The 71,820-nt window shown below is 43.5% G+C and overlaps 1 protein-coding gene across 2 annotated transcripts; it reads left to right on the top strand.

Moving 5' to 3' along the window:
• Positions 1-16,066: 16,066 nt before the first annotated feature.
• On the top strand, positions 16,067-57,612 carry LONRF1 (LON peptidase N-terminal domain and ring finger 1). 2 transcript variants are annotated; one of them, XM_062212929.1, is made up of 12 exons: positions 16,067-16,846; positions 33,244-33,362; positions 35,418-35,540; positions 38,977-39,126; positions 39,914-40,007; positions 40,100-40,196; positions 41,297-41,411; positions 44,541-44,662; positions 47,186-47,344; positions 47,459-47,621; positions 52,485-52,637; positions 56,262-57,612. In XM_062212929.1, the coding sequence occupies exons 1-12, from the start codon at positions 16,126-16,128 to the stop codon at positions 56,418-56,420; spliced, it is 2,175 nt and encodes a 724-aa protein (XP_062068913.1). In that variant the 5' UTR covers positions 16,067-16,125; the 3' UTR covers positions 56,421-57,612. The 2 variants fall into 2 exon arrangements, with proteins under 2 accessions (XP_062068913.1, XP_062068912.1); XM_062212928.1 differs by having other exon boundaries at positions 16,068-16,846; positions 39,767-40,007; positions 56,262-57,610.
• The last annotated feature ends 14,208 nt before the right edge of the window (positions 57,613-71,820 follow it).

The following is a 71,820-nucleotide window of genomic DNA, read 5'->3' as shown; positions in this document are numbered from 1 at the left end:
CAAGGGATGTTCAAGTCATTGCTTGTCAAAGTGTCAATTTCATTCTACAGATTTCCTTCTGGTGGTCTGTTAGTTATCGCAGATCAGGGAGGACATATAGGATTTGTCCCTGTGGAACTGGCTTATTTCACTAAGTATGATGTTTTCCAGATTCAACCATTTTGTTGCAGGTGACTGGATTTCAATTTTTTTTTTTTTTTTTTACTGTTGTGTATTATTCCATAGAGTATGTGTCCCATAATTTCTTTATCCGGTCTTCAGTTGTCAGGCTTTTAGGTTGATGCCATGTCTTGCTATTGTGAATTGAGCTGCAGTAAACATGGAGGTGCAGATAACTCTTTAATTTGCTGATTTAATTTCCTTTGGGTAAATTCCCAGAAGTGGGATGGCTGGGTCATATGGTAGGTCTATATTCAGATTTCTTAGATATCTCCAAACTGTCTTCCATAGTGGTTTTACCAGTTTACACCAACAGTGGATTAAGGTACCTTTTTCCCCACATCCTCACCAGCATTTGTTGTTTACTGATTTCTGTATGAAAGCCATTCTAACTGGGGGAGGTGAAACCTCATTGTGGTTTGGATTTGCATTTCCCTGACGGCTAGTGATCCTGAGCATTTTTTCATGTATCTGTTGGCCATTTGGATTTCCTTTTTCAAAAAATGTCTATTTAAGTCCTTTGCACATTTCTTAACTAGATTGTTTGTTTTGTTGTTGTGGAGTTTCTTGATTTCTTTATATATTCTGGTTATTAATCCTTTATCAGTTGCATAGTTTGCAAATAATTTTTTCCCGTCCTATTGGTTGCCTCTTCATTTTCCTGAGTATTTCTTTTGCAGTACAGAAGCTTCTCAATTTGATGTGATCCCACTTGTTAATTTTGGCTTTATTATCTGTGCCTCTGGGGTCTTTTTCAGGAAGTCTTTGCCTGTGCCAATATATTGCAGGGTTTCCCCAAAGTTCTCTAATAATTTTTTTCTTGTTTTTTTTTTCCCAATGATTTATTTATTTATTTGAAAGTCAGAGTTACACACACACACAGAGAGAGAGAGAGAGAGAGAGAGAGAGGTCCTCCATCCGATGATTCACTCCCCAATTGGCTGCAACAGCCAGAGCTGCGCTGATCTGAAACCAGGAGCCAGGAGCTTCCCCAGGGTCTCCCATGCAGGTGCAGGGGCCCAAGGACTTGGGCCATCTTCTACTGCTTTTGCAGACTATAGCAGGGAGCTGGATTGGAAATAGAGCAACCAGCCCCATATTCTGTAATAATTTGATGGTATCAGGTCATAGATTTAGGTCTTTAATCCATTTTGAGTGGATTTTTGTGTAAAGTGTAAGATAGAGGTCCTGCTTCATACTTCTGTATGTGGAAATCCAGTTTTTCCAGCACCATTTGTTGAAGAGATTGTACTTCATCTAGGGATCGGTTTCAGCTCCTTGGTCGAATATAAGTTGGTTGTAGATGCTTGGATCTATTTCTTGTGCTTCTATTCTGTTCCATTGGTCTATCATCTGTTTTTGTACCAGTACCAATACCAGTACCAGGCTGTTTTGATTATAAATGCCTTGTAGTATGTTATGGAAAATGTATATTATAAAAAAAGCTATTCATGATTTTCAAGAATTTTTTGCACTAAAATACTTTTTAATTATATTATCTATCCCATTAACTTTTTAAAAAATATTTATTTTATGTATTTGAAAGACAGAGTTACAGAGAGAGGTAGAGACAGAGAGAGGTTTTCCATCCACTGATTCACTCCCCAGATAGCCCCAACGGCTGGAGCTACACTGATCTGAAGCCAGGAACCCCAAGCTTTTTCCGGGTCTTCTACATGGGTGCAGGGGCCCAAGGACTTGGGCCATCTTCTACTGCTTTCCCAGGCCATAGCAGAGAGCTGGATCAGAAGTAGAGCAGCAAAGTCTCGAACCAGCGCCCACATGGGATGCCGGCACTGCAGGCGGTGGCTTTACCGGCTATGCCACTGCACCAGCCCCTGTGTGTCTTGGAAGCTGCATTCTTACTTTCTGCTGAGTCAACCATAGGTTTCATGACACTTAACTTATATGTAAGTGAAGCTGCAGGAGGTTTGTTTCTTGTGTTTTCTTAGTTTGCTTCCTGAGAAAGGAAGAATCCCTCCTTCTCTCACCATCGGGCCTGCTGGCAGCCATGATAACCTGTGATCTTTCTGTCTACTGAGCAACTGGCCTACCTTGCATAGCTCTTACTGCAATCTATTACAAGGACAGGCTCCCTTGGAAAGAAAATATCCAAATCGATCACTTGGTTGTCTTTTGATGTTGGTGGAAAAATACTTGATTTCAAATGTGTTCTAAAATTACACAGAAACTTACTTAAACGTATGGACGTTTACTCTATTTTGATAAAGCTCCCATTTCAGTAGGTAAAACATGTTATTTTAGTCACATCTGATTCATTCCACTGGTGAGGTTGGGATTGCTGCCTTAGGGTGACGGGGATGGCCAATGATGCCACACCTGACGCTCAGGAACAAGCTCCACCACAGCTTCATAGTCACATACACTACTTTTTTAACAAATTTAAAACATTTTGTTTTCAATTGCCATGTAATTACACATATTCACGGAGTACAATATGTAATGATTAGATCAGGGTGACTGGTACATCCAGCGCTTTAAACATTGATCATATCTTTGTGTTAGGAGCACTCAACATCCTACTGCCCAGGCATTTAAAAATATTCAGCTGGTTGTCATTCCTGCCCAGGGGAGGAAGAGAGCAGGTGCCAGGCAGGGTTGCCCCAGGAACAGAAGGAGCCCTGGGGACCACAGGGGTGGACTTTGCAGTACCATGAGGGTGAGGTGTCTGCTGCTTGCTGCAGAGAAAGTGGCTGGCTTGGCTGAGTTAACTCTGAAAGCTGGCAGGAAACTGAAACCCAGTACATGCCAGGCTCAGCAGGTACGGCCTCTGGTGCCCCTGATAAAGAAGCTTACTCAGCGAGGGGACCTTATCCTTGGGAGCAGAGCGGCAAGGAGCAGTTCTAACTCGAACATTCAAGGCCCTCCCGATATCACCAGATGTCAGGGAAACACGGAATCCTGGGCCTTTAGTTTTTTTCCTTATCCCACACGTGACAATACAATGGGCCTTTCACTTGCTCTTGATTTTCTATGTCAGGAGAACGAGAGGTGACCACGATTTCTTAAAAGGTTTTGTTTGTTCATTTCTTTGTTTTACTTTTACATACTATACAAGATGGAGACTGGATAATCTGGAGAAGGAAGCAGTTATTTGGCTCCCTAAGGCAACAAGGAGTTTTCTTTCCCTGAAGTGTGGCTGCCACGCCACTCCTACAACCCAGTTTCTAGTCTTGCAGCACGTCACTGTGGATGTGGAGGGCGCTCACCCACACGGTGGCCAACTAGGACTAGGCAGCACCTAAATTGAATGAGGGAAATCTGTACAGGGCATTATCAAGAACAGATTTTCAAGAAACTGAGAGATTCAACCAGTACCTCACCTGAATCAGTGCCTGACACACAGTCAGCTCTCCCGCCAATATTTATTCATGAATGTCTACCCTAGATGTGATTAAACTGAACCAGTAGAGACTGAAATTAGAGAGCACATTTCTGTGAAAACTTCAAGGGCCCCCCTTTTGAACTCATGGTCAATTCTTAAGTTGGATCATGACAAGAGTTAAAAATTAAGTCAGGTCTCAGGTCATCTCCTCCAGACTCACCTAAGATGATCCTGTTCTGTGAGATCCTGGTTCAGTTTGCCTCGGCCTAGGAACCGGTATTTTAGAAGAGTACCTTAGATGATTCTCAGACCCACTATGGTTGAAAATCACTAGGCTGGGGCCAATGGTGTGGCACAGCCGGTTGGGCTGCCACCTGCAAAGCTGGTATCCCATATGAGATGAGCATCAGTTAGAATCCTGGCTATTCCACTGCCAACCTAGCTCCCTGCTAATACACAAGGGAAGGCAGTGGAAGACGGGCTAAGTACTTGGCCCCTGCCACCCACCTGGGAGACCCGGGTGGAGTTCCTGGCTGATGATGTTGCCATTTTGGGAGGATGGAAGATCTCTGTCTAGGCATCTCTGCCTTCCAAGTAAATACAAAAATCTTAACACCACTAGACTAACTAATGAAATGGGTCAGTTTCGGAGAAAAGGATACTAAGACAGTCTTACCCTGATGGGCAGAGGCCGACTGTGCCACACCTTCACTCCAGGGCTATAGGCAGGTGATCTTGACTTCTCCTTCCTAAGACAGCTTTCATCCCCAACGCAGATACAGAAGCTTCATGGCGACAAGACAAGTGCCTTTGGGTTGCATTTTGTAGTTTTGTTTCATTCTTAGAATATCTTTTATTTATTTTTTTTATTTACTTACTCCAAGGCCAGGTAACCTGGAAACAGCTTCGTCTCCAAACTCAGACTCCTTTTGGATGTACCTCAGCATTACTGTCCCCTGGGCGTGCTACGTGGTCCCGGTGATCCCCAGCTCCTGCTGCACTCTGCTGCCTGCGGTGGTCTCCCACTGCTCTGCTCCCCATCTTGGTCTTGATCCCACTTCTCCACCATGTGTAGTAAAGGTGGGGTGGGGGTGGGGAGCTGAGGCTCATGTTTTCCTGGGGAAGGAGCTGTGTCCTCAGTCGCTGCTCCCCAGGCTTCTGGAGCTTTTCCATTTGTTTCACCCCCAGATGGTCCCATAACAGGCTAAGGACCAGATGACGGACGACCTCAGGGTTGACCAGTTCTCCCCAACAACTTTCTGTGGAAGTCTGGTTCTCTCCCTTCCCCTTCCTCTGGGTTCAGTTTTGGGTTGGGAGACTCTGGCTTCCCTCCCTTCGCTCATGGAGCTTTCACTCTGCAAGGCTGAGGCCGGAGGTCCTGCCAGGAGATCATTGTTTTTGCAAGACTTGCCAGTTATTTCTCCGTGCCTTCAGTCACCACACTGGTGCTGCCCCCTGGAGAGAGGCCAGCAGCTCCTGTGGACACGCTGGATGTACTCCTCGGGGACACAGACAAGCTTGCAATCCCTGCTCCAGCTATGTGAAGACTGCTGAGGCTATGCACCATGGACACGCTGGGTGCCTCTTCTCTTGGCTCCAGAAAGGCTGCTCCTGCTGATGCTGGGTTTCTGTGCCTGAGTACAGACTCAGCAGCCTCCGTGGACAGGTGGCACCTGTTACCGCTGCTGCTGCTGCTGTCCCTGCCTCTGCCCCTTTGCCAGGCGCTGCAGGTGTCATGATTAGGAGAAGGCAGAGCGTGCTTTCAGGTACACAGTATGTACCAGGGGCATGCTGAATTCCTCCCCAGCTCAGCATCATCACAGATGGCCCCAGACAGCCTAGGGACCCGGAGATTCCCCCTCTCTACCAAGCATTATGACCACTGGGCTCTGCCTCCAACAGGTGTGTCCATTGTGTCCACAGCTGAGATGGCCTCAGTATAGATGTTAGCTTCCGTGGGTGGGCGGCCTTGGGGAACAAGCAAGGTTTTCCCAGTGAGCCAAAAGGGCTCCTTTGGTATCTGAAGGGGCCATCGCTGCGGATGCAAGGCATGGCCAGCAGCTGTGGTGCACGGCCGTATTTCCACACTTCCGGGGGGCCGGGGAGGGGATTGGGATTGGGAGTAGAGAGAATGCGGGTGGGGTAGGGGCTCCTCCTGGGCTCTGAACACATGAGGTATGTGCTTCACATCGGGCATCAGACCTGGTGAGGCTGGGGGTTGTGGATACTACGTGCAATTGCTGCTCTAGGTAAGTTTGCTTTCAAAGATGAGGGTGTAATAACCAGAGTGTTCTCCCCTTGTAGGTTGTCTGTTCCTCCTGGGAGGCAGTCCCTAAGCATGCCTGCTGCAGGCCCCGCGTCATATGTGACACAGGCTCACTCCTCCCCACTATGTTTCTGTAGAACAGTTTCTGCAGGGGGCTGCGTGCCTTCCTCACCACACCTCACGGGCTGCCCTGGCACGCCGGTGAGCCGTGCCCTTGCTGGGTCCCTTGTCGTCCAGAGCTGGCCCCTGAGATCGCGCAGGGGAGCGACTTACGCAGCACTCAGCCCCTTAGTGTCCACTGGGGCGATCCCGGGCACATGGATCAGCCCTGTGCGCATCAGAGGCACGGTGATGTGGGGCGCGCCTGGGAGGGCTTCCGCAGCGGGAGACCCGGGGTCTCCACTGGTTTTCCATCGGTCAGCCTGAGCACCGCCCAGCGGAGCATTCCTCCAGAGCCTCCACTCAGACCACCGCTGTCCTGCCCATTGTGACCTGTCTCCATCGTCACCATCACGCGTTCTCGCCGCCTCCCCCACGCAATCTCGGAGATCCGTTCCAGACACCACCTGCACTGGGAATGGCTCATCCCTCTAATTGAGGGCGGACCTTGGGTTGTTTTGTTGTGAATGGCTACAAATAATAGGGCCTCCCTTTCCACTGGTAGGTTATCAGAAGGCTGGGAGTAGTCAGCGATTAGAGTCTCTGAACTGGAAGGGACTTTGGAAAGGTTCTCTTTTAAGGTACACAGACTTGGAAAAATTTTGCCTGCGCCCTGGTACACAGAATCAAGACAGCTTACCCTCACCATCACCGGATGAACGCTATGGCCTTTTTCCAACTTTTCCTATGCCCATAAGGAGCTCTGAGTGTGTGCGTTTTTAAAGCACAAAGCAAGCTTGGTTTACAATCTAAACAATTCCAGAGCATTCTTTGAAGCAAGGATTTAATGTAAACAGATGCAGAGGAAAACCTAGTAAACTCCATTACTGCTGGCTGTATTTGAGCTATCTATAGCTGGAGTCAGATAGCTTGGCTCCATCAAGTTTAGGGGAAACAGAAATGGAACAGTTACAGAATGCCCCTTGCGGCTCTGAAAGGTTTGATCTAAATCTCAAAAGCACTTTGTACGGAGGAGGCCTGAATTCTTTTAGGCCTGAGTTGATGTATTAGGGGACAAGGATATAATGATACCTGGATTCATAAAGACTAAAGGTCAAAGGTCATGGTAACCAAGTTACCTGGGGAATGAATGTGCTCCTAGTTCCCTCCAGACAGGATTAGAAGTGCTGTCAGCTAGCACAAGAGTCTGGATTGGGGGTCTCAGGCCCGGTGTTTTCATAGACAGTGACCAAGGTCAGAATTAGATTCAGGTGGTGACCAGGACTTATATGAGCTGATCAGCTAAGTAGGACAAGTCCTCTCAGGTTCTCGGGCTTTTCATTTTCCATAGACCTCTGGCATCAAGGTATTTCTGATAGGGGCTGGCATTGTGGCTCAGTGAGTTAAACTGCCACTTGGGATAACAGCCTCCCCTATCGGAGCACCAGTTTGAGTCCCAGCTGCTCTGCTTCCAATCCACTTCCTGCTAATACACCTAGGAAGGCAGCAGAAGATGGCTCAAGTAATTGAGTCCCTGCCACACATGGAGGAGACCTGGATGGAGTTCTCGGCTCCCAGATCCTGGCTTCAGCTTGGCCCAGCCCCTTGTGCTGTGGGCATATGGGGAGTAAACCAGCGGATAGATCTCTCTCCTTCTCTCTGTGTGGAGGTTTCTGTCTCTCCCTCTCTCTCACTCTGTTTTTAAAATAAATAAAACTAAATCTTTTAAATAATATTCCTGATCAAAAGTGATTTTATTCAGTTATGTGTTTGTGATTTTGTTTCACAAGGGAGTTGATAGGATCATTAAGCAGAGACCTCAGAATATGGGGGCCGTCCTACCATGTTAGTCTTAATAAGAATCTGGGCCATTCAGCCCAGTGTTCTCGTATTAACAGAGCCAAGGAAGGATGGTTCAAAGAAAAGCGTCATTGTTTTTCTCAATGAACCTAAAGTCAACATCGCTTAGTGATATTTTAATGGAGCCACTATTCTCAAACCATCATTGTTCAAGACATTTTAATATATATTTTGTTGTTAATTTTTGTGTTAATTAGTTGCTGTAGTCCAGATATTCGTGTTTCTCCAAAACTCATACATTGGAACCTACATATGTGATAGCTTTCAAGAGGTGAGGACTTTACCAGGAGATTATGTCCAGAGGGTGGAACCCTCTTGAAAGAGATTAGTGCCCTAGTAAAAGAGAATGGAGCAGACACCTCTTCCCCTTCACCGTGTGAGGACATAGCAGCAAGTCTCTGTCTATGATACGGAGAGGCCACGCCAGACACCAAGTCCGCAGGCACCTTGCGAAGAATTTCCACCAGAGGTACTGGCGCCCTATGCTAGATGAAATAGTCCTGGATGGTGTTCATGTAATTCATTTCACTTGAGTTTGAAAGACTCGACTCTTATTTGGTGATGAAGAATTGGAGAAGAGGGGCCGGCGCTGTGACATAGTGGGTTAAAGCCCTGGCCTGAAGCGCTAGTTCTGGTCCTGGCTGCTCCTCTTCTAATCCAGCTCTCTGCTGTGGCCCGGGGGTGCAGTGGAGGATGGCCCAAGTCGTTGGGCCCCTGCACCCACGTGGGAGACCTGGAAGAAGCTCCTGGCTTCAGATCGGTGCAGCTCTGGCCATTGCAGCCATCTGAGATGGCCAGTGGATGGAAGACCTCTCTCTCTGTCTCTATCTCTTTCTGTAACTCTGTCTTTCAAGCAAATAAAATAAATCTTTAAAAAAAAAAAAAAGAATTGGAGAAAAGATGTGCATCCTTCTCTTTGGTCCGTGATCCTAAACATATCTAAAGCATGCAGTGGACAAAGACTAAAAAGTGAATTGTAAAGCACATTAGAAAGATGTTCTCCCAAAAAAAAACAAAATAGATGTTTTCCACTCATCTTGTCTGTCTCTCTTTCTCTCTCCTTTTTTAAGGTTTTATTTATTTGAGAGGCAGAATTATAGACAGAGAGAGGGAGAGACAGAAGGAAAGGTCATCCATCCACTGGTTCACTCCCCAAATGGCTGCAACAGCCAGGGCTAAGCCAGGAACTTCTTCTGAGTCTCATGTGTGCAGAGGCCCAAGTACTTGGGCCATCTTCCACTGCTGTCCTAGGTGCATTGACAGGGAACTGGATTGGAAGAGGAGCACTGGGACCCAAACTGGCACCCATAGGGGATGCTGGAGCCGCAGGTGGAGGCTTAGCCTACTACACCACAGCGCTGGCCCCTCTCCTAACTTTTTCAGCCACTGACCTGGTTGCTTGTTTTCATTTGTCTTGATTCTCAGATTTGTAAATTCTCATCTCCTGGTTATTCTTATTCAAGTAAGCTGATACTATAATTTCATTTCTACTTATCCCTCTGAAATATAATTATTATCTTATTAAATCCTGCCCTTGGAAGCTGTGTTAGGGCTTCCATTCCACATCGTTAATTCCATAGGATTCACTCTCCTCTCTAATCATGGTACAAGTGAGCATAGCCCTCCCAAGGAGAAGTTGAGCATTTGAGAAAATATGTTTTGGTTGCACTAGAGTTTCTCTTTCATATATTTGACAATTTTTTGTTGTTGAGGATCTATTCCATGTTCTAGGCAGTGAATATTCAGTAATGAATAATGAAGTTAAAATCCCTTGTAGGATGTATATTATTTGGGGGAGACAAACAATAAATAAAACATACAGTAAGTTCGGAAGAGATGCTAAAGAAAAAAATCAGGAACGGCGGGCGGTAGGGAAACAAGGTGAGCACCACAGAGTGGGTGACATTTGCACAAAACTCTAGAATGGAGGAGGCTTCTCTGCCTATCAGAAAAGCATCCCAGGCAAGGGAGACAGAAGGTCAAAGGCCCTGAAGAGGCCAGTGTGCCTAGGGAGGAGTGAAGGAGGGGTGGTAGCAGAAGATGAAGTCAGAGAGAGTGGGGGGTGGAGATAGAGCAAGTGCTGACTTCTGGGTCGCGGTCGGGAGGTCGGGGATTTTCTTCCGAGTGAAATAAAAGCAAACACTAGGTTTTGTTTATACTCTAAGATGAACAGCCTGGCTGTTGTGCTGATAAAGGAATGAGGAACAAACGCCAAAAGCAGAGGCTGCGTAGCAGGCAACCGTTGTCATCCAGGCAAGAGTTGCTGGTGGCTTGGATGAGCATGGTGGGGAAGCATGAGATCTGTCAGGTTGGACTGCAGCCTGAAGGTAGAACCCCGAGGATGGTCTGATGGACCAGATGAGAAGAGAAGAGAAGGAATGGAGGATGCCTCCAAGAGTTTTTGACCCATCTAGGCAGCCCACCAAAACTTCTCAGAACTTCAAAGACTGTGCTGACTTTTCTAGGAGTTTAGGAAGCATTTAAAACAATCATGCTACTGATAATACCATATCATAAATTCAAAGTATGAATGCTGGGGCCAGTGCTGTAGCATAGTGGGTAAAGCTGCTGCCTTCAGTGCCGGCATCCCATATGGGTGTGAGTTCTAGTCCAAGCTGCTCCACTTCTGATCCAGCTCTCTGCTATGGCCTGGGAAAGCAGTAGAAGATGGCCCAGGTGCTTGGGCCCCTGCACCTGCATGGGAGACCAGGAAGAAGCTTCTGGCTCCTGGTTTTGGATCAACACAGCTCTGGCTGTTGCAGCAAACTGGGGTGTGAACCAGTGGATGGAAGACCTCTCTCTTTCTGCCTCTCTTCTCTCTGTGTAACTCTGACTTTCAAATAAATAAATCTTGAAAAAAAAGAATGCCTTGTGTTTCTTGATTTATATATACTAAAATTATATGGTGTGTGTGTGTGTGTGCAAGCACATGTTTAGCAGGTTGAAAGTGTAAGGCCACCACAAAACATACCAAACACCGGAGTAAGGGAGAAGTTTTATTATTGTGGGGAGGGGGGAGGGAGAGGACCAGACAGGCTGCCTCTCCGTGCAGGAGAGAACAGCAGCCTGTACTGGGAGAATAGGTCTTATACAGCTTTGCAGAGGTGAGGAAGTGGGAGCAGGGAATCCCATTAGGGTGGGGGTGGAGCTGACACTTGTGGTTGGGCCATTTGGTCACCTGATTTCTAGTAAGCCAGGCTAGGCTTAGGATACAAGCTTATTGTACAAGATGGCTATGGCACAGAGCTTAAGATGGTACGATAAGACAGCACCATTTTACTAACATTAAGTCTGAGCTCAGGTTGGCAGCATGGCCAGATTCTAGCGAGGGCAGGTGGCTCACTTCTCGCTGTGTTTTCACGGGATGCATGTGATGGAGGCAGCTCTCTGGCCTCTTCTCAAGACAGCACTAATCTATTGAGGAGGGCCATGACCTGGTCACCTCCCCAAGGCTCCATCTAACACCAGCACATAGATGGATAGAGGGATAGATAGATGGATGTAGATGTAGATGTAGATGTAGATGTAGATATAGATATAGATATAGATAAGATGTATATTGATCTATTTCTACTTGCAGAATTATTCCCCATGCCTACGGAATACCAAAGCCAGTTGTCTTAATTTTAAGACAAGAAATGCTGATGGCTTGGGCCAGGCTGGTGGTGGTGGTGGGGCTCAGGGGGGTGGAGATGGGAAGAAGGGGTCAGATTCAGGACATATTCTAAAGGTAAGTCCAAAAGACTTGTCTGACAGACCAGATGGGAAGTATGAGAGATGGAGAAGATGTCTTAGCTCAGGATGTGATCACAAAGTGCAAACGAAGCTTACAGATGACAAACACTTGTTTCTTAGACTTCTGGGAGCTGGAGGTTTGAGATCAAGGTGCCGGCATGGTTGGCTTCTGGTGAGAGCAGATAGCTGTCTTTTATAGTTCTTTCCCATGACAGAACACAATGGGAGCCATCTCTGGCCTCTACTCCTATTCCTGAGCATTCCAGCCTCATGACTTAGGCTCCACTTAATACTGTCATATGGGGAATTAGATTACAGCATATGAATTTTGGGGGGAATCTCCAGTATGTAACAGAGGAGACGCGGAGAAATGAGTGTGTGAATGCTAAGTAAGCTGTTGTCACTAACAAGAATAAAGAATAAGATGAAACCTCAACAATGATCTCACGTCTTCTTGGTGCCTTGGTGCTGGTGACACTTCAGGGAAAGGGCTGGGCAGGCACCCCAGATCTTAAGAAGCGTGCATTGTAGGGATGCACACAGTCCATACTCATGTATAATAGATCAGATGATGGTAAGTGCTGAAGGCGTGGGCAGCAAGGAAGGACGATGGGCAGTGCCAGGGGAATTCATCTGTGGCCAATTCTTAGAATTTGCTAAATAATATATGAGGTTTTATTTCTTTTTAATAGTTCGATCCTGGGAAATGCATTCATTTTATCAATTTGACTGCCAATGAAACAGAATATGAGTTATACACTTAGCATTTCTAGAGTCTTCATTAGAAAGGGAGAGTTAAGACTGATACCCTTCCAGCATTGTGGTGCAGTGGGTTAAGCCACAGATTGCGATACCAGCATCCCATAGTGGGGAAGGGGTACGATTCTCAGCTGTTCCACTTACAATCTAGCTCTTTGCTAGTCCGTGTGGGAAAGCAGCAGAGGACAGCTCAAGTGCCTGGGCCCCTGCCACCTACCTGGGAAACCCAGATGGAGTTCCAAGCTTCTGGCTTCAGCCTGGCTCTGTCCTGGCTGCTGCAGATATTTGGGGAGTGAACCAGCAGCTGGAAGATTCTCTCTCTGTCTCCCTCTCTTTGTCACTCTGCCTTTTGAATAAATAAATAAATAAATAAATAAATTTTAACAACAACAAGAAAGAAAGGTGCCCTTAGCAAGGGTAGTGTCTCTTGAAACCCTTGGTCATAAATGCCATAGGGATAACAGGATATTTTAGTATTGAGTGGTAAACTGTATTTGGTTAGAAAGTAGTCAGCGCAGGTAACTGGGTTTAGATATCTACTTAAGATCACTCTATTTAACCTACCCTGGTTGTCCTCATTAGGGCTTTTCACTTGGAACGCTATTATAGCAATCATATACTATATTTTTAGCATCTTATATAAACTTCCCCCCAAATGCCTTAGTTATATAACCCCCCCTCCTCATGAGGTTTCCTCCAGCCTCTCAGATTTACAGCAAGGGTTTAGGAGGTGTGTGTGGTAGGGGGTCCCTGCTCAAGGCCTGCCCACGGTCATGACCCACAGACTGACAGACTGGTTCTCCCTCCTGGGAACAGAGCTCGGGCCATGCCCATGTTGTGTGTTTCTTGGTACCCTCCTATTCTCCGTCTGTACCTCATGCTGTTAGGTTTTCATCAGGTGCCCCATTGCTCTGTTCCTGGGTCTGGGAGACTCAAACAAACCCTAGGGCTGGGCCCCACAGGCAGAAGTCACCTTGGAGGCAGTTTCACTTCTCTCTATTTACAGATGGCAAATGTCGCCCAGAGAAGCCAGGTGACTTGTCCCCAGGCAGAGGCAGAAACAGGCAGCACCAGGGTTCTGGATTCCCTCTCCAGGATGTTTTCTCTTAGACCAGGAGCTACTCAGATCTCAGTTTTCTCCTAGGCGTAGAAAAGGCACTGATGACGGGAGATTTGAGAGTTTACCGTCCTCAGTGCACCGAACACAATGCTATCCACTGACATGAATGAGGAGGAGGACACGCTTTTTTGCTTGGCTCTTTAAAGCTTACATTCAGTCTCTCTTTTTCAATGATAAGGATGTGAAGAAACAAATGGCAGAGTCAAGCATCGCCAGAAAAAAAGGAGGTTCCAATACACATCTTCAGCTGACTTATGAACAAGAAAAGCACTGTGTTATGTTATTCTTAAAAAGGAGTTTACCGAACTATATCAGGAAGAGTCTTACCGTGGGGCAGTGGGCGGGAGGAATAAGCAGGGAACGTGGTGATAAGCATTTTCCAAATTAGGAAACAGATACGCTTTTCTTCTCACTCTCTTACATAACTGATCTATTTTAGAACGCAACACGAAAAAACTGAAATGAAATACAAATCGCATGATTTTACTACTTTGTTAGCTAAGAATGACACAAGTTAACACTCCTCGGAAGAGAGAGAACTCTTCCTCCATCTCTCTCTCCTGCTTCCCGGGGCTGTCTTGCAGGATTCCCTCTTCTCCATCACAGCCTGCTGGCTGAGTCAGAGACCAAAGCCTACATTTAAAAAAAATGAATGAAGATACTAATTTCTCTGTCTCTTTTGAACTGGAAAAAAAAAAAAAAAGGGCAGTTGCATCAAAGTGCAGGTTCCTTTCTGGTGGCCCAGAATGCAGAGTGACCTGTTAGGGTGCCAGCAATTGCTTTGCTAACACTTCCTGATTCAGAGAGAGGTTGTGCAGCATCCAAAGGCCACAGCGGCTGCACAGCCTCTTACATAAATAAGTTACATAAATGAGAACAAGTTATGTAAATGTATAAACCAGCAAACACGAATCATAGCCATTCACAAATGCCAAGGAGAACTCAGCAAGATTCCTCCCACAGTCCCAACCTCCCCTCCCTGCCCTGCCACAGTCCCAGTACCATACTAATTGTGCCATTTTATTTCACATCCAAATCAGATGTGGTTATCTGACCTATCTGTCTATTAGGGAATGAAACTCCAAAGGACAAATGATATTTTTCATGATTTTCTGAACCACACAGTTTACTTTGAGGGGGAAATTCCAGAATGGATTTAAACTAGTGTTGAAAAGACATCTGAGTGTTTATCAATTTGCTCTACTCACTGTATGATCACGATCACATCTATTAGCTATTTACCACTGCACGTTTCGCAAGCTGCTGTTACGGACAAGAATGCATCCGTAAGTCGAAGTGCATGGGCACAGGGATACTCAGTCTGGGATTTGTAGCTTCAAGCTGGTCTATGGGCATGTGACTCAACTCATCGTTCTGCTGGCTGAGAGAAGGTCACAATTCAGGGGGATTAGGATTGGATTTAAGTTCATGCCTGTGAGTACACACAGAACAATTAGGCCACGCTTCTTGGATCCCACTACCACTTGCTGTAGGTGCAATGTAAATGAAAAGTGACCTTGTGTGTCTCGGTATTTTCTCGGTCAGCTTTTTGTTCATTCCCTTCTGGGGACTGAATCTATCACTATTATCAATACCGTAACATAGCAGTTAAATCCTCTCTCTTCATTACTTGTGTGAATTCGGACAAGTAAACTTTTCTTTTCCAACCGTCTGCAAAGTAACTAAAAAGTTTTCTTAAGTCACTTCCAACATTAACAACCCAGAACCCTACATTCAAAACTATAAATATTTTCAATTGAGAGTTTTACACTCGCTGCTGTCAACTTCCAGGAAGTATAACCCATTACCTACAAGTGGGATCATTTCTTTTTGTTCTGTCTGCAAAGCCGCAGACCCAACTCGGAATGTAGGGAGAAGGTACCTGCCGTGGGCAAGGCATCTTTCCTTGGGGAATATAGACTTCCCCTAGCTGGAAGGTCTTGAGTGTGGGGGGTACAGCTGGCACCCCAAGAACCCGCGAGCTAGGAAATGAGTTTTGAACTGGAAAGGCCGCGGCCACTTGGCACCAGGAAAAACTGGAGGAAGCCGCGGACTCCGTTTGTGTCTAATGTAGACCGACGGTAGTCGAGTCACGAAGTCGTCAGACGGCACTCGTCGCGGGCCCGCCACCTCTGTAACCCGAGGCACACACCCGAGACGCAACCCTGCACCTGACGACCCGGGCTCCGCGCGGGGCGAGGACGCAGGTCCCCAGCCAGGTGGGGCGGTGCGTCGGGGGGAGCGCGGGCGGCGTGGGCCTCCGTCCCGCGAGGAGGGGCTCCGCTCAGCACAGCTGCGCCCACCGAGCAGGGGCGAGGGAGGGGGCCGCTGCAGGCGGGGTCGTCGGCGGGGAGCCCAGCCCCGGATGGGTGATAAAGGAACCTTCGGGCTTTGTTTAGTAACACGCCAGGCCCTGCTCTCCCGAGAAACCAATTAGATCCCCGCTGCGGGATCATCTGACCTGCGTCCCCCCCCAACACCCGCAGGAGGCTCGGAAGGGGCGGGGCTAGGCGGGGCCGGGCCGGCGACTCCTCGGGAACGCGGCCGCGGGTGGCGCGGGGGAGTCCCGAGCGCTGGACCCGGGCCTGGGCCCGCCCCCTCGGCAGAGGCCCCGCCCCACGCAGGCCCCGCCCCCGGGGCTTCCCGGGCGCGCGCCGCCCCGCCGTGTCCGCGCGCCACGCCCCCCTGCTCGCGGGCCGCGTGCGGAGCCGCGCGCCCCGTAGGCTCTGGGACCGTGGCGGCGGGCGGCGGCGGCGGCGGCGGAGCAGCCGTCCGCGGGCCATGTCTTCTCCGGCCGTGGCGAGGGGCTCTGCGGGAGGGAGTCGGGAGACGGCCCCCAGGCCCCGGAGCCGAGGCCGGTTGTGGGAAGTGGGCGGCGGCGGCGGCGGCGACCAGCTGGAGCGCGCGGCCGCGGACTCGGAGCGCTGGGAGCTGCTGCTCCGCCGCGGCGAGCTGCTGGCGCTCGGCGGCCACCTGAAGGGAGCGCTGGAGGCGTACGCGGCGGCGCTGCGCCGGGGGGCCCCGGTCAGGCCCGAGTGCCTCGGCACCCTGGTGGACTGCCTGGTGTTCAACTACCGGCTCCGCCACGGGCTGGGCTGGAGCGCGGCCCCGGCCGCCGGCGCGGGTGCGGGCGGGTTGCTCAGCTGCCTGGGCTGCCGCGGCTTCCTCAGCGAGCCGGTGACGGTGCCCTGTGGCCACAGCTACTGCCGCCGCTGCCTGCGGAGAGAGCTCCGCGTCCGCTGCCGCCTCTGCCGGGACCGGCTGCCGCCCGCCGCCGCCGCCCGTGCCGCGGATGCTGAGGGGACCGGCCCGCGGCCGCCGCCTCTGGCCGCCGCCATCGCGGCCTCGGACTTCAGAACCAGCGTCGTGCTCAACCACCTGGCCGAGAAGTGGTTCCCGGGTCAGCGCGAGCGAGCCCGGGCGGCCGGCCGGCTCGGGGAGCTGCTGCTGCAGGGGCGCTACCGGGAGGCCCTGGCCGCCGCCTGCGAGGCGCTGCGAGCAGGTGACGGCGCGGGGATGCGGCGCGGGCCCGACCGACCCCACCCTGCTTTCCCCCCGGACGGGGCCGGGCACCCAGAGCGGGTCTGCGCCCTGGGGCAGGCTCGCCCTGCTTCCCCGGGGGGCCCGCTGGGCACTCGCTGTGCGGGATCTCGGGGTGCTCGAGGGTGTGGGAGGGGGCGGCGCCCGGGGTGCTTCGGTCACAATGGGGATCGCCCGGGGAGCCCACTGTGACGCGGCGCGGGGAGGGGCGCGCGGGCGCGGGGTTCCCTCGGCCGCGGCCTGGCGCTCGGGCGCGCGCGTGCGGCGCGGAGCTGCGGGCCCCGGGCCCGAGGCCGCCCTGGCGCGGCACGGGTGGGAGCTGGGGGAGCCCGAGCGGCCGCCCGCTTCCTGCCGCGCTCTTTCCGGGAATTGGCGGCTCGGGCCGGGCAGGGCCGGGCCACCCCGGGGGTGGGGGACGACATCGCGGCGGGGCGGGGATCCCCAGCCGAGGCTGGGCGGGCTAGGGCTACCTTCCCGACCCGCAAAAGTCACCGGGGCAATTGGAAGCCGCGGGAGGGCAGAATTGCATAAGCTGGGGTGGGGGGGCGTTGTGTAACGGGTGACGTCCGGTGGGCGTGGCGGGAGCTCGGCGCCCGCACCCAGTGCCGCGAGGCCCCTCCGGCCGCGGTGGTCAGCTCCTACCTGGGAGTGCCCGCGGAGTGGGTACATCTTGGGGGCGGCCACCTGCTCTTCTCAGGTCACGCTGGTTTCGTTGTGCTGACGCCGGCATACGCCCAGCCCAGGGCAGAGATGCAGAGGTAGTCTCTAACCCAGAGTTCTCGCCTCGCTTCCGTTCGCCTTTCCACTTCTGATCGCGCCCAGGGGGAAAGGCCGTGTAGGGCTTTTGTCTCTTCCTTTGTCTCCCGGACGCTGCCTCGGCTTCCCAAGCTCAGTTAGCAAGCACTTTTCCCAAGGCGGTTTTACATTGTGCCAGACGCGCGTGTAAAACTTCCGTTAGAAAAAATGAAGTTCTTGGGTCAGTTCTTTTACTAGGGGGGGTTTCACTACCCTCCTCCCCAAGGACATTATCCAGGGCGACATATCTGGCAGTGTCTGGGGACATTTTTGGTCCCCACCCCTTGTAGGCGTGATGCTGGTCCCGGCACTGTGCCGCTGACCTGCCACCGCCAAGAATGCAGGCCCCAAACAACCATCAGTGAGTGGCACTGTGGCTGAACACTTGTGTGAAGCGGATTGCAAGATTTTCATGTCGCTGTGTTGACAGGAAATAATGCTTGGGGGAAATAATCCCCAAGGAAATAGACATATGAAATATTAAACTGACTTTGGGTGTTAGGTAAGTTTAGAAACTGTGGAACTGAAAATACCCTCCTGTGGGTGCTTAGTCATATTGAACCAGTGACAGTGTCTTGAGTTATTTAGAACCTTCAGAGTTCACAGCACAAACTTGCCATGTTTTTGAGGCCTTTTAGTGTCTGTCTGTGGAGGAGGCAGTTGTAAAATAGGGTGATAGTCTCAGAACAAAAGGAAAATAATTGGGATATAAAGTTCTGATACACCTGACTGCCTCTTGGGGCAAATAAAGAAGCCAGAATTGGCTGGATAGAACACCTGGTAGCCAGCGGTGGTCTCATGGACCATGTGAGAAAGCAAGGGCTGGAGCAGTGCAGTGACTTGCCCCTGGTCACACAGCTGGCTGCTTGGGGAGGCAGCTGTGTGTCCCCTTCTAAAGTGGGCCTTGTGTTCATCTGGTCTTTATAGGTCACCCACTGCAAGTGCTCATCCACATTTCCCAGAAAGATTTTCTATCACTAGTATAAAATAGAGGATGAAACTCACCAGCAGCACTATTCAGTATTTACTCCTGACTTGGTGATATGACATTCTTTTAAATTAGGTTCTTTATAAGCTTTTAGGTCCTATTCCTTGGAAGAATAGTGAACACATTACAGATTTAAGTCTAGCTTCATGTTCTTTGTTTATTTGAAATGCAGAGTGATAGAGACAGAGTGAGCACTTCCATCCTCTGGTTCACTCCCTAGATGCCTTCAGCAGCTGGGGGCTGAAGTCAGGAGCCAAGAACTCTACCTGGCTCTCCTATCTGAGTGGCAGAAACCCAAGTACCTGGGCCATCAAATGCTGCTTCCTGAGTGTGTAAGCAGGAAGCTGGATGGGAAGCAGAGGTGGGATTTCATCCCCAGCATGCAGATACGGGATGCCAACACCCCAAGCAGTGTCTTGCCAACCCGACCCATGATGCCAACCCCAGTGACTAATATTTATTTAAGGAAGCTTCTGGGCCTTGTATGGAAAACAACACACACACACACACATATACCAACACATGCGTACATACATACATACATACATAATTTTTTAAACAGAAAAATACTGAAAGACCTACTCTCTTTTTTAAGTTACATAAACTGCACATAAGGATTTTGCTTGTTTAGCTACTTAATCCTGCTTTTATATTACTAGAACCCAAGTCCCAACTTTCACCTCATTAGGCCTTTGAAAAATTAATTCCAAACTTGAAAATGTGTCTGATTGGCATTAACGATGACATGTTTCTTTACCTTTTGATTTCTTAGTGTGAAGAGGAGGAAAAAGATTAGAGTTAACAAATTATAGTCAGTAAAGGGCAGACTTACAAGTGATTTACAGTTTATGGGTATAAATAGAAACATTAACTAGTAGAGTTGTGTCTATTTGTATAGTTGTTAGGTTTTAACTTCTTTGGAGTTGGCAAGTGGGTGAGATAGGCACCTGAAATGTATGTATATCATTGTACAGTTGCAATTAATGAAACTGCCATTGTTGATAATGAAAAAGACCTTCACTGTAATTTCTTAACATAATTCTTAAAATGAATCAAGTAAATGCTGTTAACTAGAAAAAATAGTCTGCAGTAAGCCCACACAGTTTCTAACGTATCCCTGTCAACAGCAAAGGAAAGCTTGAAAACCTTTGCCAAAATCACAAGTTTCCCATTGGGATTACATAAGTTCCTGTTGAATTGAAATATATTTAGATAACATTTAATCCATTGATCTTTTGGTATTAACTCTCAGATGTTTCATAACTTTCTTTTTAGTATTCAAGGATATTATGTAAAAGTCTTGTCTGCATTGGATCTTTATAGTCGACTTTAGTGAATGATCCTACTGTGTAATGCTGTCTTCCTTTTCTTTTTAATGTATGTTTGTACTGCCTCACCTCCTCCCTGTGTTTACCCCAGTCCCCAGAAGAAGACAACAGAACAGTATATTTTTCTGTATGACCTGGAGTAAATAAAGGTCATAAAGGGAAAGACATTTTATCTAAAATATTTAGGGAAGAAAAATTTTGTCTTTTCTATTATGTGCCGCTTGACTATTAGCCAGTGTTTTTACAATCTTTATATCATTTGATCTCCACAGAGTCCTGTGGAGTAACACAGTCCTCAGAAGGAAAGTGAGGCCCCTCGAAGGAGAGTGAAGTGTGGCATAGTGATTAAAGCTGGGCTGGCTGCAGACAGGCTGCCTCTATCTTCTCTCTGATCCCAGGCATGTTGCCTCACCTGCTCTGTGTGTTCTTTCTTCATCCAGAGAGTGAGAATAGTGTCTACCTCATAGGGTTGTGAGAATTGCACAGGTTCAAACATGGATTTCTTCAAAGGGCACCTGACACAGTCAGTGCGCAGCAAGTATTAATTAACATACCTTTTAAATGTACAACTTGTATTACAGATGAAAGATGGCTTAGTGAAAATTTGAATCCAAATCTTGTGATTTCAAATTTTCTGTTCTATCACATTAATAATATAACCAAAGTAGAGGTAAAATCTTGACTCTAGTTTGCACGTATTAACCAGCAGTGATGTTTTAGCATATATCGTTCTTTTTTAATTTGTTGTGTTCAGACTAAACCCAAGGGAGGCACAGAGCAAAGTCATTTGCAACTGTTATGTGGGGACTCTGGGGTTTTCACTGTCTCTAAGAGGACACCTTTATTCCCAGCTCTAAGTTGCTACCATATTTTTGTTGGTGTTGTTTTATGGTTTATTTTATTTTACTTAAAAGAGTTACAGAGAGACACAGAGAGAGAGAGAGAGAAAGAGGGGTAGAGAGAGAGAGAGAGAGAGAATATGACAATGTCTTCCATCCTCTGGTTCACTTCCCAAATGGCCGCAACGTCCAGAGCTGGGCCGATCCAAAGCCAGGAGCCAGGAACTTCTTCTGGGTCTCCCATGGGGGTGCAGGGGCCCAAGGGCTTGGGCCACCTGCTGCTGCTTTCCTAGGCCTTAGCAGATGGCTGGATCAGAAGTGGAGCAGCCAGGTCTCGAACTGGCGCCCATATGGGATGCTGGCACTGCAGGAGGCGACTTTTACCCGCTACGCCACAGCACCGGACATATCATATATCATTAAAATACAGATACTATAAAGCTTAAATTATAAGATTAGTCAAATTATAGGTAAATGTGAATATATTTGAAGAATATTGTAGCAACTTGATCAAGTTAAAAAATGAAGATACTTGAATTTAATCAATAATATTTGTGCTTTTACTTATTGTGCAAAGAACTTGCAACAGTAAACATTGATATTTTTATGGTGCTTTATAGGTCACAGAGTATTTTCACTTCCATTTTCTTAATACTTACAAGAATATTTGAGATAAGAAAGCAAAGGTTAGGATCCATAATTAACTAGAGGACTGTAGAGGACAAAAACCCCAAGGATTTTAGAACTTTCTCAAGGCAAGTAAGTCACTAAGTTAGAAGTCAAAGCCAAAATATATGTTGCTTCTAAGCATAAAGTTGATGTAGAATTAGCATATGAAACATAATCTTATGCATTCTTACCATCACTCAGCAAATATTTAGTAAATACTTACGGTATACTAAGAATTTTAGGTGCTGAAAATACAGAAGTGTGCAAAATAAAGTTTTGTCCTTATTTGCAATTTTAATTTCTGTTATAAATGCAACAGATTGATGATGAGACTTTCCAGAAAATGGGGCTTACTGCTTAATTGACTTCTAATTAGCAGAGTATATGTGGTTTATCTATCTCTGCTTCTTTATAAGATTTTTGCCATGCTTCAGGGCTACTAAAAAGATCAGTTATAATGGCACATATTATTGATGTAGAGGATGAAAAAACTTGATTCTATAAAGGATTATTTAAGTGCCCTTTTAAAATTAAGTAACTTCCATGTTTTTAATCTGTTTTTATTTATCAAATAATGCAGAATTTATAAAAATTCGTTTATCTGAGGTTTTTTAATTTGTACATTAACTTTTATTCAAATTCACTTTTGTTTAATTGAATACTTTAAAAAAGGATTTATTTTATTTATTTGAAATGTGGAGCTGCAGAGAGAGAGAGAGACAGACAGAGGAGTCTTCCATCCCCCTGGTTCAGTCCCCAAATGGTGGCAATGGCTGGGGCTGGGCCAGGCCAAACCCAGAATCCAGGAGTTTCTTCCGATCTCCCACATGGGTGCAGGGCCCAAACCATTTGGGATGACCTCCACTGCTTTGCCAGGGACATTTAGCAGGGAGCTGGATTGGAAGTGGAGTAGCCAGAGCTCAAGCCAGTGCTCTTATGGGATGCTGGTTTTGCAGGCTTTGGCTTAACCTACTATGCCACAGTGCCAGCCTCACTAGTTGACTATTTCTAAGAAGCTTGAAGATATTCAATACAATTTTACATGAGTTTGTGTAGTATCTGCCTTATTCATTGCAAAGGCACCTTTGAAAATTGGGAGGACACTTTTTATAGAAGATGAATGACTAAAGAGAACACCAAAATTCAAGACTGCTGTTCAGTTTCTTTTTCCTTGATGAGACAGCATTGGTCTTTTGCTTCCCCTTCTTCCTCGACCCCTGTTCTGTCTTATTGTACAGTTTACACTGCTGATCCCAACAGAAATATTTACCTTTGCTAAGGTTTATATGGCTAACAGACACTAGAAAATATTCTTTAAGGCTGGCGCCGTGGCTTAACAGGATAATCCTCCACCTTGCGGCGCTGGCACACCGGGTTCTAGTCTTGGTCGGGGCGCCGGATTCTATCCTGGTTGCCCCTCTTCCAGGCCAGCTCTCCGCTATGGCCCGGGAAGGCAGTGGAGGATGGCTCAAGTCCTTGGGCCCTGCACCCGCATGGGAGACCAGGAGAAGCACCTGGCTCCTGGCTTCGGATCAGCGCAGTGTGCCGGCCGCAGCGGCCATTGGAGGGTGAACCAACGGCAAAGGAAGACCTTTCTCTCTGTCTCTCTCTCTCACTATCCACTCTGCCTGTCAAAAAAAAAAAAAAAAAAGAAAAGAAAATATTCTTTAATACCTTGCATTAAGAGCTAAGCTAGGGCCGGCGCCGTGGCTCACTTGGTTAATCCTCTACCTGTGGCGCCGGCATCCCATATGGGTGCTGGGTTCTAGTCCTGGTTGCTCCTCTTCCAGTCCAGCTCTCTGCTGTGGCCCGGGAAGGCAGTGGAGGATGGCCCAAGTGCTTGGGCCCTGCACCTGCATGGGAGACCGGGAGGAAGCACCTGGCTCCTGGCTTCAGATCGGTGCAGCGCTGGCCGTAGCGGCCGTTTGGGGGTAAACCAATGGAAGGAAGACCTTTCTCTCTGTCTCTCTCTCTCTCACTGTCTATAACTCTACCTGTTAAATAAATTAAAAAAAAAAAAAAAAAAAGAGCTAAGCTAATTTCTTCATCAGCTTGTTTGGAAGTATTTGATAATGTTACCGAGGCCAACAGCTATTCTTGATTGAGTCACTCACGTGCCAGGCTTTGTGCCGTATTTTCTTATTCAGCCCTCAGGACAGTTTTGGGGTATGGGTGTTTTATAGGTGAGCGTTTTACTGATGAGGAGCCTGAGGTACAGCATTACGTGTTCTAAGGGATAGTTGAACTCAATCTTCTGAATCCAGGATTTATTATCTTAATTACTATGCTCTTGGACATTATTACTCAGTCATTAACAGCTTATCAATTGGCAGGCTTCAGCTTAACTGTGATAACCAAGTCCTACTGTACTAAACTTAATAAAGTAATGGAAGCAAAAAAAATTATTTTGTTTAGTCATTAGAAATTTTGTTAGCCTGACATAAAGATCTAAGAAACTGACACTTTGAAGAATGAGAAAAAGGATATGAACTTGGAATTTTATGTACATAGACAGTTCATATACCCTCTCCAATAAATAATTTTAAAGGTCAAACTCAGGAAATGCATATTGAAATAATGATACTATTTTAGTTTGTTGTTTTTAGTAAACAAGCAAACACAGTTTGTGGAAGTGTAAAGTTTTTATTTAAAGGAGGCCTAATAGAATTTTTTGAAAGCTTTGTATATCTCTGTAAATTTCTACGTAGTCATTCAGCTGTGGACAATGAGAAAGAAAAAAAGGCGATACCAGGGATATATTGACAGGTGGTGTAGTTTATACTAGAAAATGGAAGTAACTTAATTGCAGGGTAAGGACTTTTTTTTTTTTTTTTTTATAAAAAAAAGAACATTTATTTCATTTGGAATTAGTTCCTCCTTTATTTTTTTTTTAACTTTTATTTAATGAATATAAATTTCCAAAGTATAGCCCATGGGTTACAATGGCTTCCCCCCTCCCATAACTTCCCTCCCGCCCGCAATCCTCCCCCTTCCCGCTCCCTTTCCCCTTCCATTCATGTAAAGATTCATTTTCAATTCTCTTTGTATACAGAAGATCAGTTTAGTATATATTAGGTAAAGATTTCAACATTTTGCCCATATAGCAACACAAAGTGAAAAAACTACCATTGGATTACTAATTATAGCATTAAATAGCAATGTACAGCACATTAAAGACAGAGATCCTACATAATTTTTTTTTCAAATTAATTAATTTTCTATGCCATTTCCATTTTAACACCAGGTTGTTTTTTTTTTTCATTTCCAATTCTCTTTATATACAGAAGATCAATTCAGTATATAATTAGTAAAGACCTCATCAGTTTGTGCCCACACAGAAACACAAAGTATAAAAATACTGTTTCAGTACTAGTTATAGCATCACTTCGCTTTAGACGACACATTAGGGACAGATCCCACATGGGGTGTAAGTACACAGTGACTCCTGTTGCTGATTTAACAATTTGACACTCCTGTTCATGGCGTCAGTAATCTCCCTAGGCTCTAGTCATGAGTTGCCAGGGCTATGGAAGCCTTTAGAGTTCGCTGACTTCGATCTTATTCCGATAGGGTCATAGTCAAAGTGGAAGTTCTCTCCTCCCTTCGGAGAAGGGTACCTCCTTCTTTGATGGCCCCGTTCTTTCCACTGGGATCTCACTCACAGAGATCATTCATTTAGGTCTTTTTTTTTTTTCCATGATATCTTGGCTTTCCATGCCTGCTATACTCTCATGGGCTCTTCAGCCAGATCTGAATGCCTTGAGGGCTGATTCTGAGGCCGGAGTGTTGTTTAGGACATCTGCCATCCTATGAGTCTGCTGTGTATCCCACTTCCCATGCTGGATCTTTCTCTCCCTTTTTGATTCTATCAGTTAGTATTAGCAGATACTTGTCTTGTTTGTGTGATCTCTTTGACTCTTAGACCTATCAGAGCTATCAATTGTGAGCTGAAATTGATCACTTGGACTAGTGCGATGGCATTGGTACATGCCATCTTGATGGGATTGTGTTGGAATCCCCTGGCACATTTCTAACTCCACCATTTGCGGCCAGTCCGATTGAGCATGTTCCAAATTGTTCATCTCCTCCCTCTCTTTTTCCACTCTTAGATTTAACAGGGATCACTTTTCAGTTAAAATTTAAACACCTAAGAATAATTGTGTGTTAATTACTGAGTTCAACCAATAGTACTAGAACAACAACAACAACAACAAATACTAAAAAGGATAAAGTATTACATTGTACATCTAAAGTCAGGACTTTTAAATAGATTGTGGATATGGTAGTTTGTGGCCATTAAAAATCATGCGGACTAGTAGTATATGGAGAAAAAAGAGGGTTATAAACAGTACATATGGGGGGCTGGCGCCGTGGCTCACTCGGTTAATCCTCCGCCTTGCGGCGCTGGCATCCCATATGGGCACTGGGTTCTAGTCTCGGTTGCTCCTTTTCCAGTCCAGCTCTCTGCTGTGGCCCCGGAAGGCAGTGAAGGATGGCCCAAGTGCTTGGGCCCCTGCCACCTGCATGGGAGACCGGGAAGAAGCACCTGGCTCCTGGCTTCAAATGGGTGTAGTTCCAGTTGTAGCGGCCATTTGGGGAGTGAACCAACGGAAGAAGACCTTTCTCTCTGTCTCTTTCTCTCACTATCTATAACTCTACCTGTCAAATAAATAAAAAAAATCCTTTAAATAAAAACAGTACATATGGTATATCTTATAAAACCAGACATTAAAAATATAATCTATATACATGGAAGAAAAATACAGAATATATACTGCCATTGTTTTGGACTAGCCTGCTGCACTAGCTCCAACAGACCAGAACAAACCAGAATGGAGTCACTTGTGCTAAGTGCTAGATAATCAAACTGAACTTTGAAACTGGCCAGTTTCTTTAAAAAAAGAAGAAAGGTGGAAAATCAGAAGATTCCAGTCAGTCTGAGTCAGCTGAATAAGGAAGTCTCCTCTGTTTTAAGTCCATAAGGAAGTAAAGACCAATCTGCCCTTCATCCTTTTTCTGTTTTCTCAGCCCTTTTGTTCCTGTAAAGCCAACTTCCTCTGCTCAACTCATCTGAACACCCATTCTATGTTGTAGAATTAGTTGTTGCCTGTTTCTAGAATCACAAATGCCAATTTGCTCTTTAATCTCCATTAGTAGTGACTTTGTCTTCTGACAATACAAATCGAGAACCCCAACCTTAGTATCCTGATATCCAAGATGTTCCAAATCTGAAATTTTTTTTTTGAATGTCCTGTTGGCCAGCATTCAAAAAGTTTTGGGTTGTGGAACATATTGGATTTCAGATTCAAATCAGCAGGGTCTATGCAAATATTCCCAAATCTGAAAAAATGTGAAATCTGGTCCCAAGCATTTTGGATAAGGAATACACAACCTGTAATGATACTGGGTCTAAGAAAAGAGAAAATGAGAGCATGAATTCAGCGTAAGGGATCAGATTTTAATTAATTTCTTCTAGTTTAGGAAACATTCATCACAGCCAGGATTTGAGGTGACAAAGACAGGATGTAATAGAGGGAGCTCAAAAATAGATTTTAAAATTACTCTAATAAATACTGTGCATATTCTGTAAAGGAACATAATTATAATAGCAAACACTTAAATAATGCTTTCCCTTTTTAAATAATGCTTTCAACTTACTGATCCCTGTTCTAAGTACTTTGCGTGCCTTAACTGTCTTGAGTAATCCTGTGAGGTAGATGCTGTTATTAACAAAGTATAGATGTAAGCAACAAGAACTCTGGAGCCAGACGGCCAGAGTTACTCACTCTCTGTGCTCAATTTCCTTAGCTATAGAAACCAGGATAAGAGTGCACATTTAGCTTAATGGTTAAGATGCCCATGTTGTACAGTGGAGTGCCAGGGTTTACTGGTGCAGACTGTGAGAGGCAGACTGTAAGAGATAATAGCGCCAGTAATTGGGTCTCTCTCAGCCTTGGGAGACCTGGATTAAGTTCACAGCTCCCAGCTTTGGCCCTGGCCCAGCCCCAGCTGTTTCAGACTTTTGGGGAGTGAGCCAGCAGATGGGAGATCTCTCTCTCCCTCTTCCTATCTCTCTCTCTCTCTCTGATGGTCAAATTTAAAAAATGGACAATACTAGATCCATGTGAGTTTATTTTGAAGATTACAAATTGTTTAGAACAGCACATAAATAATATTTCTTAAAAGTAAAATTTTTGGAATGTCAGTTTTGTAGCTAAGAAAAGAGATGATTTGTAATTTTCCCAAGGTCATTGGGTAGGTGGAGGAGCCAGAAACTGAATCCAGCCAGTCTAACTTCAAGGCTTATGCTCTCTTTTTTTTTTTTTTTGGACAGGCAGAGTGGACAGTGAGAGAGAGAGAGAGACAGAGAGAAAGGTCTTCCTTTTCCGTTGGTTCACCCCCCCAATGGCCGCTGCAGCTGGCGTGCTACCGCTGGCGCACCGCGCTGATCCAAAGCCAAGAGCCAGGTGCTTCTCCTGGTCTCCCATGCGGGTGCAGGGCCCAAGCACTTGGGCCATTCTTCACTGCACTCCCAGGCCATAGCAGAGAGCTGGACTGGAAGAGGAGCAACCAGGACAGAATCCGGTGCCCCTACCGGGACTAGAACCCAGTGTGCCAGCGCCGCAGGCGAAGGATTAGCCTATTGAGCTATGGCGGCACCGGCCAGCTTATGCTCTTATGGAGGTAGACCCAAAGGAAGGCATACTGGGATGAGATTGCAGAGCTGAGTCTTGTGGTATGAGAAAGTTATCCACACAAAAAGGAGGTGGGTGAGTAAGGAATGGTATGGTAAGGGAGGAGCCCTATGAACCAAGGAAGGAGGCATGAAATAGGATGATATCCAGGGGGCAGAGTGAGCAGTTAGGTATTGTGGACACTTAAAGTGGGAGGTTGATAATGATAGGAAGTAAGCTGAAGAATGGACAGGAGACAGCCATTGGGGAACTCATTTGCTGTATTAAATAATACCTCTTTTTTTTTTTTTTTTAACAGATGTTGAGGGTATAGGTAGGGTAAAACTTGGGGCAGGGAAAATGGACAGCAATGATATGGAAGATTTAGGGAGCCTAACCTAGGGCTACTAGCAATAGGATTGGAAAAGAGGGGAGACAGATTTGAGAAGTAGTCTGAGAGGTGAAATTGACAAGGTGAAGGAAGATTCTGATTTGAGAAGTCAGAGAATACCATGAAAACACTCTTTTTCGGTGGAGAACATGCTGAGCTTGAAGAAAAACATAGAAGGCAATGAGAAATTTGTTGAATCTGAGGTTAGGGTGAAAAACCAGGATGGAAGATAAAGATTGAGGATAAACCATGATGAGAAGTAGCAGATCTCTCCCTGGTCCTAGTGGACAGGAAAAAAAGACCAGAGATAGTAAAGAATAAGATGACGGAGTTAATAACACAGTTATTAATATTTGACACCATTATCCCAAACCACCTAGTCTTCATTGTCTTTTGTTGTTGTTACCTTTTTAACAAACTGGAAGGGTGTGAGATGCTGTGCCTGTGATAGACTGAGAGCATCCACCTGATGGGTAAGTGCAAGATGGGGTCACCTATTCACTCCAGGGTCCTCAAGGTCAGGTGGAGAGCAGGCTGTAAATGTTTGTTGACTTTCAAGCTTGACTTAATGACACAGTAGGAGCTGATTGCTGTTTTTCCGTTGATTTTCTTGAAAGTTTACTTGGAGGGCAGACATTCTGTAAGCTTTGATTATTCAAAGGCCCTCAGTATATTTGGCCCTCTTTTAGAATTAAGAAAGGTTTGAAGTAAATAAATGGGGTTGCCCCAATCACTTTTATTTATTGAAAAAAATTTTTTAAAGATTTATTTATTTGAAAGGCAGAGTTATAGAGAGAGAGGGAGAGACAGAGAGAGCTTTCATCTGCTGGTTCATTCCCTAAATGACTGCATTGGCCAGGGCTGGGCAAGGCTAAAACCGGGAGCCAGGAGCTTCTTCCAGGCCTCCCATGTGGGTGTAGGGGCCCAACGACTTGGGCCATCTTCTGCTTTCCCAGGTGCATTAGCAGGGAACTGGATCAGAAGTGGAGCAGCTGGGTCATGAACCGGTGCTCATATGAGATGCTGGTATTGTAGGCTGTTTCCTTACCTGATATACCACAGTGCCAGCCCTGAAAATTTTTTTTTCAAATTTATTTTGAAGGCGGGGGGCGGGGCACAGGGAGAGACTATCTCCCATCCACTGCTTCACTACCCCAATACTTGCTTTAAAAAAAAAACTGGCTGGTGTTGTGTTTGGTGCAGTGGTTGCCGTACAGCTGGAGACACCCATATCCCATAGCAAGAGTTCCTGGGTCAAGTCCCAGCTCCACTTCCATTCCAGCTTCCTGCTGATGCACACTCTGGGAGGCAGTGGTAATGACTCAAATAGTTGAGTTCCTGCCCCGCTGTAGGAGACCCAGAAAGAGTTCCAGGACCTGGCTTTGGCCTGGCCTGGCCCGGCCCAGCCCCAGCTATTGCAGACATTTGGGGAGTGAACCAGCAGATGGAAGATACTTTCTCTCTTTCAAATTTCTTAAAAAGTATAAGGAGATCTGTGTGTGTGTTTAAAGATTTATTTCTTATTTATTTGAAAGTTAGAGTTACACAGAGAGAGAAGGAGGCAGAGAGAGAGAGGGAGAGGGAGAGGTCTTCCATCCACTGGTTCACTCCCCAATTGGTTGCAACAGCTGGAGCTGTGCCGATCTGAAGCCGGGAGCCAGGAGCTTCCTCCAGGTCTTCCACATGGGTACAGGGGCCCAAGGACTTGGGCCATCTTCTACTGCTTTCCCAGGCCATAGCAGAGAGCTGGATAGGAAGTGGAACAGCCGGGACTCGAACCGGTGCCCATATGGGATGCTGGCACTGCAGGCGGCAGCTTTAGCCGCTAGGCCACAGTGCCAGGCCCAGTGTATGTAAAGTATTGGAAATTGAACTCACCAGAAGAGATTTTTTTTTTCCCTAATAGAGTCATTCAAAATAATTATTCACATTTGAAATTCTCCATGAAAATATGATCTTCAAGGAGTTTGACAGCAAAAGTTTTAAAATATGACTCCTTTCATGTTGGAGGGTACTTCGTCTCTTCTTACCCCAATGCACATTAATGTTTTAGGGTCTTCTGTAGGGGTCTCAATAGACTGTTTCTTTGAACAGAGGAGGGGGACACAAGTCTTTTTTCACTTGGTCAGAATGGAGAATTTTTTTCCGTGTGTCCTTTGGTTGTCTTCTTGATTGACACATATTAATTGTGTGCATATTAATGGAGTACAATGTGATACTTCAATACACTGTTGTAGGGACCAGCTAAGAGTAATTAGCATCTCTATCACTTTCGTAGATTGACAAGTTTTTTAGAAAGGTCTTCTGAGTCACTTCTAATGTTACCTAAAAAAGCTGTAAAAGCTGATTGAACAGGGAAAGCATGGATAAAGGGCAGATACTCCACTGTTCTGAACGTGCATTGGAAGTGTAAAGCAGTAAGGATTTGCTGTATAAGAAATTTTTTTAAATAATAAAGAAACAAGCCCAGTTAGGGATTCAGAAGTGGAACGGCTGCTTGCTGCAGCAGTGGCCATCTTGCTGGAGTGCGGGTGCTGGATGTCTGTCTGAAGGACATTAGCGAGGATCTCAGCTGTGAGGGGAAAGCTGTCCTTCCAGGGCCCAGTCCTTCACGAACCACTGAGTTGGATGCGAATGCCTGTACTTGTTTGCGGACTATTCTGGTACTCGCGAGTTTGTTTCTGAGTTCTCGTATTTCTCACATCAGTGTGACACAATGCTGTTTCACATTAAAATAATAATTTCTATTTAGATGGTAAGTCCCTCGAAGACAGAAATAATGTATTATTTAATTAAATAAATAATAGTATTTTTGAACAACTACAGTGTCTAGCTTTATGTTAGGAACTCTTAATTACTTATTGATTAATCATATTGGACTTTTAATTTCTGTGTGTTTTGGTTCATGGATAACAATTTTTATTTTTAAGAAAATATTCTAGGTATCTTAGGAAGTAAAAGCATTATTAATTTCATTCTTCCTTAACATTTTTCATTGATGTAAAATTGAGAGAACAATTTAATTGCAGTTTCAAGCATCAGCAACTGAAAAAGCCCTAATTTTATTGATAAGAGTTATCTGTAAAAAATCGATCATTTAAAGACTAGAATACAGGTGTGCATTTGGTGTGGGATTAATATGCTGCTTGGAATGCCTGACTCCCATATTCGAGTGCCTGGGTCCAGGGCCCAGCTCTGCTCCTGATTCTAGCTTCTTGCTACTGTTCACCTTGGGAGGCAGCAGGTGATGGCTCAGACACTTGGGTCATGGCCGCCAATGTAGGACACCCAGATTGAGTTGTGGGTTCCTGAGTTTGGCTAGCTCAGCCCTGGCTGTTGCGGGGGTTTGGATGGTGAATCAACAGGTGGGAGGTGTCTGGCTCTGGCTCTCTGTTGTTCTGGTTTTCAAATAAATAAAAAGAAATGCAAAAAATTTCTGACAGGTTTTAAGGCCCTTCTCATAATAAAAGCTTTGTTTTATGAGCATAAGTTTTTGAAGGCTTCAGAGATGAGGAACTCTAAAAGAAAAGTCAAGTTAGCATCATCTGTAGATGTATTGGAAGTTAATTTCTTGTTTAGACTTCAGTTTCACAATTTGTTTCTGTAGTAATTGATCACAGTCATATAAGCGAACCAGCTAAATGTCAAATGCTGAAAGCCATAGAATGATTTATTTTTGCAAGTATAGATGTAGAGGATAGTGAAATTAACAACAAAGTGTTTTTCTTCATGAGTATTTGAAATTAAATGTTTATATATACAACTTTTATATGTTATATATATGTATATAAAATTATTCTATATGAGGGGCAGAGAGAGGGCAGGGAAGGAACAGACAGTTTCCATCCACTAGTTCATTCCTCCTGTGCCCAAGATGTCCAGGTTAGGATCAGGCCAAAGCCAGGACCTAGAAACACAAGCCAGATCTCCCATTGGCTGGCAGGTACCCAACTTCTTGAGCCGTCACTTGGTGCTTCAAAGAGTCTGCATTAGCAGGAAGCTGGAATCAAGAGTTGGACCTAGAATTTAAACCCAGGCATTCCAAAATGGGATGTGTGCATTCAAACTGGCAGCCAAACTGCTGGGCCAACTGCCTACCGCTTCAATATATTTTGAGATGGCTGAATACCATTCTTGCTAGTGACAGGAATTAGAATTTTGAGCTCCTACCAGCTGATTCTTAACTTCTATCCTTTAGAACTAGGACCACTATATGCCCTTGATAGATTGAGCCTTGGTCAGTCCCTTGTCACTATGGGATTTCTGTGTCAAAAGTTGCACATATAATCATTTTTAGGAACAATGATTAAGAAGTAAAGTAATAAAGATTCAAAATTACTATTAAAAGGCAAGTCTTTAAGCATCTAAGACAAGTTTTTAAAAATTTTTGTAGATTGTCTTAAAAATTATTTTACTTAGAGATGATAATTCGTATTATAAGCATTTTCAGTATTTCCTCTGCTAAAATAATCTACTTAGAATAATGGTAGTATCTGGGTAAGATTCAACATGTAAAAGGGGTTGTCCCTAAACTGTACTTGGCTTATAAAGTTTAGTTTGGTAGATATTGACTCTAGAATCACTAAATCATTTCTTAATGGAGTATGATAATACTTTGTGGATTATATGATAATCTTTTAAAAATAATCATATCCTTTTAAAATGTTTATTTCAGAGCCCAGTGATTTGACTCTAAAGATTTACAGAGCAGAATCATATGCTGGTCTCCAAGAGTTTAAAGCAGCCATAGAAGATTTAAATGCAGTTCTTTTTCAACTTCCAAACTGGCCTGAGGTAAAATCACTGTTTTACATTTGCATAAAGTTTTAAATTTCATCTATAGGGAACATGCATTCAATTATGGTTATAAGTTTTAGCAAAATAGATAGTTTGCTTTAAGCAAAAATCATAACATTCTAGAAATCTGGAGTCAGTTCTTAAGTGGATGATATAATCTGACAATTTTTTGAATTAGAAGAAACCATTGTGTCAAACTGAAGAACACACTGAATTCATGGCACAGGAAAAACAAGAGAGGCATTAAAATTTTTCAACAGACTACCTAAAAGGTAATCTGTAGGAGTGAAATGGACATTTTGAGATGCCATGATTTTTTTTTTTTTTTTTTTTTTTGGCAGGCAGAGTTAGACAGAAAGATCTTCCTTCCATTGGTTCACCCCGCAAATGGCCACCATGGCTGGCTCGCTGCGCTGATCCGAAGCCAGGAGCCAGGTGCCTTCTCCTGGTCTCCCATGCGGGTGCAGGGCCCAAGTACTTGGGCCATCCTCCACTGCCTTCCTGGGCCACAGCAGAGAGCTGGACTGGAAGAGGAGCAAGTGGGACTAGTATCTGGTGCCCCAACTGGGACTAGAACCCGGGGTGCAGGCTCTGCAGGTGGAGGATTAGCCTAGTGAGCCATGGCACCGGCCTGAGATTCCATGATTTTTAATAGCCCTTGTCTGGACTGTTGAGAAACAGTGGTTTTTTTTCTTCATATTAGTTGTTTAACTTTTTACTTAATGTAGGGTTAATCTTATGAGTATAAAGTTAACTGAAAATAGATCTTCGTAAAAATTAAGAATGGAAATAGGAGATGGAAGAGGGTGGGAGTGTGGTTGGGAGGGAAGATAGAGTGGGAAGTATCATTATATTCCTGCATCTGTATATAGGAAATATATGAAATATTTATACCTTAAATAAAATTTTAAAAAAAGAAAAAAATTTTCAGCAAAGAAATAACAACTTGCCATTTTGTGAAGACAGATACAGTCTGGACTAGGAGGTTTGGATCAAGGAGGTTAATTATGGAAAAAGGTAGATCTTTGAGGCTGGAAATTTGTCATTATAATAGCAAGGGGGTGATTAGGCAGTTTTAAAAAGGACTCAAGAAATGTGTATAACATAATCTGTTTACTTATTTTCCTTTTTATTTAACTGCAAAGGCAATCTGTCTCCCTCCCATGTGTGTTGTTTAAGCTAGAAGTTATTTTATGTGTTTTTTCTATACTCAGAACTGTGCCATTAAGGACAGTGTAATAAGGATGCCTTAAAAATTGTAAATTAATAAGGAAATGGATACAACAATCCCATGATGTAACTGTTGATACAGTCATGTATTAAGAATGAAACTGCAGTGGTTTGTGTGTATAGTTTTAAAACTGTTTAAAAGGAAAGAAACTTCGAGACTTACTACTGAAGTGATACCAGAAATGTGATTTTCTTCAGTTATTTAAATGGTAGCTAAAATGACTGTTTGACAAGAATATATTTTAGGCCTCTCTGATGTTATTTAACACAACTCTATGGCTTGTAAACCTCTCCATTCAAATTCTGTAGGCAAGGCACATTTAAAGCTTGCCAGTTGACGCTTTATTGGTGGACTGACCCACAACTGAATTTTTGTTATCAGTGATCTAAATAGGGCTCCAGTTTTTGTCATGGAACATGTTGAATTCCTATAATAAAGAAGAAAAAGGGAAAATCTTGATGCATCTTAAAATAAGTATAATTCTACATTGTATTTCTTTTGCTCCCTCAAACAATTATTATTAAACCAATAATCATTAAATAAGCAATTTTTTTAAGGGGAGGGAACATAGTGGTTATGGTCTTGCTGAGCCCTGACTTGCTATGGAACTTTGGTCAGGTCGTTGTCTGGGCCTCAGTTTCCCTAATGGTGCTTCTCCAGGGTAGTGGGTAGATGTGCCTGAAGGGGTTTGACCTCCTCAAGGTCATTTAATTACAAAATCAGCATTTTTGAGCATGCTATTTGTTTATCTTTTCTTGATGATGATTTTTCTGAAAAACAGTTTCAGCCATGAAGGTTTTGTGTGTGTGCTTCCATTGAAGGTTTACTTCAGGAAAGGAAAGGTACTCCATGATGCCGGCTTCTTAGGTGATGCCTTACAGCTGTTTCTTCAGTGCTTAGCCCTTGATGAAGATTTTGCACCTGCAAAGCTACAAGTAGAAAAGGTAATCAGTTCACCAACCATAATGGTTCCAGGCAGGGCTAAAACACAGATCTTTTTAAAAAATACTAATTGGAAAGTTACTATAAGTGAATAATCTAACTTCAGAGGAATTTGAGAGGTTTTCATGTTTGAATGCTTAGTGTATTAAGTTCTTGGATGAAATCAAAACATTTCATTCAGGCCGGCACCGCGGCTCAATAAGCTAATCCTCCACCTGCGGCACCGGCACACTGGGTTCTAGTCCCAGTTGGGGTGCCGGAGTCTGTCCCGGTTGCCCCTCTTCCAGTCCAGCTCTCTGCTGTGGCCCGGGAGTGCAGTGGAGGATGGCCCAAGTCCTTGGGCCCTGCACCGGCATGGGAGACCAGGAGAAGTACCTGGCTCCTGGCTTTGGATCAGTGCAGTGCGCCAGCGGTAGCACGCCAGCCACAGCGGCCATTGGAGGGTGAACCAATGGTAAAAGGAAGACCTTTCTCTGTCTCTCTCTCTCACTGTCCACTCTGCCTGTCAAAAAAAAAAAAAAATTCATTCACAGATATTTTGGTCCAATATTTTTGCTTAGTTAATTTAGACATTCCCTAGTAATTTATTCAGTCCATGCCCGACTGAGGGTTTTAATTAAAAACTGCTGTCCTGATGTTCTGCTCAGGACTCTATTAACCTGGCCTGTGTCTTTGGCTTGGGCTCTGAGCTTGGCTTTCTTTCCATGCTGCCAATAGTATTGCCCCAACTTGTTTTGCCTTATTTTTCTTAATGCTCCATATATCATTTTCTAACATGTGTGCTGCCTGTGGTGTGTTAGTAGGTGTTAATTAAAGAGAAGAAAAAAGAAGAGGGAAGAGGGGTTTTCTGATCAAATGACTTTGGGAAATATTTGGTTAATCCAAATTAAACAAGTTTCTTCAGAACTTTTTAGGGCCTTTTGATATGCTAGCATGAAAAAAATATAGCCTTCAGCACAGATCATCTAGTGAGAGTAGTCTTTAAAAAATTCTTTGAGGGCTGACGCTGTGGCGTAGCGGGATAAGCCATCACCTGCTTCACGGGTATCCTTTATGGATGCAGGTTCGAGTCCCGGCTGTTCCACTTCTGATCCAGTTCCCTGCTGATGCACCTGGGAAACCAGCAGAAGATGGCCCAAGTCCTCTGCCAACTACATAGGAGGCCTGGATGGAGCTCCAGGCTCCTGGCTTTGGTCTGGCCCAGCCCTGGCTGTTGTGGCCATTTGGGAAATGAACCAGTGGATAGAAGACCTCTCTTTCATTCTCTCTCTCTAACTCTGCCTTTCAAATAAATGAAATAAATCTTGAAAAAAAAAATTCTTTGAGAAAATCAACCCTAATAAAAGTTCAGGTTCCCTGTGCTGATGCTCTCCTCAATCTTCTCAATACATGCCATGTTATTGTCACCTTGGTTGTGTTTCTGGGTTTTTGTCAAAATTGCCTGGAGTGCATGTTGAACGTTCCCCACTAGTCATAGGCCTTTGGAATCATCATCTCTGGAATGGAGGCATCATAATAAGCATTCCAAGAGATCCATATGTACCTTAAAATATGAGAACATTTTTCTCAGATCCCAGCAAATGATGCTTTACAATATTTTGTTTTTCTCCATATGCTTTTTGTAAATTGTGGTATAATTTACATGTAATAAAACACATAGATTCTATAGTTTGGTGAGTTTTGAGAAAATGATGTACTTGTGTTACTAGCATCCCAGTCAAAATAAAGGATGTTTCTGTCACCTAAAACATGCCTTCATCTCCTTTCCAGTACATCTTCCATCATCTTGCTCCCAGAGGAAACTACTGTTACATTTCTATCACGTAGAGTAGTTTTCCTATTCTAGAAGCTGATATGAATGAGATCATCTAGTGTGTACTCTTTTTGTCTGTGGCTTTCTTCTTTTTGCTTAACTATTTTAAAAATACATCCTGTAATTGTTTTCTTTTTGTTAGTGACTGTATATTTCATTATATGAACAGACCATGATGTGGTATTCAGTTAGTAGTGATTTGTGTCTGGATTATTTTCAATTTTTTTTGTTTTGTTTTGTTTTTAAAATAATTTTGAATAAAGCTGCTATGAATATTCCTGTACAATTAATTTTGTGCACATGTGTTTTTACATCTCTTTGGTAAATTCCTAGGAGTTGAGTTGCAGGGTTATAGGGTAGGTTTGTGTTTGACATGTTTTTTTTTTTTTTACATCAAAGGAAATGTAAAATAAATAAATATTAAATATTTGTTTATTTGTACAATTTTATTTCTGTTGTGTATATTTCCTTTCATAATGATTTGTGAATTACTCTGATTCTTGTGTATTTGAGAGAGTATACAGCTGAAAAATGAGACCTCCAAATGTAGACATTACGAAATGCTTTGCAGCTTGTTTGACAGCCAGAAAAAGATCAGAACCTCTCTCATTGTCTTTCTAGCCAGGGTCTTCCCCCTGTTAACTTGCCCCTTCTCTTTGAGAGTTCAGATTTATTCCTGATTTAGACATCCAGAAATTGTGATTCCGCAGCTGTGGCCTAGTTAAACTCCTGCTGTTATAGAGCAGCTGCTATGTGGCGCCCCCAACCAGCTGCTGGACAGTGGTGATTGCTGCATAGGTTAGTTGTCAGTGAGAAGCTAATGTAAGTATAGGGAATTTCAGAATTTTATAGTTAGAGGGCCAGGTTCTCTAGTTCACGTAAGCAGTCTAATTCCAACTTTAAAATCTGCATTGCTATGAGCCATGAACTGTTTTGACTGGGATATGGCTCACAGATATTCAGAGATGAACCTTTTTGACATCACATAAGATCTCTTCTTCTTATAATCCTTGTATTAAAAGGTCTGCCTTTTCCTCAGTTACCTTCTCAGTCACCTAACCAGTCCCTGGTTCCCTTCAAAGTCTTGAATCATTTCTTTGAGGTTATTTGATCTCCATTGAGGTATACTTTGGTTTCATAAAAATTTTTAATTTGTTTTATTACCTAACCAGTTCTTTTCCTCTGCTTATTAAAAATAATGTCTAGAAAAAAAATCTTAAAAATCTTTTAAGATTTATTTTTATTTAATTGAAAGGCATAGTTACAGAGTTGGGGAGAGAGAAGAAGAAACAGAGAGAGGTCTTTCATCCGCTGGTTCACTCCCAAAGCCAGGATCCAGGAGCCTTTTCTGGGTTGCCCACGTGGGTGCACAGGCCCAAGCACTTGGGCCACCCTCTGCTGCTTTCCCAGGTGCATTAGCAAGGAGCTGGATCAGAAGTAATGCAGCTGGGACTCAAACTGGTCCCCTATGGGATGCTGGTGTTGCAGGTGGTTATTTAACCTGCTGTGCCACCACTCCAGCCCCACCAAGCAATCTCAAAAACCCTGTTAGGTAAATTTATATTAAATTATCCTTAGCCCCAAATTTCACATTTTGTACTACTTTTATAATATTTCTCTTACAGATTTTATGTGATTTGTTATCACCTGAAAACTTAAAAGAAGACCTAAAGGAGTCTTCCTGGAGTTCATTACCATGTGTTAAAAACAAACCTTTTGTTTTCCCTGTGGTGATGGGAGAATCTCAATCCCTCAGTGAGCTCAGCCCACAACAGGTAAGGGGTGAGAAAAGCTTGTCATGGTTTTAGCACCAAGTAAATATTCACTTTTAAAATTTCAAATACTAGACTCTCCTTAAGTTCTTTTAATCTTTTCACTTATCTTACTAGGATTTTATCTCTGGCCTTTTATTTTATGTTGAAACCTTATGTGTAAAAGATTTATTATCACAATTTTAGGTCACCTGTATGTCAGAAAACTTTTAGTCTCAGAATTTTTGGTCTCTTAGAATATGTAAAACACTATATGAGAAGACTGCAAAAAGTTCATAGGAAATGGAATTACAAAATATGTTTATTTTGGTGCAAAAAATTTTGAAACGTATAATTTTTTATAATAAGCATTTTATGTGAACTTTTTGAAAGGCCTTCATGTTTATTTTAGTTTCTTCAGTTTCTTACAGATATAACTATATTAATGTAAGTGCTTTTAAACCTCTTTGTAACATAGTCAGTTTGATGTCTAGTACTAAGTACTGGCAAAAAATCATTTACTAGCCAAGAATTTAAAATTAGAAGTTAGTGCAGCTAAATGGGCGATATAAAGCTCTGGAACTTCATTTCAGTTAGATTTTTCGCAAGAGGGATAAAGGATAGCACAGAAACAGTGGCACCTTTGTTTGTTGTGTTTTTGTAGAATGAAGAAATACCAGCGGTCACTTTGGAGCCTGTCAAAGGCAGCTTGAGCCGTACTCAGTCAGCACAGGCTCTAAATTCAGCAGACATGTCTGCCAGAGGGGACTGCTTAAAAAGAGTGTCATCAGAACCTTTACTCTCTGTTCAGGAGAAAGGTGTTCTGCTGAAAAGAAAGTTGTCTCTTTCAGACCAGGATGTGATTGTCAATGAAGATGGGAGAAATAAGCTTAAGAAACAAGGAGGTAAGCATTTCCCTAACTCTGCTATTCGATACCTTTGTTCAGAAGGGCCCTTCAACTTTTTCCTGAACAACAAATGCTATTTGTTTTAATAGAAAATCCCAGTGAAGTCTGTATGTTTTCACTAGCTGATGGGGACATCCCAGAAGAATTAATAGATGTCTCGGATTTTGAGTGTTCTCTCTGCATGAGGTAAGTATATAAAATTTTACAGAGGATATTAGTTTACATAAAATATAGTGTGGATCAAGGTACTAATAGGTAGTAAAAATAACAAAACTGGAATAAAAATCAAAATATGAAGTTTAATCCTAGGGTTGCCTTTCACACATTGGGCAAATAACTGAATCTGTACCTCAGTTTTTCTTATTTAGAAAATGGGGTCAGTACTTGTGTGGCCTTTATCACAGCATTGTGGGAATCCAGTGAGTCACAAAAAAATCTGGGAAAGTGGAAAGTACTATGAGATTACTGATACCACTAACACTTGGATATATACATGGTTTTAGATTTGCCTAAGAATTGTAATTATATAGCTTATGTATATGATCCTATCTTGTTTATGTATACAACCATAAAATCCTTTTTCAATAACACTGGAGAAGGATTTTCATTGTGCAGCATGCTTATTATTCCAAAGCACTAATTGTTTTAAGAGAACATTTCTTATTTAGATAAATCATGATTGGCTCAAAGGATTCATGAATTTAGGAGCCGGGGACTAGTCACACTAGACTGATAGGAACTAACTGTTCCTGAGTCAGTCTCTTAATTCTACGCCTTTGTTTCTTCATCTGTGAGTGCAAGGGATTAGACCAGATAGCTCTTAAACACCTATAACTAATAGTATTCCTAGGAAATTCCAAAGTATAATATTTAGGAAATAATTATAAAGTTAGTAAAAGTAGCTTTTTATGTGTTGTTCATGTATCATGTCTAATAGTAAGTCTAATATTTACAGCTCAATTGCAATATTTAGTAGGTTATTCTCTTTTATGAATTTTATATACTATGGCTTTTACAAGCCTTTTAAAATCATTTTTAAGTTGATAAAGTGAAAATATAAAGGCTGTGCAAAAGCCAACTAATTATTAATAATGTATTTTATACTCTTTGAGATCTGGTGTGTATTTTGCATATATTGCCACATATGTTCAGTGGCTGTTGCGTTAATCAGGGCAGTCTGCCAGCCCTCCTTCTGCCTCCTTGAATTAACATTAATTATCATTAATTCAAGCTTTTCTGATTGATAGTTTAATGTGAAAGCTAATATGTATTTTGGTTGATTTCAGGTTGTTTTTTGAGCCAGTGACAACCCCTTGTGGACATTCGTTCTGTAAGAATTGTCTTGAGCGTTGTTTAGATCATACACCATATTGTCCCCTTTGCAAAGAAAGCTTAAAAGAGGTAAGCATTTGTGTGTGTATATATATATCTATCTATAAGTATAGATAGATATATATATATCTGTTTATCGGTCTTAAATTTGGCAACATAGTTTGATTTATTTTCAGCCATACAAAGAGCAGTTTTCATGTTCAGAATGAATTATATATATGATGAATGACCAAACAGGGTAATAGTCTATTACTCATATTCTCATGTTGGAGAAAAATGAGAATGAGAGAATAAAGGAAAGAAGATAGTCCTAGAGACCAAACCCCTTGCACTCAGTTTTTTATAATGTAATTTTTTATAATAATAATTTTTAATAAAGGGGGTATGATCAGTGACCTAGTCGGGATAGGTTCAGTTTTAATGACGATAGTATTGACAGAACACTACTACCCTGCCTCCCACTCTCAATAGCAGGCTGGGTGTGAGGCCTATGCCAGTTCTCTTCACTCTGTAAACAACTCCATCCTGTAGAACCTGCTACAGGATGGAGATGTTCTCCATCTTTACTTTCCAGTGTGGTAGTCTGTAGCCACATGTGGATATTAAGCACTTGAACTGTGGTCAGTTTGACTGAGAAATTGTATTTTAAATTTTGTTTAATTAACTTAAACTTAAGTGAGAACATGTGACTTAGTAGCTCCCACACTGGGCTGTGCAGCTCTACAAAGTGGCAGACTGGACGGAGAGAAGGGTGCTGCTTCCCCACCCCTACTCCTAGTCAGTGATGAGTGCTAATACCCCGTGATGGAAAAGCCGCCAGGGCTCAGTGGGTATTGTCTTCTACTGCTGGGAAGATAGCACCCTGTCAGTCATGCTTGAGTACTGGAAATCATCTGAGTGAGGCTGCAGCCTTAGGGTGCTGAACACAGACTGGGAAAGGGGTTCCATCTCTGACAGGATTGTCTACAGAAAAACCTCTTAACAAATAAGAATAAAAATTAATAAAACCATTTTGAATGTAAATAACTGTAAATTTACTTCCTGTATAGAAAACATAGCTCTGTACAGATAATTGTAATAGCATAGGTATCGTTATGTATCAAATGTACAAATAGAACAAGCTGATAAGTGTGTATATACATACACAGATACACACACACAGAGTGTTCATAGAGTAAGAAAGCATAAGCTTATTCATAAACACTTTGCTAGTTACATTTTCAACTAATAAGTTCAGTATTTTCAGATGAAGAATTTTCAATGTGCTATTTTAACAGGCTTCTTAGTTACTGTCTAGTTTAATTATTATGCTTTTTTTCAGATAAACTATTAGACTCATTGCTTTAATTTAGAGATATTTCATCTTTTAAGATGTTTGGAAATGGAAGAAAAATATATTAAGCATACTTTTTGAAAATGTACACTGTTTAAAATGTTTATCTTGTGTCCAACTTTGAAGACATGCTATTTAATTTATCGAATCTGAATGTATATAGTATAGCAATACATAATTAAATAGTGTTGATATGCCCTACAGCTATATTTTTCCTATTTGTCCTTTTATTTTGCTCATTTTTTTCCATTTAAAGATATCTGAAAGATGATTTTTACAGCAGCACAGTAATTCAGTGTTTTAACCATTTCCGTGTTGTTACATATATAAGCTGTTTGGTTCTCTGTTTTTTTTGTATATCATACTTTTATGACCATCATTTAAAATTAATGATCATATGCATGTTTAGGTTAAATTCTTGGGAGGTAAATTACTGGATCAATAGTCTTATTAACAAAGCCCTGAAAACCAATTGCCAGGTTACCTAGCACCCCTGAAATGTTACACAGGTTGAATTTCCCCAAATTTCCTTACCTATTTATGAATTCTGAAGCATTTTTAGTAAATTAAGAGAAAATGGTAGTAGGATTGCTTTCATAATATTTGTAATTTGATTAATTTTATAACAGATTTTAAGCACCCTGCTCTAGGGTACCTTTCTCCAAATCGTAGTCACTTTCTAAAGGCCAGCAGCATCTGTATCCCCCCAAAAAACCTATTAGAAATATAAATTGCCAGTTCCTCTGTCAGAAACTCTGGGGTGGGTCTCTGCCAACTGCATTTTAACAGCCCTCATTCCTACTGAAGTGTGAAAACAGCACTGTAAACCTTCCCCACCTCTCCCACTTTCTCATCTACTCTTCACTGGATAATGATAAAAACCCTTGTTTCTGCTGGCCATCTAGTTTAAAGTATGGCTTCTCTTTATCCTGTGATTGTCTCCCAAGAGTTTTTCCTCACTGCTTTTATGAAGTGAGTATGGATTGGGTACTTTCTTTGTACAAGGTGTGGCGTACACACTGGCCTGGCCCCTGGCCCTAAGCAATTTTGTAGTTTAATTTTAGAGATGTAATATCTCCATATCAACGAAATACAGTGCAGGGAATAGTAAATGCCTTTTATGTAGTAAAACATGGGGTTCTAGGGAGACAGAAAAAAATAGACAACTCTAGGGAGACAGAATAAATAGACGACTTTGAGAAAGGTAACACTGGAGCCAGTCTTTGAAGAATAGGCTTTGCATAGGCGGGAATGACACCAATGGCTTTTATCAATCAGAATAAACAATGTTGCATAAATGCATAAGGACCACAGTTGTCTAGAGTATTTAGGAAGTAGTGCCAGTGTATCATTTTGTAGAAGTGGAGGTGGAGGGATCTTACAGAAAAAGCCCTATCTTCTTAAGGGTCTGAATGATAGCAGGTGACAGTGGAAGGAGAATCTGGAAGGAAAGTTACCTGAAGACTGCCTCTGAAACTGGGAACAAAGCGGTGTTGATTTTCTTCAGTAAGGCAGATGCGTTCTTTTCTTTGTTCCCTATCTTTTTGTTTCCCCATGCAAGTGGTAGTTTCAGTACCTGTGAGCTGTCAGATGGAAGCCAGCCTTTACTAAGGAGGAATCTGTGATCAGTTCTTTCATACAGTGCTTGGTTCTAGTTGCCACGTTAATGCTGTTGAACAGAGCCTCCGACAGGTCTGCTTGCCTAGCTTCGTCCATTGCAATGTCCCCTCTCACTACTTACACTAATTCAGAATCAACTGTATAAAAATGTAATAAAGGCGTTAACATATATTAGTTCAACTGTTTTGCCTGTTTTATACTGTAGGAAAACAATTACTGGAATGTAAAATCATATTGTCTTTTAGTATCTAGCAGATAGGAGGTACTGTGTCACACAGCTGTTGGAAGAATTAATAGTGAAGTATCTACCTGATGAACTGTCTGAGAGAAAAAAAATATATGATGAAGAAACTGCTGAACTCTCACAGTAAGTTTCTTCTCATAAAAGTCAATCACACTCTAAACCCTACCTTTAAAATACTGAAGAGAAACCTCCTTATTTAACTCAGTCTGGTCAGAGCCGGGCAGCTTCCCCTGTCCTCACAAGACAGAATTTTATTAAAGTTCTTTTGGTGTCATCCAGATGTTGGCTAAGGTGTTATTGCCTTGGCTGTCTGGGCTGAAGCAGTATTTGAGGTGGGGGAGGATTTCCTGTGGTGACATCAGGCAGTGGAATGGGGGATGGAGGTGGACCTGGAAAGGCGTGGTGTTGGTGAGAGCAGCTCTCACGTGTGGTGCAGGGGCGAGGAAGGCTGTGCAAACAGGACCAGGAGATTTTTACCCAGCTAAAGATTTGCAGGGGCATCTTAGAAACCTTGGGACCTGAGACTGAAACTGGAAGGGGTGACCTAGGGACCAAACCTTCACTTTACAACATTCCTGCCAGGGAGCAGAACTGAGTTAGTGTCAGGGGAATAGAGCCCCCGAGGGTAGTAGTGTCAGGGGAATAGAGCCCCCGAGGGTAGTAGTACCTGCCACCACTAGAGGACGTGGTACCTCACTGGAGTCCAGCAGGCCTGGCTCTGCTTCCTGTGGGTCTGTCTGGGACTGTTCTCCCTTTCTTGCCCTTATCATTCTTCCCTCTTTGGCCAAGCACTTGGGTCTCTTTAAATCTCTTTTACAGGTTTTTAGCTTCTTAACTCTGTTTCTCTAACTTTATTCTAACTGAACACACTAAAGAACAAAATTGTAATGTTAGCAACTTTTTTCTTCCATTCTTTTTCAAAGCACAAATTCAGTATTTTGTTTCTCACTTTCTAAAAACATTGTGCTTCCAGACTTTCTTTCTCAGTATGTCCTTCAGATGCCTTCAGTGGGCCAGTGGCCTTGAAGATTTCCAAACCTCATTTTACAAATTTGATATGGATTTGGCTTCCCATGAATTGATATTTCATTGTGTGATTTTATGATAGAAACTATTCTGATGTGAGGATGACAAACCTTTTTGGCCAGCACTTAGAAAGCTAGATTTAAGACAGCTGCATTTATGCATTTGTAATCTCAAAACCGAATGGTCCTGCCAGACCGCCCACAGCAGAGTGGTATAAGCCAAGGACAGATGAAGTAGGAACTGAGGAAAACTGAGTCGGGAGGGAAATGAGGGGGAGTCTTGATGCTCATGAGCAGGGCTGTTTTGTTAATACACGTTTTAAATATGTTGTTATTAAGTACTATGTTTACATAAGTAATTTGTGATCATTTTAAAGAAAAAATAAAAAAACATAAATAAGTAGGAAAAGAAAGCCATCTGCAACCTGAAGGAATTTACTCTTAGCATATATCCTTCCAGACTTTATATAAGTAAGTTTTATATACACTATATAAAATATTTAAAAGTTGGGATCATATTATTCATATTCTGTAACTTTCTCTTCTCACTGATAGAATCTCTTTCCTAAGTCAGTATTATACACATCATCGTTTAATGGAAACGCTACATAGTCCTGTACCACATAACAAAGTTTCAGTTGATGGGAGACCCTGTGCACAACAGGGATCCTGTAAGACTATCGCCTGGTGACATCTTGGCTGTCTTAGTTTGTGTAGGTACACTGTGTGATGTTTGCACAAAGACGAAATTGCCTAATGACGCGTTTTCCAGAACACCCCTGTCATTAAGCAATGCATGACTGTGTTCCATTTTATGGCTATGCTATAATTTATTTACTAGTCTCTTTATGCTTCCAAGTTTTGGCTGCTACCCACAGTGCTATGTGAATACTCATGTAGTACTTACAGAATTATTTCTAAAAGTAAACCTACTGGTTCAAAGAACATGAATATCTTTTAAGTTTTTAATGTACATAGCCAAATTCTTCTTAATCGTGGTTGTACTGTTCTACCATGCCTTCCACACTGCCAGTTTTTCTTATACTCTTGCTAAAACTATTTGTTGCCTTTATCTCTCTCTTACTTTCTACTTTTCTGGCAATGAAAAATGGTATATCATTTTAGTTATGTGGAGGAAATGTCATCTTGTTGAATTACTTTTGATAGTGTGAAAATATTTTACTGCCTAAGAAAATTTAGTTGTTTTTTTTCTGTTGTGGGAGCTCACTTTTTCTTATTGTCATCTAAATATGACTATGAATGTTTTATGGATAAAAGACATTAACTTGGTCATATTTTACAAGTATTTGAAAAAGGTCCTTAATATAAAACATTAGTTATAGTCAATTCCCTTTTGAGTCATAAAGAAACAGTTCTATGTAATAACCTGGCATCTCAAAATTCAAACTTTTATAAATAAAATGTGACAGATTTTATATATGAATATTGCATCAATTTGAACTTAGTAGATGGAAGATTGAATCTTGTTCTCGACAGGAATTACAGTTACCTTATTTAGGACTGATTTCTTTTTGTTTTACATTAATTGAGTATTGTTGGAACCTTCACTCGTTGTTCTTGTATGTTCTGATGTAAAATAATGAGGCTTTTTCTCCTTCAGCTTGACCAAGAATGTTCCCATATTTGTTTGCACTATGGCCTACCCCACTGTGCCTTGCCCTCTTCATGTATTTGAGCCAAGATACAGACTGATGATTCGAAGAAGTATACAGACTGGAACCAAACAGTTTGGGATGTGTGTCAGTGATACACAAAATAGGTATGCTGTTTGTGAATTAAATAGTTGTATTTCTTTAGGAACTTCCTTTGAATATGGATGAGATTTGCATGATTGTGCTTGAACTCTTGATACTAATTGAAGTTTTTCTTTCAGTTTTGCAGATTATGGTTGTATGTTACAAATTAGAAACGTGCATTTCTTGCCTGATGGAAGGTCTGTGGTTGATACAGTTGGAGGAAAGAGGTTTAGGGTTTTAAAAAGAGGAATGAAGGATGGCTATTGCACTGCAGACATTGAATATCTGGAAGATGTTAAGGTATGAAAAATGTTCTTTCACAGCACACAGACTGATGTTTTCTAGGCATATGAATCAGTTCTTCCTGTTAGACCCTGATCATTGATAGTTGGGAGAATTAGCTACAAGTTACCGTTTTGTTTTTTAAAAAGTAGGTATTTGTTTTCATTTTATTTGAAAGGCAGAGAGACAGAGAGAGAGCTCTTATTTGCTGGTTCTCTCCCAAATGCCTGCAATAGCTGGGGCTGAGCCAGGCCAAAGCCAGGAGCCTGGAACTCAGTCCAGGTCTCCCACATGGGTGGAAGGGTCTCAAGTACTTGGGTTATCACCTGCTTCCTTTCAGAGTGCACACTAGCAGGAAGCTGGAAGTGAAAACCAAGACTCACGTCCAGGTTTTCCAGTATGAAATGTGTGTCCCGAGCAGTATCTTATGGACTGCACCAAATGCCTGCCCTCAAGTTACCTTTTTCTTTTTGCTCTTAAGTCATTATATATTATAAGAGAACCTGGGAGAAGGAATCTAGGTCTTCTTTTCTAGAGACTTAATAACCAGCATGGTGTGTACAATGCACATGTACATATTTACACATGTACGGGTGTATATATGCACGGTAGGTACTTAACAATAGCCACTGACTAAGGTGAACTTTCAACCCATGTACATTTTTAAAGATTGCTAATGTCTGCTCTGCTTTTTGAATTTATTAATAGTCAAAGCTAATATAATCAGTAGATTAAAATTTGATCTAAAGGTAAATACATAAAATCCTTGTGGAATTATTTTTGTGTATTAAGAGTATTCTTGTGCCCAAGATAACCTTACTGATAAAATACAGTTAGGTGCTAAATTAAAACTCTAGGGCTTCACTGATACAGAATTGTCAGTAGATATATTGGTGAAATCTTACCAGAATGGGGTTATTGTTTCTTGGATAGGGTTAATGTGGGCCTTTTGATGTTTCTAAAATAATTCAGCAAATGCAGTTAGCTTAGGTGTCACAAAAACAACTTGTGATATCAAATATCAAATGGAAGACAGTTTCTTTTGGCAGGGCTCTATTAAAAAATATATATCTTATACTATCATTGTTCACTGATCAACCCGTCATCACAGTCAATATCTATCAAGTATTGACACTGGGTATTTCATAAGCATCAGCTCATTGAATTTTCACAGTTCTGTGAATTAACAGATGAGGAAAGTATGGTTCAAGTATTCATCACCTTGCCCAAGATCCTATGGTTATATCACAAAAATGACTTAAAGCCAACTCTCTGGCTCCATGTTCTGAGCTTTATCATTATACCATATTGCCTATCTGCTGACCAACCTGATTAATCCCACATTGCTGTCATATCATAAAGACGAGGTGAGGATACTGTGCTTTGTGCAGCATGCCAAAAGTATTGTGTGAATTGAAGCTTTGAGTTGATTAATATAGTGTATGCTTTAGGACTGGTTAATGAATTCATTTGCTAAAGGCATTGTTCTTTGTCAAACTGATAATCACTTTAGTTCTTGGTAAATTTACATTATATTATTATATAATTATATGTGTAATTATATATATTAATTATATTCATGTTGTTGGTTTTTATGACAAAATCCCTTGGGTATGTGGCCAAATATATACATCTCTGTCTCACATTCACACACACACACACACACACACTCATATATACATACACATAGATACTTCAAAAAAGTTCATGGAGGCTGGCACTGCGGCTCACTTGGCTAATCCTCCGCCTCCGGCACCCTGGGTTCTAGTCCCGGTCGGGGCACCGGATTCTGTCCCGGTTGCCCCTCTTCCAGTCCAGCTCTCTGCTGTGGCCCGGGAAGGCAATGCAGATGGCCCAAGTGCTTGGGCTCTGCACCGGCATGGAGATCAGGAGGAAGCACCTGGCTCCTGGCTTCAGATCGGCGTGCTGGCTGTAGCTGCCATTTGAGGGGGGGCGGTGAACCAACAGAAAAAGGAAGACCTTTCTCTCTGTCTCTCTCTCTTACTGTCTAACTCTGCCTGTCAAAAAAAGAAAAATAAAGTTGATGTAAAGTAGAATTTAAAAATAAGCTTATTTTGGTGCAAAAATTTTTAAAAATCTGTGCTAGTTTTTTCATAGTACACATTTTCTATGAACTTTTTTGAAGACCCCTTGTACACATTTATGTGTATGTATGTACACACAATACACATGAGGGGACTTCGAAAAGTTTATGGAAAACTCAAAAAATAAATTTATTTTGGTGCAATTGACATCCATGCATAGTTTTTTCATAACATACATTTTCAATGAACTCTTTGAAGATACCCTCATATATATATATATTTTTAATTTTTATTTATTTATTTATTTATTTATTTATTTATTTATTTTTTTGACAGGCAGAGTGGACAGTGAGAGAGAGAGACAGACAGAAAGGTCTTCCTTTTTGCTGTTGGTCTACCCTCCAATGGCCACCGCGGCTGGCGCGCTGCGGCCGGCACACCGTGCTGATCCGATGGCAGGAGCCAGGTGTTTATCCTGGTCTCCCATGGGGTGCAGGGCCCAAGTACTTGGGCCATCCTCCACTGCACTCCCTGGCCACAGCAGAGAGCTGGCCTGGAAGAGGGGCAACTGGGACAGAATCTGGTGCCCCAACCGGGACTAGAACCCCGTGTGCCGGCGCCGCAAGGCAGAGGATTAGCCTATTGAGCCGCGGCATGATAGAATAGCTTATTGGATGCATTACAGGTTTGAACTCTGAGTTATCTATGTCTTTGTGTTCTTACGAATGTCTAGCAATTTTTTCTCTCCTTAGTGTCTTCATCCATGTGATTTTTTTTGTTCATTCTGAAACAGCGTCTCAAAATTATTTTTTATGTCAGTGTTTCTTCTTATTATAATCATTCTATTTTCTGTTACTTATGAAATTGCAAGTTAGTAAAAATCATAACTTTTAAAAATTTTGAAAACGTTTACCTGCTTTCTTTGCTTGCTACTTTTTCCGTCTCAGGGTTATGATTCTTGTCATCCTTGTTTTGTAGGTCCCATGGCTTACTTCCTTGAATTTTTTGAGTGTGTAAAAGCAGATCTTTTTTCTTTTTTAGTGACCTAAGTCATTAAATTTATTTCTTGCTCAGGTCCAGTCCAGTGTAATGTAGTAGGGGCCCATATATTGTATAGTCTTTCCAAGACAAAGATTCTTCAATTGCATGGCTTTTCTACCTTTTCAAAATTTGTTTCTGTTGTGATAAAACTTGTAAAACATTAAATTTACCTTTTTTATAGTTTAGAGGTTTTTTATTTTAAATTATACTTATTATGCCATAAATTCATAGGGAATGGGTTCCAGTAGCTCATGCCCCTTTTCAGTGGTTCTGACAAATGGAGCTTTCCTGGGTGGAGTAGGCTGGGTCTTTAGTTGAAACCAGGTGCCTTTCTCTTTGGTTTCCTTCTTTTTCTGATCATTTTCCTTCACACATTTCAGGAAGCTATCATGGCTCTTAAGAGTGCTTAATATACTCAATATGGACATTAATTCTCTTGGCAAGAATCTTACCCTTAACTTTTTTGTTTACAATGCTAACAGCATGTTGGGTAACGTGGTGGACTCTTCCAGTTTTGCCATGGTAACATTTCTGGGGCACTGCTTTTTGAACAGTACCTACTTCCTGCTGTCTACAATATAAGCTTTCTTGTATGTGCACATCTATGTGGCCAAAGGAACAACTCCTGTGTCCTCTAAAAGGCCCGGAGAACGTGTGTCGGTACCTCTCCTTGTCTTTGTGTCCATCATCTTGATGAATTACTGGCAGATAGCTCTTCCACTGAAAGGATGCCACAAAATTTACCTTTTAACCAAAGAGTTCAACATTCATGTTATTGAACAGAATGCAGATGGGTTTTAAAGTTTAATTTTAAGTCTCATTTTAAATCTTCTAAAGTAAATGTTCTTTTGTCTCTGATGTGCTGTAGTCTTAGCTTTTGTATTTCAAGATGTTTTTAGAATCCCTTTGTTGTTTTTGTATTAGTCATGCTTGAAGTATGAGTGGCTGAGTCAGGCCTGGTATTTGCTCAGATGAGTTAATGTATGTACAGCCAAGCACTGCCCAGCACGTAGCAAGTGGGGTACACGTGTGTTAGCGAAATCAATGTACGAGGGTGTGTTAATGTTAGACCTTCCCACCTGTGTTCTGTGGCACTACTTTTGTGGATCTCAGCTGGAGGACTGAAGCATTTAATTTTATACTGGCAGTTTGGTGGCCCAGCAGTTGAAAGGGTGCTCCACGGGGTTGTACAGGTAGCCACAGCCCTGGGACTTTTCAGCAGAAGTTGATTGTTGTGCAATTTATCTGCTAGCTGTTGACTTACTGGATTTGTGGGCTAAGTTATTTGTTGCTCTTTTTTGATTGTGGTTGTGCTCTAACTTAGTTTCCCTGGTTAAAGCTGTAATTTTGCCTGTTCTCCTTCTGATACTCAGCTCTGCCATGTCTGCGTCCTGATGCTCCATCTTTCCTTTTATCACAGCAACTGCGTTCTACTTTCTTCTGCACTGCTTTAAAAAGGCAAGCAGAATTCCAAATTTCTGAAGACCTTTGGACCAACACTCACTGTCAGTCTTCGCCCTCCCACCCTGGGGGCTGTTAAGCAGGATTCTACAGTATTACACTGCTAAGTTAGCAAGGTTGTGGAGGTCAGGCCATGCCGTGTTTCTTTAGTTTGGCCCATTGGCACTGTGTGAAGCAGAAATATGTGCTATTATAGTGTAAGAACATACTCTAATAATTCTGCATGGAAAAAGGTCCCCCCAGTTCTCCTGAGACTTGCTGGCATTTCTATAGGATTGGTAATATGGATGGGGGAAATTAGACACAGAAGTCTCATTGCCTATTTTCTTTCCAGGTTGAAAATGAAGATGAGATAAAGAACCTCAGAGAGCTTCATGATTTGGTGTACTCTCAAGCCTGCAGCTGGTTTCAGAATTTAAGAGACAGATTTCGAAGCCAAATTCTTCAGCACTTTGGATCAATGCCTGAGAGGGAGGAAAACCTTCAGGTAAGATGACGTTGATATTGCTTCCAAAGGTCTCGTTTTTGTAAGCCCAGATTAGTAGATTTTTAAATTTAGCTTCCAATTTCCTTTAAAAGTATTTATTTTGAGAGATAGATACACACACACAGATAAGAGAGAATTCTCCCATCTACTGCTTCCTACCCCACATGACTGCAGCAGCCAGGGCTGGGCCAAACCAAAGTCAGGCTATGGGAATGTAATCTGGATCTCCCACCTGGGTGGTACGACCCAAATACTTGAGCCGTCACCAGCTGCTTCCAGGGTGCACATCAGCAGGAAGCTGGGATTGGGAGCAGAGCCAGGACTCAGGCCCAGACACTCCAGTATGGGAGTGGATGTCCCGAGTGGCATCTTAACTGTAGGCCAAATGCTACCGCGCGTTTGCCTTCTTGTGCAGCATTTCCATTGGCTTCCTGCCTTCAGGATCATGGCCTTATTCTCCAGAACGGTGATGTCCATTACATTTCACATAGCTAGGAAACAGATGTCGGCTCAGATACCTGTAAGAGGCAGTGCTGCATGGGGAGAAAGTCCTTAACTGACCATTTTCTGGAAGGAACAATAAGGATTTTATAGTGGGACATAACCATCTAGTCAGCTGTGACTGTGAGAAAACCATACCTTCACACCTTGGAGCCGGTCAGCTGTTGCTGTTATTCTTTAACAGTTGAGAGATATATCATCTTGCATACATAAAAAAGCCATGTGTCTCTGGGAGTGGGTGTTCAGTGGTTCAGATGCCTGGGTTCCACATTAGAACACCTCAGTTACATACAAGGCTGCAGTTCTTTTTTTTTTTTTTTTTTTAATTTTTTCCGCTGCCATGACAGCTGCGCGCAACCACTCCGGACTTCACCAGAAGCCGGAAGCGGCTCCAGGTCTCGCCCCACTATCCAAGGCTGCAGTTCTTGACTCCAGCTTCCTACCCATGTCCCTTAGGCGGCAGCAGTGCTGGCTCAAGCAGTTGGCTTCCTGCCATGTATGTGGGATACCTGGGTTGAGTTTCTGACTCTCAGCCCGGCCCCTCCCCAGCCTCAGCTGTTTCAGCCACTTGGGGAGTGTCCCAGCATAAGGAAACTCTCTGTGCCTGTGCCTCTCCAATAAATACAGTTTTAAAACAGGTGTATTTTGTTCATGTCTCATTTTATTCCCAATATTCTACTCCATAGCCTCTCAATCCATTTTCTGTGTCTGCATATTTAATACTTCACTCCTCCTGAAACTTTTTTTTTTTAAATGATCTTTCACAGATACTTGGAGTTTACATTGAGCTTAATTTAATTACCGTGTATCGAGCACTTTCTGTGCAAGCAGATCTGTGTAGTAGGCAGTGGAGAAGGCATGAAAGAAGGGCTGCTGTGCTGGGCACTCTGGTTATAGACCCATCAAAGCCCTCTGCTTCAGACCTGAGCATCCTGACTCGCATAGTGTTTGTGGTCAGAAAGTGATAGATTTCGTAAAGGAATAGCTTAAAGTAGGTAGATGAAAGTGGAGAGATAATAGATCTCACTGTGAAGCAAACTGTCTCTCATTCTGATTGCCAAAGTTGTTTAAAATCTGGCTGAATCCTTCACTTAAACTTGAAATTTCAGCATAAGACCATCTGCATATTGAGTACAGTGCTCATTCTGTATCTAGCATATTATCAGTCGCCACACATTTGTTTTATTCTGGCTACCTGATGCTGATTAAACATGACAAAAATAGGCTCTGACAAGAACGAAATTGAATGAGTAAATTTTAAACATTAAAAATAGCTTCTAGAAAAAGCCAGCATTACTTTCCCATGACCTTCACCACCCTCATCTTTTATCACCCAGCTGTCTACCATTGCTCTCTGTCAGTCATCCTCTATAAATCAAGATTCAGTCAGGAACGCTAAGGCAGTCATTCCACAGTCCAGGAACAAAATGTTTAATGAAGGGTGCGCGGTTCATACACACTGGAAGAGCTGGGTGGGTGCAGGTCATGTTGTCTCCAGCAGGATCCAGGGGTCTGTGCACAGACCTCTGTCTGACGTTCAAAGCAAGGCGGTTCTCAAGAGCTTTCCGGGAAGCTGCTATGGTTTTAGAGATCCCGGGGAGTTTCCACCAGTGTATCAGTCTGCAGCCTTGCTGCAGGTGGTTTTCAAGAATTCTCTGGAAAACTGCTGTCCATGCTTTGCAAAGTCTCTGGAGAATGTAGCTTCTCTTCTAATTTCTGGCTCTCACAAGAGTGCCTCATGTTGGTCAAGTCTAACTTGGAACCATACAGGGTAGGGAACTCTGGGAAATGTAGTTTCTGACACTACTGCAATACAGAATGAATTGAGAGCAGATAATATACTATGTAGAAACAAAGTCTGGTCCTAAGGGAAGCTTATTTAGATCAGTGCCAGCATAGCTTTATTTGTCATTCTGAAGCTCCATTTTTCAGGGCCAATGAAAAGCACTTCAGTGTGTAGTAAGGTGGCTTATAAATTTGCTTATGTAGATTTCCTAGTTCTGCACCCTTCATTAAACCCTTCATTTCTGGACTGTGGAACTACTGCCTTAGCTTTCCTGACTGAATCTTGGTTTTACAATATGACTGACAGAGAGCTGTAGTTCTTTCTATACCCAGTAGTCCCTGTACCATCAGAGGGACCCTCTTGCTAGAGGTATGTTTATTTTCAAAGTAAAAGAAAGACACCCTTTTTTTGTATTTTTCCTTAGGATTTTATAATTCTTTGAAGAAATTTTAAAGTATCAATTAACTTTTTTTTTTTTTCCTTTTTGACAGGCAGAGTGGATAGTGAGAGAGAGAGACAGAGAGAAAGGTCTTCCTTTGCTGTTGGTTCACCCTCCAATGGCCGCCGCGCTGCAGCCAGCACCGCGCTGATCCGAGGACAGGAGCCAGGTGCTTCTCCTGGTCTCCCATGGGGTGCAGGGTCCAAGGACTTGGGCCATCCTCCACTGCACTCCCTGGCCACAGCAGAGAGCAGGCCTGGAAGAGGGGCAACCGGGACAGAATCCGGCGCCCCGACCGGGACTAGAACCCGGTGTGCTGGCACCGCAAGGCGGAGGATTAGTCTGTTGAGCCACGGCGCCGGCTTCAATTAACTTTTTTAATGCTTTAAATACATATTTTAAGAAGACAGTTCTTAACTAAGGGTGCTTTTACGCCACAGGACATTTGGCACTGTCTAGAGAAATTTTTGGCTAGCACACCTGGAGAGGCGCTCCTTGCATCTAGTGGGTAGTGGTTAGAGATGCTACTTTGTGTGCCACAGTGCACAGGACAGCCCCACACCACCAAGGGAGTATCTTTTGTCAGTAGCCTGAGCTCAAGAAAGCCCTGTTTTGAGGCAGTGCTGTACAGAGGAAAGGGTGTTGTCTGTGGAGTCGGGTCTGGCTTTGAATCTTGACTCTGCACACGAGAGTTGAGAGATCTTGGGCAATTTGTATTACATTTCTAAGTGTCTTCAGTGTGTATGGGCAGAATAATAGCCTACCTTACATGATTGCTAAGGGAATTGATAGGACCTGCTACATCTCAAAGTGCTTAGTAGTAGCTTTTTGGTGGTGTGTCACTGCTGTTATGTTTGCACTTGTTTTATTAATACTGTAAACTGTTGATTGTTCTCAGGCAACCCCTAATGGACCTGCATGGTGTTGGTGGCTTCTTGCAGTTCTTCCTGTAGATCCCCGATATCAGCTGTCAGTGTTGTCAATGAAGTCTTTGAAAGAACGGTTGACAAAGATTCAGCACATACTGACCTATTTTTCTAGAGACCAATCTAAGTAACCCACTGCTTGGATCTTACTTTGAAGTTACCCTAATCCGGCTGTGTTGACAGCCAGATTGTCCGCTGCCTTTGCACATCCAGTGCTGGTTTGAGAAATGTAATGAAACTTTTTTTTTTCTTTCAACCTCCTGAATCATGTGGTTCTGCAAATGAATACCTTCAACTAGGATTTAGACCACTAAGAACTTGCACAGGAAAACACGCACTGAAGTGTGTTCAACCTCTCTGTTGTGATGAAGTTGCACTATGTACCCTATTCTAAAATGAGATAAAAACTCTGTATGTGTGTGTGTCTGTGTGTGGGTGTGGGTGTGTGGGTGTGTGTATGGGTGTATGTGTGGGGGTTGTGTGCATTTTCTCTGGCTTTAAAATTTTAAAAGAAAAAAAAAAAGCCATAGAGAGCAGAACTTGCCGAGGGTCATTTATTGTCCAAGTTTACAACAATGGCGACACAAGTTTTTGCAGATTGAATTTGCCTCAGATCTGTCTGTCCTAATGCTTATATTTGCACAAGTATGTAACATATGACATCAAGTGTCATCCCTTGTTGGAAATACTGCTCTTGCTGAACTGTCTTGACCATTGACTCTGACACAGTTTCTTATTTATGTAAATATTTGTATCCCAGTGGCCGCCAGGCACTGGGTGCAGAACCTAGAGCCAGTTTTCAGGAACAATTGCAAACCTGACATGGTACTGTGCATCTATTCATACAACACTTAAAACTGTGAAAATATGGTTTACATTTAATTGTACATAAAGGTAAACGGAGAACTCAATTCAGTACCAGTTATTTTGTGCATTTTAGGGGGCTTTTCATGTTAACTGCCCATCTATGTAATTTATAGTTTGACATGATGTGTTTGTTTAAAAAATTACATAGTGTAAACCCACTAAGGATCTGGAAGAGGAGAAGAAGCTTAATGTAGAACTAAGCTTTTAAAGTGTGTTTTATTTTTTAATTCTGGTCTTGGTGCAAATGTTAGTTATGCCTTATTCACATCACAGCTAGATCACCATGCTGTGACATGGTTTATATTCACGCTGCCCTAGATACTTTTGTAATTATTTGTTGCAAAGTTGTGACTGTCCCTATTAACTTTCTTTTATGTAAGTAATTTGTAAAAGTTTCTTACAATTTTTGCTTTTGCTTATTTAATTTTGAATAAAAGCTAAATTCATAATAATTTTTTTTCTTAAAATTTAGGTCAGTGCAAAAAATTCAGTAGCAGAATCAAACTGCATTTAGCAAAGAACACACACATTTTGTTCACTCTGTGGTGACACGAGACACATGCTGTGGTCATAAAATGCTTTGGGTTATTTTTGGAGCAGAGAACACAGTGCCTTCAGGAGACTTTGAAAGGCCCTAGAACCATCCTCGAAAGCACACTTTTTCAACCTTTGAAAAATCCACGTCTCATGCAGGGGTGGGGAACGTCCAGCCCACTGGCCAGGACAAAGCCCGTGAAATCGCCTGGTCTGGGCCTGCCGAGGCAACCAAGCTGGACTCGGAGTTCAGTAAATCTGTGGCAGGCTGGTTTTTAAGTTGATCATTTGGTGTGACCTGAGGATGATGGTGTTCCTCCATACATGCTAAACTCAGTCGAGATTCCCCTTGTGACATGGACATGGCTGCTTCCACAAATGATTTTCCGGATATAAATAAATCATCTTTTAATATCGAATTTTTTAAAATAAAAAATGAGTTAAAAAATGACTCTCCAGAGGACCACCCTTGCTCCCGCAATTATGCTAATTAAGAATCTGTTCAGAAGTTCTGCAGAAACATCTGAAGAATGGGCCACTCCTCACAAGTGTCTTATCGGTGGTTTCAGAGCTGTTAGGTTTTTGATTGTAATAAAAAGCCACCAAATGCCAGTTAACAGTGCTTTGGTATAGTATAAATGAGGCTCCCTGTATAGTTCTCAAAGAATATTAGGTGGCAGTAGGAGTCTCCTACTGCGAATCCACATTGTCAGTGTATCCTGTCTGTGTGCGTGCACCCTTATATAGATGGGGTTCAGTGGTTTCTGTGTGTATATAAACTAATGGGTATTTTCACTTGACCCTAATTTTGTGATAATCTGTCTATGGATTTTTAAAAAATTCTCTGGAAGCTTTTTTCTTACTGCACCTTCCATATAGCTTCCCCCCAAAAAAAGAAACAGCAAAAGATCTGATAGGTGTTTTTCTCTTGTTAGTGCCTAAGTTCCGTTGTGAATACAGCGGTTCGAGCCCAGGTAGCCAGCTGCTGCCCCTCTTACACATCTGTCTCGACACGTTCCTGTTTGCAGCACAGTGTGGTTGCCTTCACTCTGGTCTCCATAGCACTCTCCTTGCACTTTGCTGTGGCACTTAAGAGAGGTGACCAAATTAAACACAAAAACCCTCTTCTGAGAATTGTGACTTATTCAATAGTTTTGACAAATTTAAGGTCCATGTTTAGAAAGCAAAAAACCTTTGGCTGCATTTCCTTCCCAAATTAAAAAAAAAAAAAAAAAGTGACACTGAAGAAAATCAAATCGAATGGCATTGTGAAACCAAAAATCCCTCAAATGATTAATGCTTTGGAGGAATTCCTGAGTTCTTGATGAGGAATTCAGTGTGACGTGAGGAAGGCATGGCTTTGCAGAAACAGAAGAGCGCAGGTCAAAAGCCAGTAGCCACAGAGACCCTCCAAACTTCTCAAGAAGATCTTGGCACTCTGGTATAGCTGTTCTTGGCAAGGCTGGGTCATTTAACCCTCTCCCCAGCTTAGACTGAGCCGTAGGGAGCAACAGCCATTGTTCTCGGGCCAATGCGTTGAGTGTGGGTCTTGAGCCAGGGAAGATTCAGGAAATCTTCCGTAGGTACAGCTCTCCAGTGAGATGGGGAGCGCTCATGTGCAGGGAGGAAGGTAGTGGCCTGCCTCATCGGGCAGCATACCCCAGAGTTCCCCATGGTCTGCAGAGGCAGGCTACCTTTGACCAAACCAAACCCCGAATGATTGATCCCAGACAGCGGAGATGAGTATTCACTGGGATCCTAGACATTTGAGGAAAGAGCGTCCTAGATGAGAACTGAATGTCAGATTTGAAGATGTTGTTCCCTAAAGAGATTGAGGAATAAAAATGTTCCTTGGGTCAGCGTTGTGGTACAATGGATTAAGCCACAACAGTGACACCAATGTCCCATGTTGGAGTGCAAGGCCACAATGATGACACCAACGTCCCATGTCAGAGTGCCTGTTGGAGTCCTGGCTGCTTCCCTTCTGATCCAACTCCCTGCTGATGCACCTGGGAAAGCAGTGGCAGATGTCCCAAGTGCTTGGGCTTCTGCCACCCACGTTCCTGACTCCTGGCTTTGGTCTGAGAGCTCTCTCTGACTGTTGCAGACATTTGGGGAATAAACCAGCAGATGGAAGACTCATATTTCTCTCTCTCTCTCTTTCGGGCTATTAAATAAATCTTAGAAAACTTAAAAAAAAAAAAAAAGTTCCTCAGCCCTGTTACCATAGAAGCATTCAATACAAGTTTATTGAATCAGTGAATGGATCAAGGACAGAAGCTGGGTAGGTAAGTTGAGTAGGAGAATGGATGCAGATAAGGGATGGATTAGTGGATTAGTGGGGCAGAGGGTTAGATTGAGCTTCTTTCCAGAACAATGGAGAGATCAGAAGAGCCAGGATGTGAGAAAAAGAAGGAGGCATGGAAAATTGATTCAAAGGTTCCTCCCCCACCCCACCCCAAGGAGTTATTTGAAAGAACCTCAGAGAGAGAGAGAGAGAGAGAGAGAGAGATTTTCCATCTGGTGATTCACTCCCCAAATGTCGCAAAGGCTAGGACTGGACCAGACTAAAGCCCTGGAATTATATCCAGGTCTCCCAGGTGGGTGCAAGGGCCCAAGCACTTGAGCCATCCTCTTCTGCTTTCTTAGGTGAGTCAGCAGGAGGCTGGACTGTAAGTGGGGCAGCTGGGATTCAGAACTGTGCTCCCGTATAGGATGCCAGTGCTCAGGTAGCAGCTTAACCTGCTGGGCCACAACGTGGGCCCTGATTCAAAGTTTGCACATCTAGTGGTTTTTCTTGTTTTATTTTCTTTTGTTTTTGACAGGCAGAGTTAGACAGTGAGAGAGAGAGAGACAAAGGTCTTCCTTCTGTTGGTTCACCCCCCAAATGGCTGCTACGGCTGGCGCGCTGCGCCGATCTGAAGCCAGGAGCCAGGTGCTTCTCCTGGTCTCCCATGCGGGTGCAGAGCCCAAGCACTTGGGCCATCCTCCGCTGCACTCCCGGGCCATAGCAGAGAGCTGGACTGGAAGAGGAGCAACCGGGACAGAATCCAGCGCCCCAACCGGGACTAGAACCCGGGGTGCTGGCGCTGCAGGAGGAGGATTAGCCAAGAGAGCTGCGGTGCTGGCTACACATCTAGTTTTTTGATAATAGAAGGCCAAATAAATAATACAAGTAATTTCCTCAGAGCTCAAGAATGATGAAATATTCCATTTGAGGGGAAAAAAATAAGGCAAACGTAAACAGGTAGCTCGGGGACAAAATAGCCATAATTTCGTTCCCAGCATTGACCAGCAATGACATGACTGGCTCAATGATACCAATTTTCCTCCTAGGACGATGTTTAAATGCCAGTATTTTAAAATTGTTAATATGTTTTGTAGATATGTAGTAAATGAGTTCTCTTGCAGACCTGCCTCCAAGGAGCTTCAGGCTGTTCACCAAAATTAAATCTGTCCTTAGAGGTTATTACCTGGGGGGAAGGGAGCATGTTGTGGTGATCACAATTAGGATATTGAAAAGAAAATAGGCTTAATTGCAACATGCTTAATTTCAAATATGGTAGGGGTCATTTAATCGTTGCGAGAAATCTTAGGAAGCAGTGTTCTCCTCGTACAGATGCGGAACCAAAATCACTAAGTGGTGAAGTAATTGGTCAGGGGATTGCATGCCCAATGTGTGGTGGAACTGGCTCTGAACCTGGGCGTGCTGGCCCCACGACTGCCGCCCGAGTCGTAAATCAGCTGCCGGAAGGATCTGACCAGGAACCCTGAGATCGGGCGGGACCTCTGAGGGGTCCTACAGCTGAGGAATTAGGTATTTAAACCCCTCCCTTAGGACTTCGAGAGGCTGCAATTGGGTTCAGCCCTTTATTTTTAGGAGCAAAATAAATTGATAATATTTCTAGAAAATAATATTATAGCTGGTATTTATCAAGGATCATGACAATGTTCATACTCTTTTTAACCTAATCCAGTATTGGAGAAATACCGTTAAGGGGATAATTTTTTTAATTGCATGTATATGATGATACTGTGTTCTTTTCAGTCTCTAGAACAGCAAAAACTTAGACATAAGCAATGCCCACTATGAGAGGTGACAAACAGAAGACACTGAAGTATTATTCACGCAGCAAGAATAACTGGAGACTTACGTGTGAAAGTGTGTAATTCAGAAATGTCATCAGGGGTCCGGGCTGGGGCCTAGTGGGTAAAGCCGCTGCCTGCAGTGCCAGCATCCCATATGTGCACTGGTTCGAGTCCAGGCTGCTCCACTTCCAATCCAGCTCTCTGCTCTGGCCTGGGAAAGCAGAAGATGGCCCAAATCCTTGGGCCCCTGCACCCACATAGGAAACTCAGAAGAAGCTCCAGGCACCTGGCTTCAGATTGGTCCAGCTCCAGCCATTGCAGCCATCTGGGGAGTGAACCAGTGGATGGAAGACCTCTCTCTCTGTGTGTCTATCTCTGCCTCTTTGTAACTCTGTCTTTCAAATAAATAAGTAAACCTTAAACAAATCATATGGCAGTTACCTACTGTATGCATACAATTAAAGAGTAGATGGTTCTATGCAAAAATGAAATCAGTAAGATTGACAACACATGTATTTTTTTTAGCAATCCTGTGTGTCTCTCTTGTAAAGAAAGGCAGCTATGTATCGCTAAAGTGCTCAGTCTTCAACCACATCACTCTTGGGTTCTGAAATCTGAGAAGCAAATAAGCCTTTCTGAACACTGCAGGTACACTGATACGTTTCCTTATAATTGATACATGCAAAGGTTACTGGAAACAGTAAAATGGGAAGGCATGATTCCGCAGAACCTTAAAAATGTCCTCAAACCACTCAGTATCATCCCTTTAGTGGCCAACAATAGGAAATAGGAAGACGGGTCAAAGCCAAAACTTTTTCTACTGTTGAGTAACTTAAACCATGGGAATAAAAGGTTTTTTTTTTTTTTTAAGATTTTTATTTATTTATTTGAGAGGTAGAGCTGCAGACAGTGAGAGGGAGAGACAGAAAGGTCTTCCCTTTGCTGGCTCACTCCCCAAATGGCCGCAATGGCGGGAGCTGTGCCGATCCAAAGCCAGGAGCCAGGAGCTTCTTCCCAGTCTCCCAGGCAGGCACAGGGGCCCAAGCACTTGGGCCATCCTCCACTGCTCTCCCAGGCCACAGCAGAGAGCCAGATCAGAAGAGGAGCAGCTGGGACTAGAACCAGTGCCCATCTGGGATGCCAGCACTGCAGGTGGAGGATTAACCTACTGTGCCACGGCGCTAGCCCCATGAAAGTATTCTTCAAATAAGGTAATTTTTTTGTGTGATGGGTATGAACTGACTTGATAGGGCTGCCATCTTTACATCATGTGGGGTTCACATGTTATTACTCCGTGTAGCTACATCTCAGAGGATATTACTTTAGTGACAACAGAGCTACTCAAGAATGAAGTTTAAATCCTGGCTCCCTTTCAAACTAGTTGTTGGGGTTTGGGTAAGTCTTTCAGTACATGTGAGCTTCAATTTCCTCTTCAAAATGGAGATTAGAGGCTGTACAAAATATGCAACAGACTAAGAGATACTCAAATGACAGCCATTATTACTATAATTAAAATCTGTGACAATGAAGCTCTTAAGGTGGGCTTTTTTTTTTTAAGATTTATTTATTTATTTATTTATATGAAACACAGAGTTACAGAGTGGCAGAGGCAGGGAGAGGGGTCTTCCATTTGCTGTTCACTCTCCAGATGGCCGCAGTGGCTGGAGCTGGGCCAATCTGAAGCCAGGAGCCAGGAGTTTCTTCTGGGTCTTCCCATATGGGTACAGGGGTCCAAGACCTTGGGTCATCTACCACTTCCCCAGGCCATAGTACAGAGCTGGATCAGAAGTGGAACAGCTGGGACTTGAACTGGCACCCATACAGGATGCTGGCACTGCAAGCAGTGGCTTTACCCACTAAACCACAGTGCTGGCTCCAAGGTAGGCTTTTTTTTTTTTTTTCTCACTAAATAAGCATGCTTAGGAATGATAGGGATACAGAAATACCTAAAGTGGAGGCATTTAGATGCTATCCAACCTGGGGTTTTAAAAAAATCTCAACAGGGGCAAGTGTTTGGTGCAGTGGTTAAAATGCCTCTTGGGATGTGTGCAACCATTATCGGAGTCCCTGGCTTGAGTCCTGGCTCCTCTGCTTCTGATCCAGCTTCCTGCTAATGTGTCCTGGGAGACTGCAAGGAGTCGTTCATGTACTTGAGTCCCTGCCATACAAGTGGGAGATATGCAACTCCAAACTCCTGGCCTTAGCCTGGCTCAGCTGCCTGGCATACGTGGGCATCTGGGGAGTGAACCAGTGGATGGAAGCTCTCTCACCGTCTCTCTGTATTTCTGTCTATCTTTCAAATAAGATGAAAATAAATAAATTTTAAAAGTTTTTTTAAAGCTCTATTTAAAAAAAAATCTGACCTGATGTTGCCTAGCTGTTCAAGTTGGCATTAACTGGATACATTTTAAATAGCAAACATAGAGTCTCCAAAAATCAATCAATTTTTCTGGGAGTAGTGTTATAATAGGAATGGGTGTTTGTGGTGGGCATTGTGGCACTGTGGGCGAAACTGCCACTTGCACTACCCTCCTCTCATGTCAAAGTTCTGGTTCAAGTCCTACCTGCTCTGCTCCTGAGCCAGCTCCCTTCTAACATGTGACTTGGGAAGCAGTGGATAATTGCTCAAATACTCGGGCCCCTGCCACCTATGTGGGAGACCTGGATAGGGTTCCTGGCTCCTGGATTTGGTCTGGCCCCACCCTGGCTCTTGCAGGCATTTGGTGAGTGAACCAGTGATGGAAGATCTCTGTTTCTCTCCAGGTCCCCACTCTGTGTTATGTGTATGTGTGTGTGTGTGTGTGGTGGGGGGTTGGAGGGAGGTTTATGTCACTCTGCCTTTCATGTGATTGAAAATAATACACAAAGAATGTACATACCATAGTAAGCTACTCTATGTATGTATTCAAGGAGGTCGAGACAAGGAGACGTTTTTAAGGGTAAACTGAGTAGGATTACATAAGATATTTTGCAACAGTAGCGCTTGGTTCCAAGGATCCATGACCAGGTGATGTCGGTCCAAGGTTAAGCAGGTGGTGCTGGGCAGCCGTCCCTGTGGAAGTGTTTTCTGTGTGAGGACGCAGAGGCCTCTGTGCCAGGTGGTTGCTTTGGCAGAGCCTTTAAAAAAAAAAAAGATGGGCATCCTCTGCTGCTCTCCCAGGCACATCAACAGGAAGCTGGATTGAAAGTGGAGCAGCCGGGACTTGAGCAGGCGCCCATATGGGATGCTGGCGCTGCAGGCCAGGGCTTTAACCCACTGTGCCACGGCATCGACCCCTCTGGGGGAGCATTTGGTCACCATTCTTTTCTCAGGCCTGTGCACATGAGACCCCCTCATCTATCTCTCCCTTCCTTCCCTTCCATCTCTCCTCCCTTCCTCTCTCTCTCTCTCTCCCTCTCTCTCTCTTTCCTTTCTTTCAGGCCTTACAACTCCAGTTTTTGCCTTTAATTTATTTTTCAATATTTAAACTTGTGAACTCATACATAAACATTGTACAGGTGTATGGGGTCCCATATGGTGCCTTACTACATGTATATATAGTGTTCGAATCAGGGCAAACATGCCTGTCTCCTTAAATATTTATCATCACCCTGGAACATGACTCCATTTTGATTCTGGTAACTTTCATACCTAAAAGAACAAAAGGCAAGAAAGCCAGGGAAGACTTTATCATCGTTACATAGCATAGTCATAACTACACTTGAGCTTAGCCAAAAGGCCAAGAACCAAATAGCATAGTCATAACTGTTGTTTGCAAACAGGTATGAATATTATCCTGGCCTTCAGGGGTTCACTACAATTCGCTATTTTTTAAAAAGATGTATTTTATTTGAAAGGCAAAGTTACACACAGAGAGAGATCCTTTTGCTGATTCACTCCCCAGATGGCCTCAATGGCCAGGGCTGGGCCAGGCTTACGTCTTGAGCCAGGAACTAAATCCGGGTCTCCTGTATAGCTAGCAGGAGCTCAAACACTTGGACCATCTTCCACCGCTTTCCCAGGCACATCAGCAGGGAGCTGGATTGCAAGTGGAGCTGCTGGGACTTGAACTGGTGCTCATGTGGTTGTCACAGGTGGTTGTCTAACCCGCTGGGCCACAGCGCCCCGTAGTTAAAGTTCTCACCGATGAAATAGCATTGTCCTTGAGTTAAGAGGTTAGGATTTGCGTTTACTCTCCGTTTGCATGACTCAGGGACAGCTGGTGCTGTTTCAGGGCTCTGAATTCTGCAAGCAAGGGGCGATGTCCCTCTCCTTGCCTTCTGAGGGCAGAGTTGTGGCATCCAGAACTGCTCACCTTTGCCAGCTGAACCATCTCGCGTGGGATGGGTTTTGGTTAAATGGAGAAACTGCACTACAGCACCAGAACACACGGCCAGAGAAGGTATGGACATGTTTCTCCTTAGATGTCGTTACTGTTAAGTCTGTTTCAAGTAGGTAGCTCAGTGCTTCAATTTCTGGCTTCAGAAGTTTAGCCTGGCAAAAATCCAAAGTCGCTTGCTCTTCCTGTCTTTGATTAAAACTTAAACCAAGGAAGTATTTATGCAAATTTATGGAAAGCTGAGCGGAGCGTCTTGAGAATTAGTGACAGCGAGGAGGTTTCAGGGATGGAGACCTCCAAGTCTCATGAGAAAATCCAGAAGCTTCTACCACTCCATGTTCTTCCTCTGGACCTGGGGGATTTGCCTTCGTGCTGCAACCAGGGAGCTGAGGACCTGGACAGTTGTATTCCTGGTTGGCGCAGATGCCCTAAGAGAATGGTATAGAAACAGCAGAGTCCTCATGCCTGCAAGCAACCAAAGGGATGTAACCAAAGACCTCTGATTTTTTTTTTTTTTTTAGATATAGGATTTTTGCACAAGAGGATAACCTAGTAAAAGTGACAGTAGTTGAACTGTTTTTGCCATCCCGCCAGAAAGCATGTTCACAATCAGAATTTGATGTATTTAATGAAAATGAAGAAAGGCACCAATTCTTGCAGACTGAGATTGTGACCCTCTGTCGTTAGTCCAGGAACTGGGAACAACAGACATGGAAATGGAAAGCCGGTGATCAGGTCAAGAGCTCACACAGGACTTCCTGATTTGCTAAGACCCGTAAGAAGATTGAGTGAGGACTCAAAGATGGGCTGGAGGCCTCAACCCCACGGGACCATTAATTGTACTTGGAAATGAACGAGCTGGTTTGCCTGCTTGACGTAGCACTTTACTGGGAGGAGGTGAGCTTTTTCAAGGAGCATAGTGCTTTGGAGTTGATAATGATGCGTCCTAAACTTACCATCCTCTAGAGGGAGAAGGTGGGAGAGAAACTTCATGGGAGATTTTTTTTTCTGTGCTTTTTTTTTTTTTTAATTTTTGACAGGCAGAGTGGACAGTGAGAGAGAGAGACAGAGAGAAAGGTCTTCCTTTGCCATTGGTTCACCCCCCAATGGCCCCTGCGGCCAGCGCACTGCGCTGATCCGAAGCCAGGAGCCAGGTGCTTCTCCTGGTCTCCCATGCAGGTGCAGGGCCCAAGGACTTGGGCCATCCTCCACTGCCTTCCCGGGCCACAGCAGAGAGCTGGATCGGAAGTGGGGCAGCCGGGTCTCAAACCAGCACCCATATGGGATGCAGGCACTGCAGGTGGTGGCTTTACCCGCTACACCACAGCGCCAGACCCTTAGCACCTCTTGAGTGTCTCCTGAACTCACCCAAGGAAAAAAAAGCACAGAAAAAAGGCCGGAGCCCCGGCTCAATAGGCTAATTCTCCACCTGCGGCGCCGGCGCACCGGGTTCTAGTCCCGATTGGGGACCCACATGCGAGACCTGGAGGAAGCTCCTGGCTCCTGAGTCTTAATGGAGTGAAAGCACTTCCAACTAATGGGAACATCCAGGAATCAGCTGGGGGCTTGATTTTGTGCAGTCTTGTGTGCAAGGAAGAGAAGGTTGTATGAAATGTCACCTGAGGGTAGGAAAGCTGCAGGTAAGGCAAGTCTGCGACACATCTGTCTTTTTACTGCATAGGGGAATATGTGTGCGCTATGCACATTTTGCTTATGTGAATCTAATCACCTTAACCTTAACATAGGTGTTCAAAGTTTAGATCCGGGGATATTCAGACGGAAATCAGAAATTAACTTTTTCCTAACTGAGGAGAGCATAGAATTTCTTACCGAGGTAAAAATTTTCTGTTCTGTTCTTAAAAAAAAAAAGTATCAAGAAACACCTATCTGAGGAGACTTCAAAAATTCAGGGAAGAATGGAATTAAAAGATGATTGTTTTTGTGCCAAATCATTTTGAACTCCACTCATCGTTTCTTTATAACATGCATTTCCCATGATCTTGTTAGGGATCCCATAAACTTCATCTCTCTATAGGTCAGTTTGGTGATTTGTCAACTTTCCTGAATTTCTAAAAAGGATTTATGTTGCTCAAATCCATCTTTCCCTAAAGACACACACAATGCCACCTGGTGGCAAAGAGAAGCAATTGCAGTCTGTAATATCCAGTGTTTGGAAATGTCTCTATTTTCTTAAACAACTCTAGAAAAACGTGAAAGAAATAAGGATACTTGCTTGTAAATATCTAGATGCAGAACCCCTAGATGGTCTCCCTCTGGCAGCCAGCAAGACTTGAATATGCAGGAAGAGTGGTACCTAAACCCTAACAGAGCTGGGTCCCATTGCTGCTGCTGGTTTCCCACCACACTTTTGGCCAGGCCTCCAGGACACTGATTTAGATGGTTGTGTATTTAGTTTGTTAGGTGCAATGCACAATTTTAAAAGAAAACCAATACAGACATAGACAAAGCAAAAAGTGGAATGTCCTCACCTTCCCTCCCCACCGTTCCAGTTCATCATCCTATAACGTTCACTCTTTGGGCATGGATGAGGCTTGGTGGAGATTTCTTCATATTGATATGGTAGAAAATTGAAAAAAAATAATGTCACAGGAAACACCTTCTATATTTTCTCATTTGTAGAAATGACTTAATTAATAAATACAGAAATACCCTATGTAAATGTTCAAAGATCCAAAGTTGTAACAATTGACACTAAAAAAAAGAAGAAGTGACCTTAAAACAATACCACACCAGCATTAAAATGTTACCATGGGGAAGGCACTGTGGCACAGCGGGTTAACACCCTGGCCTGAAGAGCCTCACCCCATATGGGCGCCAGTTCAATGCCCAGCTGCTCCACTTCTGATCCAGCTCTCTGCTATGGCCTGGGAGGGCGATGGGGGATGGCCCAGGTCCTTGGGCCCCTGCGCCCTCGTGGAGACCTGGAGGAAGCTCCTGGCTTCAGATTGGCTCAGCTCCGGCCATTGCGGCCATCTGGGGAGTGAACTAGTTGATGGAAGACCTCTCTCTCTCTGCCTCTCCTCTCTCTGTGTAACTCCGACTTTCAAATAAATAAATAAATAAATCTTTTTTAAAAAGTTACCATTTAAATAGTAAAAGTGGTACTTTTTTTCTTATCTCCACCACTATCTGACTAGTTTATCCCATATTTGGAGACCTTTTTGTCACTGTTGATAAAGCATGAAAAGTTAGAGTTGGCTATCAAATTGTTCTATTAAACAGTTCTGTGGTCCTCAAGACATACACATCTATTACAATTATTTTCCTATACTACATGAACATTACCAGCTGGGTACAGGAAGAAATTTAGGGCTACTGCCTCACTGACCAATTACCACATTATTGTCCACTTAAAAAAAAAAAGATTTATTTACTTATTTGAAATGGCCACAACGGTGGGGCTGGGCCAGGCTGAAGCCAGGAGCCAGGAGCTTCTTCCGGGTCTCCCAGGTGGGTACAGGAGCCCACGCACTTAGGCCATCTTCTGCCGCTTTCCCATGCACATTAGCGGGGAGCTGGAGTGGAGCCCACCTTATTTCCTTCACCACTCCGAGTTCTCATGACCGTCATCCTGTGTTCCACCCCTGGCACGGGCTACACCTCTAAGTGAAGCCACTTGCCTCCCCACCTGCCTCTTTTGCCCTTGTACTTGCAAAGCGCAACCCGAGTGCTGAGGCTCTAGAGCTCCCTGTGCGTGTTCTTTCTAAGGCTGCCGTGAGGCTGCGGCTGCTTCCCTGTGTTCATCGTGCAGCGGATGTCTAGTCCAGCTGGGCTCTGTATCTGCAGGTTCCACATCTGCAGAGTCCACGGAGCCTGCGTAGAAAGTATTGGAAAAAGCAAACAAAGAGGCCTGTGCTGCATGTTTACAGTTTTCCTGTCATTATTCCTAACCACGCAATACAGTTATTTATATGGTGTTTACATTATATTAGTTAATGGAAGGAATCTAGAGATGGCAAAGTGTATGGGATGATTTTGTTGGCTATGTGCAAGTACTATGCCATTTTACGTAAGGGACTGGAGCAGGTGCAGATTCTGACAACTTCCAGGAGTCCTGGGACCAGTCCCCCACGGACGCTGAGAGAGGCTTGCACGTGTCCCTCTCGGTGTCGGGAATAACCGTGAGTGACATCAAGGCTCCGCTCTCGGGAGCTCTCATTGCAGAGGGGAAGACGAATGGAGAAGCAGGTGATTAGAGTTGGGACCAACTGCAGAGATGGGCGGATGCCCAGAGCACTCCGTGAGCTAAGGGTTCATCCGTCTGAAGTTGAATGACGGGAGTGCCGTGTGAGAGGACTCTAGTCCGAGTCTAGAGAGGAACAGTGGCTCACCTGGTGAAGAGGAGAGGGAGCGCACTGGAGGTCTTCTCTTTCAAGCGCAATGATTGCTAAGGAAGACAGGCACACTTTTGGTACTGGGCATAAGACTGTTAGCTTGTTATGATGCTGCCAACCTGCTAGTTGATAAGGAATTCAAATACTATCTAAATGCCATCACCTTCATCTAATTGGTACATTCTAGCTCAATCTAGCTCACAAATGCAAGGAAATGCACAAATCCACCTCTGTTCCAAACTTCATTATCAGAATATAAATGAGATTGCGTATTGATAAAGTGAAGAGTTGAACAAGATTAGAAGAAAAAGAGGCTAGTAACTACCTTCTTTATACAGTTTTTTTTTTTTTTTAAGAGTTACAGAGAGAGAGGAGGAGAGGCCCAGAGACAGAGCGAGAGGTCTTCCACTTGCTGGTTCACTCCCCAGTTGGCTGCAATGGCCGGAGCTGTGCAGATCTGAAGCCATAGCAGAGAGCTGGACTGGGAGAGGAGCAACCGGGACTCGAACTGGCGCCCATATAGGATGCCAGCACTGCAGGCGGCAACTTAACCTGTTACGCCACAGCGCTGGCCCCTATATAGTTTTGTTAATGTTTTTTGATTCTCAGGGCAAATGCATGAGAGCAAATCACTATTTTATATCTAGTAGCCTAAGGAATAGCATTTTTTTTTTCAACCAAATTCACATAGGGTGGTTGAGTTGAATGGGCAAAACCATTCATCTAAGTGTCAAGTTGAACTTACCAAGAGAAGGATTTGTAGGATGATTCTACTTAATCGGAATGGCTCACTGAGAGGCATTTTCAGACAATGGAAAAGAGACTGTATAATGAATGAGTTCAAGAAAGAGTCCAGTACCTCATTAGCATAGTAAGCCATGATCATAGTTTTATAAAGAATATTGTCAGTGTCATGTTAATAAGTAGGTTGAGTTGTGTGACGTCCCTCTTTCGTGATGATGTGTAGAAAAATAGCCCAATGTACCAATGAGTTTGCACTTTTGCTCTGTGTTGCGCTGTGGTTCTTCACCCATTGCGCTGAGGCCCTACTGGAAGAAACGACTCAGCAGACTAAGGAAAAAGTCGACATCCGGGCTTTCTAGGCAGGAGGCTGAGAATACATGGGAGTCACACAGGAGCGGATCCCCGTGACGGTGCCCTGCGCCCGTCTACTCCATTCCAGCCACAACAATCCTACGAGCACTTGAGTGTTCTGACCGCCCCAAATCACTCCCAACACCCAGAGGGAAAAGGGACAAAACACAAATCCAATTCTGTGTAATTAAAATGCTAAAGACGAAGTGACAGACAACTTGCAGGAAAATATATAAAAGAATGTACATGAATCTTGAAGGCAAGGAAGTCCT

This window comes from Lepus europaeus, chromosome 16 (assembly GCF_033115175.1).
Source record: "Lepus europaeus isolate LE1 chromosome 16, mLepTim1.pri, whole genome shotgun sequence".
Classification (NCBI taxonomy): Eukaryota; Metazoa; Chordata; class Mammalia; order Lagomorpha; family Leporidae; genus Lepus; species Lepus europaeus.
Note: the sequence above shows the minus strand (reverse complement) of the source record. Positions and strands in the feature narration are given on the sequence as shown.

Coding starts and splice junctions, on each gene's coding strand:
- LONRF1 (XM_062212928.1), top strand. CDS start 16,126: ATGTCTTCTCCGGCCGTGGCGAGGGGCTCTGCGGGAGGGAGTCGGGAG. Junction 33,363..35,417: donor AACTTCCAAACTGGCCTGAG/GTAAAATCACTG, acceptor CTTCCATTGAAG/GTTTACTTCAGGAAAGGAAA. Junction 40,197..41,296: donor GAGTGTTCTCTCTGCATGAG/GTAAGTATATAA, acceptor GGTTGATTTCAG/GTTGTTTTTTGAGCCAGTGA.